At 46.0% G+C, this 72089-nt stretch overlaps 1 non-coding gene across 1 annotated transcript; it reads right to left on the reverse strand.

Annotated features, from left to right (window-relative positions):
* Positions 1 to 23322: 23322 nt before the first annotated feature.
* Positions 23323 to 23394, reverse strand: TRNAT-UGU (transfer RNA threonine (anticodon UGU)). The gene has a single exon. It is a non-coding gene; the product is annotated as a tRNA-Thr (tRNA).
* Between the last annotated feature and the right edge of the window lie 48695 nt (positions 23395 to 72089).

Raw genomic sequence — 72089 nt, forward strand, 5'->3', positions numbered from 1 at the left:
ATTAGCAACGCAAAGTCATGGCTCCCGATGGCAGAGCTTCGAGAGAATACGCACCGTTCAGGGCCATTAGCAGCCGGCGCTAGGTCCTGAAGGTACAGCGATAGGTGAGAGCTTTTTGTTTAGTCTTAGTCGTTTTAAAGCATTCGCTGCCCGAACCTGGAAGAAGCACTTCTCTCCTCAGAAACGTGAATGCGAGTGAAAATTAACCGCATTAAAGAATGCCGCCCCGAACACTGGCTGGCGACGCGTTTTGTGGCTGCCCGATCTCTCAAAACGTGCTAGGGGTCACTCCAGATCGCCGTGCCGCCTGCTAAGAACTCTGCGCATTCGCTGTAACGATCGGGAGAACAGCGACGCGAACTGCGGAGCTCACCTTTTTCTCTGGCGCAGCTGCATATCTCGGTCGAGCGAAAAGAGGAAGAAAAAACTCAGGGGGAACTTTGGCTCTCTAAAGTGCTGCAAGGCGAAAGCGTTTCCTGGCGCACTGTTTGTTTCTATTTGCTTTATTTGTACATATTTGATATTTATATTTTTGCTTCCTTTCTTTTTGTTTTTTTTATTATTTCCATATCTTATTTTATTTTGTTTTTATTTTTGTTTATTTTTTTACTTTTTATTTTTCTTGGCTTTATTCCTTTTATTTTATTTATGAAATCCATGCATTCACTACATGCGCCTTTATTCATGCTCGAACCTTGAGCCTTCGTGGAGGAGTGGTAGCGTCTCCGCTTCAAATGGCAAAGGCCCTGGTTCTATTCGCATCCTCGGCGCAGTTTATTTTTAAGCAGTGACGCCGAAAGGCGGACAAATCTGCCGACGCGTCTGTCGACACGGCTGCCGACGCGTCTGTCGATACGGCTGCCGACGCGTCTGTCGACACGGCTGCCGACGCGTCTGCTAACGGCAGTATGAGGCATTAAAGGCTTTCGCTTTAAAAGTGCAGCCGTAAACAGAGGACTTTTCCCCTTTCCAGTCGAGACGGGACACGTACCGCGCTGCAACGGACTTTACTGTGTTTACGCTGCCGCGAGCTTCTAGTCATCGGAAGACCCGGCACTTCGCTGTATTGCAAGTTAGAAAGGAATCGGAGCTGCTATATACATTTGTAAACAGACGAACAACAGCACTTTCGGGGTTAATTACCTGTTCTGACCATTCCACTGATAGAAATCTGGTTCGGAGCACTGAGGCCGATGACGGGTCTTACGAGCCGGGACTAGGATTGACGCAGAGAAAAAATATTATGAAAGCGATAAACAATGATGCAGGAAAAAGAAGCGTTTGAATAAACTCTACTTGTTGGACGCATCAACCGATGTAGAGAAACAAAGTTTGTCTTTCTGGCGCCCCGTAGGACGCCCTGCAGCAAGGTAAAACACCTTTTTTTTTTCATCGTGCGCTTAATAGAGACTTCACAAAAGCTGCACATTTAGTGAGGCAAATCCAAGTAAATCCACAGGCTTGGAGCAGGAGGCCATGCTTTTAAAGTAAAAGCTTCCAGAAACTCCCGAGAGCGTATGTGCTCCACTTCAAGTGAATGTGACGCTATATTCTATCTCATATGCTTGAGAACGAGGAAGCGTTCGGAAACCTATTTCAGTGGAGTTATAGGGATTTGAAGCGGTTTGCATTATTCTGGTGCCGCGTGCGGCTGTGCAGTCTCCAGAATTTTCTTATCATTCCCAAAGAGCAACTCGCTTCGCTTCGAACGGCTTGGCAAAATCTGATGTTTTATTTTCCTCGAAGTGGAACTAGTGGAAATAAATACTTTTTTCATCGCTTGGAATGTTTACATTGTCTAGCTATCGCCACTTTTTGTATGTTTTAACAGCAGTACGTTACAAGAAGCAGGAAATATTCCTATTTTAGTGGAGAATACAGCTTCTACACCGGAATGCCAGGCTAGATTATGAAAAATTTCGAACGAAAATTGATTTCATCGACCAATCGATTCATTTGTTGATTGATCAATGGATGACTGAATAAGTGTATCTATCAATCAATATATCAGTCAATTCAAGGTACAAACAATAAATTTATAATAAGGAATGTATGATTGATTATCAAGCATATTGAGGAATCAAGCTCGATGCAAGACTGCGAGAAAGATAATTAAGACCTTTTTTATCACTCCGTGTTCAAGCCATTGCCAACGGGCTGCGTGATGAATACCATAAATGAAGTTCCATATCACATTAAAAAGCACCATGCGGTTGTTATCACAGCAGGCGTCAGAAGGGGCTGAACGCGAAGCGGCTGATGTTGATGTCAGCCTCGGCACTGCTGGATAAACAACGCGAGAGTGTGAGCGAAGGTAATTAATTATCTTTCATCCGCAGTTATGAGAACAGCTGCCAGTACCAACTGCAAAAGTGAAATCCTCTCTACGTAGCCACAGCTCGTTCTGTGCTCTAATGTTCCGTGCCCCTTCAATTCTTCTGTGGCTGAACGCAAAAATAAAATTGTGCTGGCTGCATTCGTCTAGAGACATTAAGAAGCACCATCAACAAGAAAATTCCCCAAACAAAGAATGAAGCATTGTTTTGAAAATCCAATCTAATCCTGTTTCTAGACATAGGAATAGTTCTTTTCCATGCAAGTTTCAGTCTTGCTCATTATAAAGGTCTCATAAAAAATGCCGGAGCTGTCGGAACTGTTCCTTTATTACAAATAGTACAATTATTCCGCAATACTGCATACCGCATGGAGTTACAAAAGGTGAGCAGAAAAATGTGGAGCGTTCTTCTACCTTGTCAAAGTAACCGTAATTGGTCGCAAAGCTTGTTCTATATTTTAATCTGACAACAGGCGGGTTGGTGGATAGTAACTGTGGCCGAGGCTTTTCGATGAGCGTAAGTCCACGGCCCATAATAACCACCTCTTGAGGCCAAATCTCCACCACGGGGCCTTATAGCTTCATCGCTGCAAAATTGCCAATGCAAGGCATACATTAGCATTATTTTAAGCGGTAGACTCTGACTATGAGGTAAGAATTTCACTAAATCCAGCTATGGGCACCGGGTACCAGCGATGAGTTTTTTTTTAAAAGATGCCTCACAGACACTGCGTCCGCACTAGCCGCCTTGCGTGAAATCTGGTGGCGCTTACAAGTACCGGCGACTAAATTTAGAAGTGTTGCCATCCTAACCTGGCCGAGCGTGTGCGTTGTCCACAGATCAAAAGATGATGTAGTCAAGATCGCATTTCAATGCGTTTCGCGTCACAGCAGTAGTTCATCGAAACGTATACAATTCGATATGGGGGAGCAAAAATAAACGTTGTTTTCAACATTTGCGCCCCCTGATCTCATAGCCAATATGTTTACTTCGACTTTAGACAAATAAACTGAAATTTGTTGGTCACTTATTATTGGCTTTTGTTTAAATATAAATCTTGAAAATAAATTAAGTCAAGCCAGCTCTGACAATATGGGCAGGTGTTAACAGCCGTCATACAGTCTAAGGCTGAGGCACAAAAAAAAGTAGTGCAGTATAGCAAGATTACGCAGTGTTTGCAGCAACAAATCCGGTAAATTTGCCTAGATTGCCCGCAAAATCTGTTACAAAAATAAAATTCACCCTAACGCTGCAGTTTAGTGCGAAACCGCTGGACATGCAGGCTGGAATGTGTTATTCTCGTAATCAGCAGCGACGTCACACACGTTTGTGACCTATTTAAGTTGCATGTATCTGTTATTTGCGCGTAGATGCGGCAGTATAAACATGTTCACAACGCTTGCTCACGGAGAAGCCATTTCCTGTGACTGAATACCCAGAGAATGTGCGATTAATGAAACTTCCGTAATAATGAAGCTATACATATCTGTCCTTACCTTTGATGACAGAACAGCCCTTCAGAAAGACAGCAACACCTTAACACGGTGCGCTGATCTCTACCTCCTCATGCGTAGAAAGGAACAATTTGTGGAAAAAGCTATATTCAGTGGCTGTGCGGATGTGCACTCGATTTGAGGTATTATAAATGAAATAAACAACTCGAAATGCATTGAAAAGAAAATTTCATTGGCGAACTATGAAAAAAACGCGAGAAGGTACTTACCGCTTAATACATGAAATAATCGCCTAGTTCAGACGTCCTCATGATCTTTTCGTCTTACTGCGTATCGTCTGTCCCGCTTTCATTTGTCTTTTTGCAGCACAGGGATGCTATAATAGTCGGATATAACTAAATAACGAAGTGGCAGAGATGGCAGATGGCACTCGAAGGAAGACCGGCGGGTCTACCAATTATAATGGCTTCGAGAATAATTTCCTTTGACCTGCTGGCCTTATATAACAGGGGGTAGCAGATGAAAAGGGATTAAAGAGGGCTCAATTGGATTAACCACGGCGTCATGAAAATCGGTCGACGTCTTTGGTTGAAGCGTCTCCTTTGAAGTGCACGTGCCGCTTTGTTCTTCAGGCTGTATTCGAATATAGTACATGTAGTCGAGCCGCGAGCTAGCCAGACAAAGAACCAACCGCACTTTTTGCTTCGACCCGTGCGATGCGCTCAAACCGGCGAATACATAAAGTCATGAACCGACGGCTATAAACCGGTGACTATAAAGGTCCGTAATTTAAAAGAATTGCTTGAAATGATAGCTCTTTTCTGAGAAGGGTGGTTTCACAGGCATAATGAGATTAAGGCGGGGAAGTGGACAACTAAGATCACCTTGAAAATCAGCAGTAAAATTAATTTTCAATTCTGCATTGAGGAGCCCTCACAGTTTTCAGAACCACGTCCAAGAGAAAGAAGCTTACAGTAGCCTGTCTCAAGTTAGGAAATGCTCAGTGCGAACCACAACGCTTTTAAATGTAGTAGCGGTAACTTTATGTATATTTAGTAATAGCTTTGGCCCCTTATTTTATTCTGTCCGCGAAGAATGTGCGAACAATGCAGACTTGAACGTTTCACTTTTTTTCTTATTTGTTGCACAAAAAGCAGATTAGTTCCCATAAGTGCCTCCATGTCACTTGTTTATGTAAATGGTGGAGATATCGTTTTAAGAGCACTCAGATATAGCACGAAGGTGCGAGGTAACCTTCGAACTGGATGTCCAATTTCCTAATTGGTTTCCTTCGCACACGCAGCAACGACGGCCCAGCGTGCATCATTCGCTTTCTTTTGGCTGGTTCCTTCATGGCCCTCGTTTATCAGTGACACCGCAAATAGATGGAAATTTAGCGCCAGCTGAGAATTGACAAAAACGAGGCAAAAGAAAAGGTCAGCAGTGAATTTGATGGTCCCAAGAGGTGTCGTATGTGTGCAACGACAAAAATTTGCTCCGGAATTCGTGAGCAGTAAGTTTAATTTGCGCTATTTTACTGCAATTCTTGTTCATCTCTGTCAGAGTGATGTGAACGAAAGCATAGAGTGGAAAATATAGATCGGGTTTAGGACACGGCGCAAAACGCAAATTAAAATTGTAAGGAAGGGCGGCCAGAGAGGGGGTTTGCCAGGAAAACTGAAGAAAAGGAGCATAAATGCTTAGTAAAGGGGGGAAAAATGAATAATTTATTCAGATGAGAGTGACAGTTGAGCACTTGAAATTCGTGCCTGGAGTAATTGAACTTCAATTTCTAGGTGGCGGTATCTAACTCCTTTGATATTTGTATGATATAGTTTTTCAAGCACAAAAATAAGCGACGTGAACAATTCAGGCGGTTGAGAGCCCTCAATTTCCATTCGTGCTTAAGCGAATGATAATAAAACGTAGCTGACAAAATTTTCGTCATGGACGTCATACACGCGTGAATGAATGGGTCATTTCACCGCCGCCTCGAATTTACTACGCGTTTTAGGCCGTGCTTTCGAGAAAGGCAGTGAGGCTCAAAGGATTAAATGATCAAAGCGTCTCTCATTGGATGGACGAAGCTTTGAAGATAAAGGCTTCTGTGTAAATAATGGAAGAGGATGAAATACCCCTTTTTATGGCCTAGGTGCTGTGATGGAACTTTTTGAGTCCCTCCTACTTAGCGAGAGTAAAACCTGAAAACGTTCATTTATCACCAAGTGCACGTACCCGACGCTGACGTAAAGTTCTGGGGTTTATGAAATAGCGCCTGTATTCAGGCAGGTGTAATGGGGAAATAACCGTTCCTTTAACTTGATTTAACTGCTAAGAGAACCTAACCGATCAGAAGAAGATAATAAACAACCTTAGGAACTATCGAAAGTCTATAGAAGTGTGTTCAATGAACACTGATATGATGAGTTGAAGTGCTGAGGTGATGAATTGTATAGAGAGCAACGAGGTCACTAGTGAATGAAGAAAAAGAATTCAGCATTTTTGAAGGAACCATGAGTTTAGTGAATGAACAGCGATTGTTTCCCATAGAGAGAAGGTAACCATTGCAGATAGTTGAGACTGATTCTGATTTTGCTGTTTATGCTGAAAACTGTGTCAGCTGTTTAGATGCTGCTTTTTTGACGAAGAACTTTGCTTCAACAAGACTTTTAAAAGTTCCCAGAGAAGCGACTGTCCGTAAGAGCTGTCTGTTGGACGACTAGGTTCTTCTTGAGAATTCTTAATGTACAAGAATGCCGGGTCGCGTCGGTATTCTAATTCTGCACGTTTGTGCATTGCTATGCTATACTGCCAGAAGCTTCTGAGAGTTGTAATCCCTAAGGCGAGCAAATTGTGGAAGCCTAGCCCATTTTTATGAGCAAGCTAGTAAATCATCGTCACATATTTTCTTTTAATTTCACTTCTTACGATGAGCTAAAACCTACACCCTTAAGTATACACATTCGCTGAGCCATGCGACCGTACGATGAGTGACACACCCTCAAGGCATATGAAAAAACCGGCTTACTCCGGCCCAAAATAGATCTTTCATTGGAAAAAGCATAAAATGCAACGGTGGAGCGGACCACCCGGTAATTGACTACGCCGATACCATAAATGAGGGGCAAGCACTTGAACGCTGGAAAGAACAGAAAAAAATGGCTGGGGTGGAACGTGGCTTGAACTTAGGTATAAGAGCGAAGCTTTGTTAAGCATCGACTGTATTGTATCAAACCAAATGTCAAGGTTGAGCGTCAAATTCAAAGATCAAGGTCAGGTACCCAATAATAAGTTATATGATTACGCGGCCATAGTACCATACGTTGGGTCATAACACCACGAAGTTAAGTTTTGTTTCACCTTGTGAGACATTGAAGGTCATTGTCGATGTGGGGCACACTGTCTCAGATCAAATGTCACGGTCAGAAGTTAAGGTGAGGTAGTCAGTTATCATAGTGATATGATCACGTAGTCACACCACCATAGCTTGGGCCATACCACCACGCAGATAAGTTCGGTGTGACCTTGTCAAGCACTGAAGGTCACGGTCTCATCGACATCGATACCGGAAGTTGTACCCCGAGTAGTAGAGATCTCGCTCTAAAATAATACTGCGCCGCAGCGTTAAGCACGCTGCCCTAAAGAGAGTGCGACGCAGTACATGAAACAGGGCAGGAGACGTCCCAGTAGCTCACTCCAAGTACCGTATTCGTTGTCGACTCTTTGTCGGTTGACCACCGCTTCACAGTCGGCAAAGGCACCGCTCCGTCGACAGGCGAACATCTCGGCGGCTGGGACTGGCCCCTGACAAAGCTAACCGCGACCAATGCGCGCCTCCGAGAACCCCCCACCCCAATGACACGCTGTCGGTGTCTTTATTTAGCCTATCATCACAGCCGCGGCCGCACACATGCTAGCGCCACTCTTGACGAACAACAGTTGAGTTGCGCGAAGATGTGCTGCACCCGCTCGATCATGGATGCTTGGAAAAGAGCGCTCGTGTTATTTGCTTGGAATCGTCCATATGTCGGCTTTCGCAATAAAATGTTAGAGGGCCCTATGAGAAATCATTAGGCTGGAGTGTTTTCCTTACTAGTGACGCAATAAAGAAAACGAAGGATGGATGTTCGTCATATACTGAGCCAAAGAATTTTAATCGAAGACCCAGTGAACTCAGTTAGCCGAGTAACTTAGATCCCTCGCAGTTTGCTTCAAATAAACTCCACGCTTTCAGTTCTCAAAGCAGAATTTGGTAATCAATCTCTTGTCTGCTTTTAATTTTTTAGCTTTACTAACGCGCCATCTGTCTTTTTCAGTACGCGTAAACATTATGACAGGACTGTCGTTTCAAGGCGTCCCGAACAGGTGCCATTTATCTTTTTCACGCGCACTTCCGATCGCCGTCACACTTTACTGAAGTTTTTTTTCTTAAAGAACACTGTGTTCAGCACCTGTCAGTGTCTGTCCTGAAATGCTTTTTGCTGCACCCGTATCTTCTAGCGATGAGGCGCAAGTATGATGGAGAGCCGAGCTTTATCAACTTTTGAAGGGGGCCTCAAATTCTCCCAGCAGTGAGTCAGAAGGAGGGCCGGTGTGATGGCTGCCGTAAGTGAAAATATAGTTTTTTTTTCTTAATGTACGAGAAACAAGTGGAAAGCAGTGCACAACATAGCAAACATATGCGTTATTTGTCTTTGATGTATTCCCGCGGCTAGGAAAAAAAAGTTTGACATGAATAAAAACATTTACTCTGTTTTTCATTACATCCTATGCGTTTCCAGTGTCGTCTGTTGCTCGGCAGCAGCTTTTCGTCGTTTCTTTTACATTGTTTGTTCTAAAATGTTTGCATTCATTTCCTTTGAACTTTATCAGAAGTTTCATGGCTAGAAAGTAACAATTCCCCATGGCATGCCATCCACGCATATTCAAGTATTGCGCATGGTACCAAGGGCTGTACGGTAGTACAAAATAAACAGTTTAATCTGACCTATACGTAGATGGTGTTTAGTAACAATTTTGTCCTAAACTATTTTCCCAGCATCGAAAATATTCATTCATGTCATCGAACTTCTCACACTGATAGGTGCCATGGAGCACGCGACCCTAAAATTGATGCCATTATCGTTGTACATAGTTGCATACTTCACCACCCTTTTTAATACTTGGTCGAGCCCGCCGTCTCCATCGACACGAGAAGAATTTTCAACAGATTTTTGTTTTTAAATCACACCTGTACCAATTAATTTTGAGATAGTTTTAAATTTACGGTTTTTGCTGTAATAACCAATTGACGCTTTTTGTTTCCATGCGCTGTTAGTTTTTGTATTTTTGTGCGACATTACGATTGTGTTCTGGCAGACAACCTGCAGTCTATTTCTCAATAACGAATGTTTCACAACCACAACATGGAAATCGATATATAACAGCTTCTCTCTTACTGATCCTTTCTGAGAGCGATGTTTAATTCAGATGCAACTCAAACAAAAAACTGAAATAGTTAATGTTTTAAATATCTTTCCACCGTTTATTGTCGGCTCTCTGATCGAGGCATCCTGGCTTGTTCTTCTTTTATTTAATAAAATAAAAAAGTCTCATTGCTAGCAGAGTGAAAAGACTACTGCTAAACTGAGAAAGACACGAAGTCATCATTGCGTGGATAAGCGAAAAGGAAAATCTGGTTTCTGCAAGAATGTATCCCATTTCTCCTACACCCCCTGACAATCCAGGCCTTCAGGAAGAAAAGAAAATGACGAACGAAAGAAGTACATCTAAACGCATAGTCAGTATCACCGCAGCAACGTTCTGAGCGCTGCTTGCAGGGTCGGCAGAGAAGAGGGATGAAGGGTGCAAAAGCCGGCAAGCCATAGAGAGACGGCGACAGCTGCAAAGAGTCTCGGCCTCAAGCGACGGCCGACGATGACACACAGCGGCCGTTGGCGACTCAGCGTTTCATCACTCTAGTATCAGCCGCCACAGCCCGACCACGAAGCGGTATGCTCTGCAAACCTTTCATTCCCGGCGGCAGAACCAGCGAGTCGGGCGTCCAGAGGTATCATTCCAGCCGAAGAGCCTCGCATCCTGCGCAGATGAATAAAACAATGAAGAAAAAAAGAAACAGCAAGTGACGATAATACGTCGAGAGTATCAATGTACTCTAAGCCTGCGTGAAATAGGGACGAAGATGACTGCGAATAAAAGCTTTAAGCAGCAAAAGCGTCGAGCAACGTGACATTCGCACATGAAAAATTGTTGCCAAATACCGGTGGCTGGCGGGATGGGGTCTGATGCACTCGCTCTCGGTAGAGACCAGTAGGGGCGACGACGGTTGATGGCGGCAGTGTTACTGCGGTACGAAAAGTTTATGGCGCCTTATTGATTATTGAATATGTGGCCGTCGCGTGCATAACTTGAAGTTCACAGGTTACAAGTTTCTTATTACTTAGAAATATTTCTTGCAACCGCTACTTCTGGCCCTCAGAAACGAATGAGCCTTCGGCAATTTTATGGATGCCCAAACCTTCCTGACATAGAATATCCTGCATGGAGAGTGATGGCTGCAGGCTGCTGTCCCGTAATCGTCAAAACCGCAGTACGTGAAGGGTTTTCCGAATAGCATTAGCAAAAAACAAAGAGCAATACTGAGTCTGGTCCGATCACGAAGATAGTATGGGTTTTGAATGAGAAAAAGATGAAATAAGAAAACAGCGCGCCCTGCTTAATGTCTGTCTGCGCGTATATGAGTTTCCATGAGAAGGTCCATGGTCCGCGCACTCCACTTCCTCATTTCGGTTGTCACTGTCGTTTCCGTGGTATGAAAACGAACAGCGCCTCGCCAGAGGACAAGTTATTCCATGTGGTGAACCGCTGCTCGCCTTTCTTGATCTGTCCTCTCGCATTTACGACCTGTCTGGTTCATAATGCGTGTTGATATAGCCCACCGACTCTTCCTCCCAGCTTTGGCACATGAAAGCTCTTCGGAAAGAAGCGGTTTAGCCAGCGGCAGTAACTTCATTTGTTCTTCTGTGTCATTCGGGACGATGCCACGATATCGCATAAAGAAGATATCATCCAAGAGCGGCGAAGGTTCTGGCACTTCTCTGCCTCGGTGGCGATGAGCTCGCTGGAGTGTAGTGACAGATTAAGTGTCCTCGCGCAAGGACCTTTCATCGGGGTACTCGCTCACAGCATTGCAACCGGTGTCATGCTCTAAGCTAGGTTTGCTGACGACTCTGGCAAGTCTCAATAGTCGGTTAATGGACAAAGCTGTGTGCGATTTGAAAGTACATGAAACTGACCGGCAGACATTACCGCCTACGCGCACAACTCAAGTATAGTTTCACATAAAAGTACAATGCGGGCGTTAGTAAAGTAGAATGACGAAGAACGCCTAACCTTCACAGTGAGAAACTTTTTAAGAGAAGTCATCGGGGACCGCGAGAACTGTGAGCAGAAGATTCGTTTTCGCTCAAAGCGCTGCTAAAACGGGACGAAAAACGAAGGTATGAGACGAACAAGCGCTGACTATCAACTGGGTTTATTGAAAAACGAAAAAAAAAATGCATATGCTGTGAAAAAAATTGTCCCAACCAGAAAGTTATATAAAAGACACGAGGGAGGACAGTTGTCACTATTCTCTCTCAGACAATGGAATGATAGGGCTGCTGATATATATCTTGTCGTTGTGTTGAAGTAGAAGGCGTCCATTATCTCGCGTGTGAACTTATCACTGTGGCGGAACAGGATACGCATGTTCTTGTAATTGGGGAGCACTTAGACTAGCATCGAAACGTTGACTGAGCAAGAGGGTCACCTTTTGCTCTCCTTTCTTCATATGCCTTTTCATTCATACATTATCAAGTCCTGCAGTGGACCGCTGGGTGTGATAGGGTATCTGTAATCTTGTGTTTTCGTCTTCCATAAATTTCTTATTAACACACCTCCCAGCTTATTCAATGTACGCACCTAACAAGCATCCTTCTTTCCCTCTTGCTTCTTTATAAGCTGTTTACACATAGCGTTGTTTCCTAGGGGCACAAAACAAAACATCAATGTGATACCTACCGGCGACCTTCTTAAGCCAATGAGACGTGCAGTGGGTTTGGCAAAATGAACACTTGCGAATTCACCTAAATTTCTGCTTAACTCACTAAAAAAAGGAAGAAGAAAACATGCGAGACAGTACGGGCGCTCACTACCAACGAGAAGCGTCGACAAAGGCAAGATGTTAACATTTCTGGTGAACTCAACCATGATCGTCGCTCTTCAGCTGCAAAGCCGATAGAGGGAAGCATCCGGGCCAGGAGACACATTGCTTATACAACGGAAAAACGTGACAGCAGCTAATGTAGATGCCAAAATTAGATGTGTATGACAGCTTCTCCCTTCACCCTGAAACTTTTGTTCTTCTTTTTACTAGGAAACGGTCGCAGTTGAGACCTTTTTTGAATTCGATAGAGTTTCCAGTTTACCCGTACGCGCAGTTGCGCTGGCCTGCTAAGAACAGTTGGACAAATGCACTAGCAGAATTGCACTAGTGCGCGTGAAAATAATATCAATATCAATTTTATTGTGCTGAGTTTATGCTCTTCACTGGGGATTCACAGATATCACAACCTTTTTCTTAAAATGACAAAAACATAGCAGACTCTCCTGGAAAGCCCTTGCGTACGGGATTTTGAGCCTTTTCTCTCTAGCAACCACAGAAAACACTATCGAGCCAGGCGGGTTTGAGTCAGACGCCAGTCATCTGAAATACTGAATTTTTCCCTGTGTACTCCAGAGGTTTTGACGCCAGTCCTTATCGCGTTGCCTCTCAATTTTCAATAGTACGAATGCTGTGCAATTTGATATACGTGGCTTCTAGCATGCTGTTCACAAGCAATATCTTTTACTACATATGCTTGGTCTATCTGCGAGGTCAGTTTTGTTCTAGTACACAGACCGCTCGGTGGTGTCCATCGGCAGAGATCGCAAGATCGCTAGGCTTTTGTTTCACATTGCCGACGTAAGTGCTTGCGCTTTTTGGCACCCCATGGTCCCGATAGCAAAGTGTGCACTCCAAACTGATTTGAAGCATGTGTGACGCACTATAATGCGCAAACTGCGGCCGCACGTCCGGCATTATCGAACTGCGATCCAGGAAAATTTCGTCAAATGTACGCGCTCCTAAAGCTATGGAATCCACTTGCTAGCGCTGTCGCACAACTACCTGCTTATGCTGAAGAGACCCCTCAGTCGGCAAAGACTTTCTAGCTGGACTGGTTTCGAAACCTTCAGGTTCTTTTGGCACTGTACTGGCTTCTGCATTCTCAGGCGCAGTGAGCCTCGTTTCTTGGTATTCTGGTTCAGTCATTTTCTTTCAGCCTGCACATAATGCAGATACAATGAAAGTCACTCCTGGCGTCTGCGACTATGGTATTAAGGATTCTAGCAAGCCGTCCTGCACGCTGTACCTACCTACCACTCCGTAACTCACCTCCTGCGGCGCGTGGTCACTCGGCGCTCAGGTCTCCACGAGGCGCATGCGTGCCGAGTTGCCCACGTGCTGGTCCTCAACAAGGTCTTGCACTTTGCACCCTACGTTTCCTTCAATCAGACTCAACGCTCTTGAGAGGCACCGTTGATCCCCTGGCCCAAGCCCTCGGAGGACGGTGGGAGACTCACCCTTCGCCGCACAATAAAAGAACCAAGCACCTTTTTTTTTTTGCTGCTATTACGCCGCTACCACCTACATGTTCCCTACTCGTCTCTCTTCACTTCTGGCTGCCGCGGTAGCTCAGTGGTTGAGGCGCCCGGCTGGTGACCCGAAAGACGCGGGTTCGATCCCGGCCGCGGTGGTCGAATTACGATGCAGGCGAAATTCTAGATGCCCGTGTACTGTGCGATATCAGTGCACGTAAAAAAAAAACAACTCAGGTGGTCAAAATATCCAGAGCCCTTCACTACGGCGTCCCTCATAGCCCGAGTCGCTTTGGGAAGTTAAACCGCAATAAACCATCTGTTTACTTCATTCTCCTTCTTTGAAAGCTTATTTTGACTTAAACTTGCTTTGTCAGTTTTGTTTTAAGGTTTCCATAGAGTGGTCATACACACATTTCCCTTTCCACTGCTTCTTTTTCCATAGTTTCATCCCAGTTGCACTTGTTTGTCCCACTTGCTCTTCCCATTTCTTTCAGCCATCCCGCGCAGCTTCCGTTAAAAGAACAGCTTCCTTTTGTTCCGCCTTCTCTCGAGGTTACTCGCGCTCTCTTTCCGGATCCCTACAAGCATTTATTCTTCCCTGCACCATCGATCGCACTCGTTCGTGCGAGGGCGCCTTGATGAGATCCCTTGATCCAGCAGGCCGGCCAGCCAGGCGTCCTTTTCCAAAATAGCCGTCTCTGCCCCTTCTTGGCATGTCGGTCGCTGTTACGCTTCTTAATTTCGCTCTGAACAGCCTTCACGTTCTCGCTTTAGCGGACACACTAGTTTCATTCGCTTTCCTAGCGTGCGGCGATTTTTCTTTCTGCCCCTTTCCGCTAAACTAGGCTTCGTTCTAACGTTAGCAGAGAGATGCGTGAATTAATCGACCGACCACCGCTGCAGTTTCGGGTTCTCGTTCGGTTTCTGAAAGCGCCTAGGTATGCTCGCCGTCCGATCATACTTTTTGACGCCCATGAAACCGAGTCTTGTGTGAGAGCGAGGAAGATAACGGACGAATGCAGGAAATGAGTGGACTCTGAGCAGATGGGAAAAGAAAATCAAAGGACGGTTACAAGCTTTAATGCGGATGATCCAGTGTCAGCTGACTTGTGACTGCGAAGCAATTGAAATATGTTAAATATCATGTTGTTGAGTTGAAGCTAGTTAAAAAGCTTTGTGCGTACTGAAATATTTGTTATGCACTGCATATCTTTAATTGCATCTCTGGTTTCAAAAACGAGGCTAAGCCTTGTTTTTCTGGATCTGCCGACTACTTTGTGTCGGTTGCAATTTGTATAAATTTGTGGTATTGAAGGTAATTGAAGAAACCGATACTGGCTCCCTGAATAGTAATTTTAAAGAATGTTCAAGTAGTGGTTCGCGCATCCGCCTCAAATGAGTAATTTTGTTGGTTCTTAGGTAGGAGGTACAATTTTTGAGCCGGTGTCCGGCGATTGGGTTGTGGACGCGAACGGCGTAAAGCTGAGGAAAGAGCTAATAACAAGTAACACAGCAAAACGAAGTCGTGGAATTAGAAGTGGTACCTGAGAAGCTTCTGCTAGAGACTATGATCCGAGGCGGAATGAACGCACACACGATGGTCATTACAGCCGGCGCTATTCTTATGATCAAAGAATCAATGTAGGGTGTTGGAAAATAGCGTAAGGTTTATTTACGGGTGCGTGGTAAATCAGTCTTAATAGTTAAATAAAGCACTGTAAGCAATCATCAGTCCCTAATGTCAGCGTTGGGCGGCAAAACTAAGAAAAAAGCATCAGCCTTTTTTTTTAGGCCTCAGCCTTCGAGCATATTTTAGACATTTATTTATTATACAGAAATTTGATCTTATTTTCTCGTTGTGCTCCCCTATAACGTTGCTGTCACTGATTATGCTTTTTTTTTTCTATTTGCTAGGATATGATTAAGGCTACCCATACTTGTCCCTGTTGTAAAATTCGTGAAAGAGATGAGAGTGCAAAACGCCAACCCGGACGAGTAAGGAAACAGGACGAGCGCTGCACTTTCAACAGGATTTATTCAGGGAAGAACATTTATATAGCTTTTGCTCTTATCCATGCTATTAATCGCAGACATTCACCTCCCACAGATGTGCATCAAGAAACAGCATTTCACTGTGGCGAAGAACAACTGACGCGTCACTAATGCAACTATCACCTCGCTTCTTGATATAGCAGGTTTCCACAAGCTCACGTTCTGTCCTATCTCGGCTTTTCAACAGCACTTTGAAATCAGATAGTCGAGGCTTGCAGGCTATACGCTTCTCTATTGAGCAGGCTTGGCTGTGGTCTGGAAGATGGCCTCTCTTGTTTAATGAATTCTTGTGTTAAAGCAGGCACTCATTAAGACACCGTCCGGTTTGTCCAACGTTACCCTTGCCGCATGTAAGCGGCAAATCGTAGACTACTGCTTTCTTGCAGCCAACATGTGGTATTCGGTGTCGGATGGTGCACTCTTGCCCTTTTTATCTTCCAATGCGTGAACACATTCCGGCGAGCTTTCGCGGCGCTGAAAATACCACATCGACGCCAAACTTATTGGCCACCTTCTTGAGGTTATGAGAAGTGTGGTGTACGTAAGGTACAACTTCCGGCCTTGCCTGCTTTTTATCTTGAGGTCGGTTGTTTTCCTTGCTGCCCTTCAGCAAGGAAAACTCTCTGCCATAACCACCGGTTATGGCCGAGACAAAGAGGAAAACCAGCTGACATATCAGAAACGTTCTTTCAAGCATATCCGTGGGTATTATCTTGTCTAGGTGCCCGCACGAACCGAGAACATGTTTCCCCATGCATTCTTTTACGCGTGACGCATAGAAGGCACATGTGTGAACTCAAGGCGGGCACCGTAAGAAACGCCACTCTTCAGTTAGTGGCACAGCAGCATGACACCCTACCAACAGCGCATGCTGGCGTACAGCAAATGCAAACTTTTTAGACAAGACTAATAGAGGTAGGAAATAGGGCGTTTTCTGGCACCACCGCTCCATCGTAGAAACGCAAATGTCTACCGTTAAAAAATTCGCCCCCAAAAGCGATATGTTTTATTGCCAAACAGCCGCAAATAATATATATAATATTGGGCGAGCAACAACGTTACGGTGTTCCAGACCTCATGCAGTCGCTTTTCCCAACTCTGTGACGCCTCTGGGCGTCACGCACAAACCACAGGCGCATTGCAAGCAGCCGCCTACTACAACCCCGTCCGTGCATGTGTTTGTGTTCGCTGAAGGATGCGCATACGTTAACCTGCGTCCCGCGCAGGAGTGCTTCGCGTGTACGCCTCCTTGCAAATAGCGCCAAACTTCCAGCACAGCGCCTTGCTATCCCCTCCGTACCAACGCCCTCAAGTGTTGCCTTATAACTGCCGACCCAGATGCTGCCCATATCTGCACGTGCTCCCGCTCTCTTTCAACGGAAACATCTGGCGGTGACACATCGGCGGCCCTAGAGTCGAGCTAAGTGCTTGTCCGGGCCACGGAGACTGGATCCGTGATGCTCCGGGGTGACGGGAAAGAAAGAAGCTTCGCGCCGCCTTGAGGTGCTTGAAGCAGCACAGGGCAAGATCTGGGTTTGTAGGCATGCAATGTAGCAACACGGCTTCCTTTCAGCGAGGCTCTTGCTACTTTTTCATCATCGTCACTACGCTGCCTCACGATACCACAATGTCGGTTCAGGTGGCATATCACTGCACCTTGACTTGCCTAGTTGACCGTCTACCCTTTGTGAGCTTTCACAACTGAGTTATATTTGCTGCACTTACGCGTGAGTACTTTGCTAGCTCGTTCTCTTTTTTGCCAAGTATGCGTCATTTTCTGTTTCACCTATTCAGTCATGCAGGACCACATACGGAACACAAATGTAACACGAACGATGGAAAATAGATTGGCAAAAAATTCAATTCCGTACGATGCAATCTCGCTGCTCCTTCGGAAACAGACGCCGAGTTTATGTACAGTCTTTGTCAAAACTATACAGAACAAAAGGTTTACTGCCAAGCCCTGTTGCGGAGCACTTAAGCACATTTGAGAGTCCTAAGCTTGGGATGGTTGAGGATCCAAGTTCCTGCGGCTTTCATGATATTGGGGTCCATGTATATGCAAGAGGAGCCGCGCTCAGCGGCTCAGAAGCACACCCATTGCGCTGTATACTTATGACAAAGACTGCACCTTGGTGTGTATTTGAGAAAGTACATGACATGGGAAACCCATGTTGAGTATACATTAGGCAAAGCATTAAGAGTATTCAATTTTATTCCAGGAAACTTTTATAAAGCCCCAGTAAAATAACAAAAAGGCTATATCTCACGTATAAGGAAAGGGGAATGAGGGGCTCGTTATAAACATGGGAGAAGCCAACAGCCACAGAAACCAGGGGTCACAGGGGATTTTTAATTCATTTTTTTTTTATTTTGTGGTGTTGATCAATTTTATAATATTGTCGCGAGTGGAAGAAAAAGACGAGGAGTGTTTTGGCAGCGCGCCGACGACGACGTTGCTGCTGGTGGACCTCCCTGTTTTTCTGTGCTCCCTGTCTTCACCCGTTCTCGCCGCCGGCCTGTACGTCAAGCCGTGACATTTGGTGCAGGTGCTGGGTAACGCATCTCATGCAGCGCACCCCGCCTCGTAGTTCGAGCCCCGTCCTAAGTCCTGGCCGTCGAGTTTTCTTGGAGGAGCCCTCGGAGGAAACTGAGACTCGCGCTAGCCGACGCCAGCAAGGCCAAGCGCCGGAATTCGGACTCTTGCCCGAGGGATCGCGGACATCTAGGACAGCCAACGTCACCATGGCGTCCCAGTCACAACAAACCGACCCCGCGATTGCATCGAGGATCGTCTACGTGCCTCTCACTCCAAGATCTGTCGTGCCGTTCCGTGGCGATGGCCTTGACGATGTTGAAGACTGGGTCCAAAACTATGAAAGAGTAGCGCGACATAACGGGTGGACTCCAGACCAATGCCTGCAAAACCTGTACTTCTCCCTGGAAGCCACAGCAAAGTATTGGTTTGAGAACCATGAGGCTTCATTAACATCATGGGAGACGTGCAAGAGCGAACTGGTACGCACGTTCGCGAACCAGCACCGACGACAGCAAGCTGAAGATCTGCTCCACGCTCGCATCCAGGGACCTACCGAAAGCGTCAGGAGCTTCGTCGAAGACGTGCTGCGTCTGAGTGCCCGCGCCGACCCGCGGGCTACTGAGGAGAAAAAGGTACGGGCGTTGATGAGGGGTGTCCGGAATGACATCTTTGGAGGCCTCATCCGCAATCCTCCGACCACAGTGGCCGGAGCCCTTCCTGTCGTCTCAAGTCTTGCCTCGTCTGACCTGGGCGGAGTTGGTCTCGCCGATGTTCGAGAAATAATTCGCGACGCCATCCGCGAGGAGCTGAAAAAGCTCTTCCCTACTCCTGAGCAGCCCGCCTCTGTCTCCATCGCGTCGGCCGTTCGCGAAGAACTGCGACACGCGCTGCCGCCAGAAGACGTCCCAATTGTAGCTGCAGCCGACCCACCAGCTCTGAGCTACGCCGCCGCAGTTCGTCGTCCTCCTCCCGCCCATCGCCAGGACCAGAGCGCTCCCGATTCCGGCCTTCGACGCCGTGAGTTCCTGCACTCGTCTGATGCACGCCTGGGACCGCCGAGACGCAGGAAGACCGACATCTGGAGGACTGCGGACCGGCGCCCACTGTGTTTTCACTGCGGTGAGCCTGACCACATGTATCGCTCCTGTCCATACCGCGAACTCGGCCTAAGGGGTTTTCACCGGGCCGATCCGTGCCCCCGCTACGGTGAGCATCCCCGCGACATACAAGACTACCTTCGACGTTCTCCCTCACCGGTTACAGCTGCTCCTCGCACCTCTCAGTCGCCGCCACCGCGCCGCCCACCATCCCCTTCTCGCGGGTCTCGCCGTGAGAGCCTTTCGCCACTTCGGGAAAACTGAGTACGGCGACGCCTGGAGGTGGCGTTGCCGGAGTCGCACGAAGCAAAGAACCTCCGTCTACGTTAGTGTGTCCCAGCTCGACCGATGGTATCCTTGGAAACGCAAACCGTTTTGTAACCTCTAGCAATGTGAACATTCTGATCGACGGGCGCGACGTAACGGCCCTTGTGGACACCGGCGCTGATTACTCGGTCTTCAGCGGCAGTTTCTCTCGGCGTCTTCGCAAGGTTACCACCCAGTGGGACGGACCGCCCATACGTACCGCGGGCGGCCACATCGTAAACCCTGTTGGCAAGTGCACTGCCCGCGTCGAGATCCACGGTGAGACGTGCCCCGCCACTTTCGTGATATTGGAGAATTGCTCTAAAGATGTTATTCTGGGCATGGACTTTCTCCGTGAATATGGCGCCGTAATCGACATAGGGCAGAACAGGTTGACCCTCCGCGCACGTTCTTCATCGCCAGTACCGCCCCGGGCCACAGGCTTTGCGATGAAAGTTGATGCCGACCATGTCCACTTGCCGCCGTTGTCGACAGTTTTCCTGCCGGTCCGAGCCGATACAACAGCATGTGGAGAAGGCGTTCTGGAAGGCAATGTCCAGATGTTACTTACGCGCGGCATTGGTGTTGCGCGAGGGGTCGCAAATGTTCAACGAGGGCGAGCCAACATCTTCGTGACCAACTTCAGGAACGAGCCGCAGCACTTGACGAAAGGGTCAGTAATAGCCCAAATGGAAGAGCTTAGCGACGTTCGTGAAGCAGTTGCGCTGCCTAAGGAGGCGGCCCCGCCCGGGTCACGAGACCCTACAACGTTGCCCCTGGATATCGATCCCAAACTTGAGCCTTCCCAAACACGCTAACTGCTCTCCCTTTTGCATCGGTACAACGACTATTTTGCGACGACATCCCGAGTTCGACAGACGCCAGTCGCCAAGCATCGAATTATTGTCGACACCGCAACGCACCCGATTCGCCAACCGCCGTACCGCGTTTCCTTGAAGGAAAGGGAAACCATCCAGGAGCAAGTGCGCGAAATGACACGTGACGACGTCATCCAGCCATCCAACAGTCCGTGGTCCGCACCTGTAGTGCTGGTCAACAAAAAAGACGGGACCCTTCGATTTTGCGTTCACTACCAGCGACTCAATCAGGTGACCAAGAAGGACGTGTATCCACTCCCACGCATCGACGACACCCTCGACCGTCTTCGTCATGCCCGCTATTTTTCGTCCATCGACTTGAAGAGTGGATACTGGCAAATTGAAGTGGATGAGCGCGACCGCGAGAAGACCGCATTTATAACCCCGGATGGCCTCTACGAGTTTAAGGTGATGCCGTTTGGCCTGTGTACAGCGCCCGCGACATTTCAACGAGTCATGGATACTGTGCTAGCCGGTCTGAAGTGGCAGACGTGTCTCGTGTATCTGGATGACGTTGTCATCTTCTCAAGCACTTTCAGAGACCATCTGGTGCGTCTTGAAGCAGTTCTTCAAGCTCTTCTGAACGCCGGACTTACGCTCAAGCCTTCGAAGTGCCGCTTCGCATACAGTGAACTGAAGTTCCTTGGTCATATCGTCAGCCAAGTGGGTGTGAAGCCAGATCCCGAGAAAACGGCTGCCGTTGCATCCTTCCCCCCACCGTCGGACAAGAAGACCGTCAGAAGCTTTCTCGGTCTTTCTCGGTCGAAACGCATACTTCAGGCGTTTCGTTCGAAACTTTGCCCAGATTGCGGCGCCACTTTACCCCCTTACGAAGGATAGCGTTGCCTTTGAGTGGAACGAGGAGCAACAATCAGCATTCCGCCAATTAAAACACGCCCTTGCAACATCCCCCATACTAGGCCATTTTGATCAAGACGCCGACACTGAGCTCCACACGGACGCCAGCAACAAAGGACTAGGAGCAGTGCTTGTGCAATTCCAGGATGGCGCTGAGAGGGTTATTGCGTATGCCAGCCGAGCTCTTTCGCAGGCGGAGGGAAATTACTCGACAACTGAAAAAGAGTGCCTCGCTGTCATCTGGGCCATCACCAAATTCCGGCCCTATCTGTACGGTCGCCCTTTTCGTGTCGTCACCGACCACCATTCGCTGTGCTGGCTCGCCAATATTAAGGATCCCGCAGGCCGCCTTGCTCGGTGGAGCCTTCGGCTACAGGAGTACGACGTCACCATCTCCTACAAGTCCGGCCGCAAACATCATGATGCTGACTGCTTGTCTCGAGCCCCTGTGGAGCTGGCACCGGGAGGCGAAAATGACGAAGAGGACGGCTTTCTTGGGGCATTGGACACGGCAGATATGGCTGCTCGGCAACGCAGTGATCCTCAGATTGGTCAGCTGATGGCGCACTTGGAAGGCCACGAAGCTGCGGTGCCTCGCGTTTTCCAGCGCATGCTGCCGACGTTCAAGATAATGCACGGCGTATTGTACAAGCAGAACTTCGACAGCAGCCCGAGGTCGTGGCTCCTTGTTGTGCCGGAGGACCTGCGCTCCGAGGTCGCCCAAGCTTGCCACGACGATCCTACAGCTGGTCACCTTGGCTACAGCCGGACGCTTTTACGTATTCGAGAACGGTACTACTGGCCGACACTTCCTAAGTACGTGCGTCACTACGTCAGAACTTGTCGAGAGTGTCAAAGGCGCAAAACACCACCCATCCGACCAGCTGGTCTTCTCCAACCACTCGAACCACCGCTTGTTCCGTTCCACACCGTCGGAATGGATTTTCTTGGTCCATTTCCGACGTCGCAGTCGGGCAACAGGTACATTATTATAGCGACGGACTACCTAACGCGATATGCGGAGTCCCGAGCACTTCCGTCTGCGGCAGCTGTTGAGGCAGCCAAATTTTTTATCGAGTGCATTGTGCTCCGTCACGGTGCCCCTGCCGTTTTGATCACTGACCGGGGTGCCGCGTTTCTGGCCAAGCTCACACAGGAGATCCTCCGTCTCAGCTGCACCAGCCACCGCCGAACTACTGCGTACCATCCGCAAACGAATGGGCTGACGGAGCGGCTGAACAAGACCATGGCCGACATGATCGCCATGTACGTGGATGTCGCCCATCGCAGTTGGGACTCGGTACTACCCCACATTACATTCGCTTATAATACCGCTGTCCAGGAGACGACCAGTATGACCCCTTTCCAGCTGGTCCACGGCAGACAGGTCACCACGATGCTTGACGCTATGCTACCGCACGAGCCGCCTGTCGACGTAGACGATGGTGCCCGAATAGTATTCGAGCGCGCGGAAGAAGCTCGGCAACTCGCTAGACTCCGCATCCAACACCAACAGCATGCCGACGCTCGTCGGTACGATCTCCGTCGACGCGACGTACATTTTTACCCTGGAGACAAGGTCTGGGTGTGGACGCCAGTACGCCGTCGAGGTCTCTCCGACAAACTCATAAAGCAGTACTTTGGCCCGTATACAGTTCTTCGCCGCATCGGTGAACTTAACTATGAGGTGCTGCCGGAAGGAACACGACCGTCATCACGTCGTTCACCCCGCCCTGACATTGTGCACGTAGTGCGGCTTAAGCCGTATTACGCGCGATGATCATCTGCCCCGAACTGATTTTCCTTCCTTCTTCTACACTGGCCAGCAGGAGTTTTTGTGCGCGTGTGCGGCTTTCCGCCCTGTGCCTTTGTTTTCGTGTTAGCATCGGGACGATGCTTCTTTATAGGGGGAGGTAGTGTCGCGAGTGGAAGAAAAAGACGAGGAGTGTTTTGGCCGCGCGCCGACGACGACGTTGCTGCTGGTGGACCTCCCTGTTTTTCTGTGCTCCCTGTCTTCACCCGTTCTCGCCGCCGGCCTGTACGTCAAGCCGTGACAATATTACTGAATATGTTCTCGCGTAAAGCTAATTGATTAGAAAAGCAGAAGGAAAAACAACCACATGCCGCCGGTGGGATCCGAACCCACGACCTCCGAATTACACGTCCGGTGCTCTACCGCTGAGCTACGGCGACGGCTGTCAAACCTTCTGCTTTCGGGGGTATTTATGTTTACAAATAACCTAACCTTCGGAGTGTTCACCAGCGCCACCCACGCTCTTAAGCGGCGGACGTGGCACCGGACGTGTAATTCGGAGGTCGTGGGTTCGGATCCCACCGGCGGCATGTGGTTGTTTTTCCTTCTGCTTTTCTAATCAATTAGCTTTACGCGAGAACATATTCAGTAATATTATAAAATTGATCAACACCACAAAATAAAAAAAATGAATTAAAAATCCCCTGTGCCCCCTGGTTTCTGTGGCTGTTGGCTTCTCTCATATCTCACGTATGTCATATACATTCTTGAATATGCCAGTTCTATGTGGGATCCGCGCTTGATTGCATTAAGAATGCTTTTAACGCGTACAGAAGAGCGCAGCCCGCGTTGTCGCCAAAGGCTACAATTTTCGATGCAGCCTTTCAGCAATAAAGGAAACTTTTCGTCGAGAACTACTTAGGAGTGGGCGCCTGAGTAGCAAAGTAGAAATGCTCTACCTCATCTATTTTAGTAAAACCGGGATTGATAGAGCTCTCTACATTTGGCTGCCACATCTCATATCCCAACGTCATAATCATGTATTAAGGTGCATGAAATAAAATTTAGAGCTACCACTTATCAGAATTCTTTCTTTCCTAGCATCTTACCTCAGTGGAACGCAATACCAAAAATGTGGACGACTGCACAACTTTGAAAAAATTTCTTTCATTTGTGCTTAAATTATTTTTTATTATTGTCTCGCCCAACATAGGCGAGTGTGTGCGTGTTTCCTTTTTTTTTTTCTCTTGTGTATCAGACTGTTTCATGTGTTCATCGAACAGCTCACCATTGACTTTGGCACTAGTCATGTTTGTGCCTTTCTAGCCCCCCCCCCCCCCCCCCCCCCCCCCCATCCTTGCAAAAAAGCTGTCGAGGCGCTGCAGGCGCGGCAGGAACCGGATGTCATATGGGTTCAAGCGTTCCGTGAAGCACGTCCCATAAAAATATATCGTCCTGTTCAACACTTGTTCAGCAGTTTCGACTTTTCTGCAGCGTGTGTGTGCCCCAGAGTTAAAAAAGTCCTTTATGAACCAGCCATATCTTCACCCCTAAGGTCCCAGTGTGCAGCTTAAAAAAAGAATGTTTTCACACTTGACAGAACCACCAACCTGTTCACTCTATTAAATACATTCCTGCCTTGTGTGGACGAGTACACCGATCTGTACAATGGTTCTGGGAGAGCACCATCTCGCAAAAATCTTTATACAATTTTTAATCCTGAGACTTCAGCTGAAGACAAGCTCAGGCTTTTATTGCAAACCGGATATTACGTTCTGGTAACTGTGCTGATGTGATGTCTTCTGTTCTTTGTATGTGGTTGTTCAGCCAATAAATAAAAAAAGAGGCACTACGATAGTGCTCTCGTGCAGTGGCAGCGAAGCTTATATGTTCGCGCCGCCGCGGTTGAGAAACCAATGCGCGGCAATATTTATTTTATTTCTGCACCCTCAAAGTCAGGGGCGCCACAAGTTTCTTGGTTTAGTTTGACTCCGTGAAGTAGTGCTTTCACACTAAAAACTGAAGTTGCTGCTGACTAGCGCCGGTACATGAATAGGAAATACAGCACGAATCAGCTTCGTAGAATTCATTTGTACTGCAGTGGCGTTGTTTGCCCTCCGATCTACAACGCAGAGAAGCAAAGTTTGGGCAAGCTACGTCAAAAACAACACCTTGCTGCGATATGTGTTCGTGCACTCCAACCCAGTAATAAACAAAGGACTGGATCCAAAACCCTGCTGAAAAAAAGTTCTATAATTGCAATAACCTCATAGAGGCTTCATCATAGAATATCATACAATCTGTATGATATGTCATACAATTTGTATAAAATTTTATGACATCTTTATGATGACTCTATGATTTTACAGAAATGTATGACATTTCGATGATAATTTTCTACGATTTTTATGATAAGTATATGATATTCGTTTGATAAACTGTATGAGTTTATTACATCATACAGCTTTTTTCAGCAGAGAAGTAACAAAACGAACAGGCGGTCGAACAAAACAAAAGCGAATAAGCAGGTATTTCACGCTTCAACTCTTGAGGTAACAGTCCATGTATCAGGTACTTAGGCGTGTGTGTGCGTGTGTGTATGATAAGATTTGATGGCACTCATAAAAGATGGTGTCCTCGGCGCATCCGAACGCAATCGAATGCAACCAGTGCATGCCAATACAACGGCCGAATACGAACGAGCATAGAGGCAGTGTGGAGAGCCAGTAGTCACAGCCGCTGGTTGTGTGTTATCTAGCGCTATGGACAGTGAACCCTCTCATCTACTGCCAAGGTTTCAAGGGGCAGGCCTCTCGTTGTTGTCGACTCCGATGCGGCACAGCGACGATGGAGAGAAGCTCAAGACCGCCATAATGCTGTCAGACGTTACAAAAGAGAAGCGCTCGGTGAAAACAAAGCCATCTCCTTGTCTCCAGTGGAGTGTCGCACACGGCGCACCCAGCAGCATGTCCAGTCGATGCGGTGAAAGCGAGCCGAAGACGAAGAATACGAGGAGCGGCGGCCCATGCAGATGTAGTGTGGTGGGCTTTGGCCTCTTCACACGGAAGCAGTCTTAATTGTCTCTGCCGAACTTTTTGGTCTCCATCTAATATGAATCATTTCTTCTCAAGCTTTTTTATATTAATATGATTTGTCCTTGAGCTCTGATAGCCTGTTGTATCCCGACACACGACCACACATAACTCAAGACACTGCTTTTATGTCCGTAGACAGATAAAAAGCCATCCCCTCTGCGGAATTACTGCTACCAATTGCGGCAAACAGGGCTATATTACCTCTGAGCACGGCCTACGTAAATGGCAATGCATTTGTTACTTCGAATTTCAACTTATAATTGTTAAAAAATCTACATACCTCTCCTGATGTTAATGAGAGAGTGGTGTACTTTCATGCCTATTACGAAAGTACGGTGATAATTTAGTGATTGCTAACCAAACAGCAGAAACGTATTGTAAGCTTAATTTCTTCGCTCGTTGGCCGTCCTGTTTTGATCTGCAAGTACAGGATGATAAGTTTTAATGAACACTGGTTTCGATGGCCACAACATTGAGTAAGATACTGGATTTCTAATTTTAGACTAGTGCAGAAATTTTATTAAGAAAACGATTCCCACGTTTCGAACGGCAATGCAAGTATCTCAAGTCCGTTGCCTCATTTCCGAAATGCATCCCCACATTAGCGCTCAAAATGAAAAAGAAACGAAAAGAAAGGAAGATGAAACTCAAGGTGAGACTACCGGAAAAGCAGAGTGCCGAGCTTGCAATGGCTCGTAACCCACAGACAATTTACAGAAACATAGATGTTTAAAATAATGCTGGTGAATAACATCGTGCACCTTTCTCTAAGTCTTTGGCTCTAATTTGAGTTCGTGCGCTGTAAGAAGGCTGGTCTTTATACATTTTTTATTTTCGGCCTGTAGCAATCCAAGAGTAGAACCTCCCATAAAGTGACTGGCCATTTGCCCCAAACCACAGGGCCGCCAGTAGCCGCCTCATAAAATCGGATTCGTATCATACCTTTGCTTGTCTTAATGCATTGCGAAAGGCTGAGCAGACACACAACACTTACTGGCAAGACACGCGAGTTGAACAGAGGGCATTGCCTTTACGCGTTAACGGGCCCAGACAAATTCGCTGGGGGACATTGTCCCCAAGAGAAACATAGACACGCGGACGACCAGCATTTGCTGGGGAAAATCCATGCGAAGGGACGTACGGGGCGTATATAAACCCTGCCTATTTTTCTCTTCCGATTTCTTCTACACAGCGGAAATTTCAGAGATCAGTTCTCGTTATTTATTTCTGTAATCAACTGCTGTCCATGAGCGCACATAATCTTTCTGAATGTCTTGCCCTCCTCAGAGCAACAACGTCCAATGAAGGGAATAATGAAAAAAACAACAACAACACGAAACCCAACTCTGAAAGTGATTGAAGGGTTGTGCTCACACAAATAGGAGCATATGAACTTCTCAGCTAGGCACTAACAAGTTGCAAAAGAGAAAAAAAGGGGAAATCGAACAAAGTTGATTGCTACCCTTTTGGTCCACATTCGTGTCTCTTTCGCAGACAAGAGAAGCGACCGCAGTGTGTGCGCTTTGCAGCCACGGGCTTGCTCACCATTAGGGCCTTATAACCACAGCCGCTGTCGCTGGCGCTTCAGCTCCTGTGGCTGTTGTTGCGGATGTCTCCTTGTTTCTTCTTTCTATCCGCACTTGACACGAAGAGCGGGCAGCCGCAGCAGCGCAATGGGCTCGGAAGCGAGAAGCGTCTTGGCGGCAGTGCCTAGGCTGAGAGTCCTGAGGTAGCTTAATTAATCTCTCCTTTTCTCAAGAATGCCTGTGCGTTGTACGCGCACACGCACACACGCACGGACGCACACACACATACGCGCGCACGCTAAACACCACTACATTGCACACCGTTCGCAACGTAAGAAGTTTATTTGTAGAAAAATTTAAAAACGCATCACAGTAAATGTCACGCTACATAATTCAGGAAAATCGAAAGAACTGCAGCCCTACAAAGCGAAAGATAGTGAGCGGTGGTCGTCGGTTACTTGACGCGCCTTTATTTCGCCCCCTGCTTTCCCCCCAGTCATCCAATTATCTGCTATCGTACCGTGGCAAGAAGGGCACGAGAAGTATCTGAATAAGAAAGGATCAGCCATGAGTAAGCGCGAAGACCCGGGGCCGACATTTACGAGGCGAAGTGCTTTGCTTGCAGGCGGGATGCAGAAGCGCTACAGGACGGACGCAGATAAGGTGCGTTGTCTTGGAGCCACAGGCGGAGTGAGACGGCTTGTGTTTTTCTCTTGCATGTGGCGTCCGCTCTGTATTTATTCCTTTTTGCGCCATTTATCACCGCTAACTTTTGCTAGCTGTCATCTTCTCTAGTTTTTTTATGCGTTGTTCACAGCCTTGTTCGGCGCTGATGTATGGCCCACTATACACGGCCCATTTCACTAATAGTTTCTCCGCAATTAAGCGCATTCTGCCCCTCCTTGGTTTAGTCTTGAGCTGAGGTAGAGCCTGCTACATGTGCGAAGAACAGGAAACTGGCCGTGCAGCTTCTATGAAAAGCAACGGCACCTCCAAAAATGTTCGATAATCAGTACAAATTGAACACCTGCTCCTTCAGTTATATCGAAGGTTTCAATTTTGATGTGTTGCTGAAAACCAACACTTCTTATCCGTGCTATTTAGACATTCTTATCCGTGCTTTTTAGACAGCACGTTCCATAGCGGCTGCTTGCAATGGAAACTGAGCGAGTCCGTCCACGATAGTAACATTTCCAGAACCTTCTTGTCACCTCCTTTCACCTCATCTCACCGGTCGCGTGCTTACACCATTCCGATGGCAGTGAAGAAATCCTTTCCTGCAACCAACCACTGCAGAATTTGCCCTCTGAAATCTAGTGCGGGTGTAGCACACTGAACCGGAAGCCTCTTGTATTCCTCATTGTAAGTACGGCGTTTCCGGAGCAGCTCCGGTTTCATGCGGGGTGGGTCAAAGAAACTAAGGAACTAGCCTGAGCGACGGCACTTGGCTTATAACAATGGTAGGCGCAAAGCAACAAGTCTGGATGATATACTACCAGTTTTTTGGAAGCATGACTTCTTTGAAAAGACGCCCTGGCACCTTGACAGCCTGTAATTAACTTAATTTTTTTCTCCTTGACAAATGTCTCCGCGACGTGTATTCGCACTACTGCGCATGTAGCAAGGAAATATCGCAGCGCTCCCCGAGCCGGGGGCGGGCAATTAATTCGCACTGGGACAATGCTATGTTCGCGACCGCACCCTGGTTCCTCAAATTTTGGTGTGCGAGATTTATGCTTTGACTGAAGTGGGTCTCACTCAGTAGCCGTATAGCAAATGGCTACGATGCATTAATTTTTGCATAAGAAATATACAAAGGAACTTTACAATAGTGTTAACATACATTGACGTCCACTGAAACCTAGATGTTGTGTTCTTAATTGTATGCAAGATATTTGCTTGGTTGCAATTTTTTTGTGGACATAGTTGACTAATAATCCTGCATGTACAGATCAAAAATATTTGTTTTTTGGCTTGTTTTATTTTCACACAGTGCAGTACAGATCACATCGAACGCTTCTCACCCGGGAACAACCATAGGGCCCAGTCTATTTCCACGACAGATTTCTGTATGCTAGTAAACTAGGCCATCTGCGGCGGTGAATTTTAAGAAATTCATATGAACTCATTCCTCACAGCGGCTAACAAGAGGAGAGAAAAAAAGGGTTTTGAAGTTCAATTTAAAATTATTTTCCCTGGAAGTCAAACGCTAATCACTCTCCTCCCAGGGGAGAGTTCGGAGTATCGAAGCTCGCTGTCTGTGCTCAGACCTAAGCCGTCACAATGAACTGCGCTGGCTGCGTCTTGTTAGCGCATAAGGGTTCCCCTGTATATTTTATATCCCAGTTTTCGGCCCAGGAGGAGAAACTGGCCGCATAATTCGACGGCTTCCGTACCCGCGAACGATTTAGCCACGGGTGCTAAGCACCGCCCTGAATTAGTTCCCATTCTAAATACAATACTAATATTTCTAACAGCTCCCGTCTGGCGATAGTTTGTTAAGGCCGGAGTCATTACGAGTGCATTGCAGGCGTAGTTAATCCGCCACCACTGTTTTATAAACCTACTCGGGTACGAACTAGCACGACTAACTCTCGACGATTGACTAAAACTACAAAACTGAACGTAAGAAGTAAGACCTAGAAGTATTAAAACATTACGATGGATATTACTCACTTGCGCAGTTGTCGTCGCAACTGACCTCTTGATTCTTGAGGAAGCAAATCCTCACTCATAACCATAATGCAAGGATAAATGAACTAACGCACCTCCTTGCAGAACTATGATCAGGCAAATCTTGGCCTTAGTGGCAAGCTTGGGACGTAGCCAAACATAAACATAATGTAAGTGCTGATACTCACTAGACACCATGAACTACGCAGAAAAGTAAGAGCAACATTCCCGTATAAAAGAAAGATTGTGCGGTACCAATGCGAAACCGGCATTTTAGGGAAATACTGAATGCATGCGTGATTGGAAAAGCTCATTTAAGCAATCAGCAAGTACTTTTTCAACTAAAGTTAGTGGCACTTTTAAGCTGCGCCTTTAAGAGTAGGACGAGACAGCGTTACTGGCTCCCTACAGTGGTTCGCATTCATACAGAGCCGCATTTCTTTTAAAAGACACTCTGCAACGTCCGCTGCGCTGTGCTTTAAAAGTATGTCGCGCTAACTATAGCTAAACTGTACGTTTTATTGCAGTCACACTTTTTTCTTTACATTCACAGCTTTATCACAATCATCACGGCACAGTTTTCACAATCTTGTTTTTTAACTAGTACACACTGCACTTTGCGCACATGAAGTTGTTCTGACTAGTTTGTCCCTAATTAACCTTTCTCTACCGGATTTGTTATCACACTACATAGCTTCAAAATAAGCCAACATTGCAAAATATGTAAACTCTCTAGGATAGCTTTAATCTTCACACAATGGTCCTTTTGCTTTTATTCTTAAAAATAATAAATCCAGCTTCACGTTAAATTTGTATTGTGATCGTAATTAGGACAGGAACATCTTAGGTATCTTTATTACCCCCGATACCACTTACTGGCGTTCAAGAGGCGCTGCCGGAGCGGTAGAATGAAGTGCTTTTTGATGGTTAGAAGGGCTCCTTGCATTTAATTTTGTGCAATCAGGTGCAGTGTAAAAAGTTCAAACGAAATATCATGGCACTATGATCAAAGTTGTATGACGCTACGAAAGCTTTAATTGTCGTTGTTAAGACGTTCTCCTCTGTCATTGCTTGTTGAATTCCTTTATCAGTCATGAACTGAAATGCCTTTCCTTTGAACACCTCAGTGAGTATCTTCAATGCGATTGTATTCTGTAATGTATATTTCGTTATCACTGATGTGAAAATATTTAGGCCAAGAAGAGCGCTGTACGAACGCGGGTTTGTCTGGAAGGAAGAATACGTGAATGGTGAGCCTTGGTGCGGGTCTCTGAAGAACCAATCCCAGAACCAGAGAACCTTAATAGACTTCGTTTTGTTGCTACATCTGTAATAAAATACTCATGCGCAGTATAGCGTGAAAAAAAAGCATGCACAGTCAGAAGTAAGCTCTTGTGTTCTTCTAGAAAAATTAACAAGAATTAAAACTTAAGGTCGTAGAAGTGATTCTCTTTTGCTGTCCTCGCCATAAAGTGATAGAAGGGTTGAACATGCCACAGGGTAGGTTTTCTCTCAGAGAAATTCTCCCTACATGATCATCCTGAAGAATGAGCAAAGATTGTCTCTACTCATGTTGTACTTCATTTTATTGAGTATTTCTCTTGCCAATCTACTACTAATATCTACCGCCAGCTAGGACATGCAGCGTGGAAGCAACGGGTGTGCAAAGCTTGGGTGACCAGATTAAAGAGAAAACAAATGAACGATTGGGGAAAAAGATTAGTTACAAAATGCCAGCCTTGCTTGTGAAATTGTCTGGCTGCCTGTATGATTTCGTCAATAATGAATTCCAGCTCCGCGGATTCCGTAAAGTTAATTAAAGCGGCTCCGGTTGGCTCTATTTATTGTTCGTAAAAACCTCGAATCAGTGAACTGTACTAATGCTTTTAGAAGACAGCTTCCCCTTAATGCCCCTTCATTGTTTCAGCCCCGTCGCCGCCATCAGTGTAACCGAGAAAAATTATAAAAAAATAAAAATAAACATTGCTCTGACTGGGATCTGAACAAGCTGCGCCGCGAACACATCAGCTTCGTTGGCAACTGCATGGAATCACTAGCTTTTTAGGCCCTTTACACCGCCGTTCATTTAGACTTTTGTATAACATATAAAACATTTCTTTATACCCTGAGCTTGGAGCATGATAGCCTTAGTCGCTCATGCGCCATTAAACTCAACTCAACGCATGAGAGCACTAGGCTATTGTTACAGTTTTTTTTATTCCATAGAAATTGAACCTGCTCTCCTAACAAATGCTTTATTAGCATTCATACTATTCCGTGGTGCAGACACACATTCTCATGTATTCGTACACAGCACTCCACCAGCACATGACAATTGCGGGAGATATAAACATGCGTCAAGAATAGGCAACCAATCAGGCGGCCTGTCCTACGCAGCATAAACCGCTCGCACCAAGGCGCACTGTTCACTGAACAGAGACTTAGATGAACGAGGTGGTTCTGCGTGTCAATCCATCGTGCAGCTCTTCCACAGGGTAAAAAGTCATATCAGCTTTAACAGATCACACGGAATCCCGGCGTCTTTCAGGACAGGCAGCAGCCGATCACGCCTCCTGTTAAACTGCAACATACTCTTGCGCTTTGCATTGCAGATCGTCTTCGTTATCAATTAATATTACTATCGAACTAATATCGTCACCAGACGTTCCGATTACCCAACAAAGCAAAGCTATGATCGTACAAAGCCCGAGACACCGAGAGAGCTGCGCTCAAATTTCGCATTAGGGTGAATCGGAATCGTGCTTAGAATTTTCTAATAAAGACATTTATACTTAGATATTTTGTCCCCGTGAAAACCCCGATTTACTCCTACGGGTTCTATACAGTAAAATGCGGAAACGAAGTACCCAGCACTAGCGCCTTCGACAATCAAAGCGCAGCACATACGTACGCGCTTCATATCCCAGCGCTTAATACCAGAAGCAACCGTGCACCCTTTAATTTATTACCAGCGCACGTTGCACTGCGCTGGCGACAAAATCGCCCTCGGCTGGTCGGCTCTCCCGAACGTAAGGGTCCCTAAGGCACCCGTGCGTTGAGTGTTCGCTCCGCTCGCTTCTGGCGTCGAAAATTTATCGACTCACGATCGCTATTCTCCGCTTCTATGGCCTGTTTCTCATGCCGCCATACTCCTGTCCTGCGTCCAGTTCTCTTAGCGCCGAATGGCCTTAGTGTAAGGCGCAATAAATACGGAAGACGTTTCCACTCTGATGGCTGTCATTTCTTCCACTTTCGTGCTAGACCTTCCCGTTTGCGGCTTGAGCAGAGGGAAATCAGGAGAAATGGACCCAGCAATGTTTATCTTTCGCCCCTTTTCCGCAGGTAACTTTTGAAAGAGAAGCTAGTTACAGTGAATATTCACTCCACCCCATGCTCCCCATTTGCGCGGCTAACAATCCGGTATTGAGCTCCCGTCTACTCCGTCTAAACGCAGTCCTGGCCGGATCAGTAAATACAAAAAATTTTAATCACGCTATGAAAGAATCAGTGTGGCTCGCGTGACATTGCGCTCAGCAGTGTGCAGCATGTGAAAACCAGCCGAAAACGTGGCGTAGATCATTGGGCTCGGACTATTAACAAAACATAAGTGAAAGAATAAAAATTTTACATTTAACTGGCAACCTGTAACTGATATGTTACAGGCACCTTTTTTTCTTTCTTTTTTCGTACATGGTCGAAAGACGTTGATGAAAGTTGGTTTTGATAGTGCATTGTGACAAAATCAGCATCTTTGGAAGCATCTTTCTCAGCTCTTCTTCTTCGCGGCTTAACATGATGAACGCACCTTCCTCCGTTGTCCTAAATCCAAATCAGACCGAGTAAATACGTGGTTTGAGATTCATCTCGGTGTTCCATGATAATTGCCTACTGTCTGAGCAGTTAACTGTTCGAGCAGTTAACTGTTCGAGCTCGTTGAACGTGACTAAGGCGACTTTTGTACCTGCGAACATATGCGACATTTTTTAGAGCCATGTTTCATGTTTCCAGGCACAAGTCACGGGCACGAATCATAGTTTACCGCTTAAAGAAGCTCTTCTCTGAGTCATATTTTTTGGCTGCGTGTTCGCCAAATGCAGCCGGTACAGCCAGCGATGACAGCGCCGCCCACCGGCAGGTAGCAGACACATGAAGGCTGGTTATAAATATTCATTCAGAACGACGGCTTGACATCGCCGCTATGGCGCAGTGGATTAGAGGCACGTGTTGCGTATGGAAGGTCGGCCGTTCGACTCCGCTCTCGGTACTGTAATTTTGTTGTTTTTTAATTACATTTTTTTCCCATTTTTTCCCTTTTAGGTCGCAAATCGTGATGCTTAGTGGCATATAACGCCGTTTAAGAGGATTTATTATCCCTTTTAGGTAAGCCGTTGTGACAATCTTCAGTCACCGTGATCAATTCACCGTGGTTTCAAGCCTTGTGGCTGTACAGGCTGCAGTTGGCGAATACGCTTTTTGGCTCGATTTTCTCCTGGAGTATCCAGCTCTGCTGCGACGCTCTCCGTAGCGACAGGTTAATTTTTCTTTTGAGCCGTCACTGCTATACTCACTTATTTATCATTATCTAGCTCCTCAACTTTCCATGCCCATCGTCCTTGCTAATGCATCAGGTCGTGAGTCAAGAACACAGAAAGCAAAGCAGCAGGCCGTTGCGTGCTACTATGTTTATAATTAGTTCAGTAGGTTCATTATTTATAATATTTTCACAACCGCTCAGACGCTGAGGCACAGCCTTGGGTCACCTTGTCTTTTCCTTTTATCTTGGCACGTGCAGCACGCACAAGTACTTTCCCATCTTCATGTTTTAGCTGGACTCGGCTGGCGGAGTGAATTCCTTGACGGCAAGACTAAAGTCATCTTCATTTTTAACCAAGTTACTCGGACTTTTCATCTGAGGGAATGTGTTACACCTCGCAGCTCATCTTTTAATCAAAAAAGAGCACTTCCTTATCGCAGTAAATATTTACGGAGTATTTCAAGTCATCCTCCACTTCCGCGCTGTAAACACGTATTAACGAAGAGGGAGTTTTAGAAAGCTAGCTTTTAGGTTTGTTTCAAGCACTCTTCAGCAGAGCCGTATACTAAGAAAATGATGTCATGTTAAAACCTGTTGCGTATATGCGTATGAATTTACTTTTTTTTTGTTATACATGCAGAAAATATTGATTGCAATTTGACTTCTTACTGCAATTTTATAAGACAAATTTTAAAACGCTGAAAAAGGACAACTAAATTAAAGAGCTCTGCTCGTGCTGGTTGACATACAGTTTACTCATATTTATTATTCCTCGGGTCTGAGTGAACCAGTCCACTTCTTAGCAGAATCGTACCCCTTTGATTGCTGTACTTTATCCTAACGATTCAACTAGCTGCTTAGATTCACTGTGGTGAATAAGGTAAGGTGATAAATTAGTCAGTTTGACCGCGGCAACGACGCCGAGATGTCTAGGAGGCTAGCATTTAATTATTTAATTTCTAGGTTTTTTTTTTGCTGCTGGTGGTCGTTAATTTTGCAGAACGGCGTTCGTTATCCGACGGTGCTACTGTGCTTTTGTCTCAGCCTTACAAATATGTAAGTGCTTCCAGGAGCTGGTTTTATGCATTGTTAAGTCGATGTTAAGGCTATTTTCTTTGGCAATGGGATGAGAGCTTTATGATTTTTTAGCTGAACTGATATGGTCGTTCTCGCCATGAATAATCCGATGGTAACAAGAGCCAAAATTCTTAGCACAGGCGAGTTCATCACTAAAGCTCGTCTAATATATGCGAGCTGTACCGGTTGCATCGATGTCTGGAGCAGCGCATTGGCCGCATGTTACTCTTGCATCAGCTTTTCTTCTTGCCCTGTCGTGCAAACTTTTGTTTTGTGCCTTGTTAATCACCACAATAACGTTAGCACGGGGCGGTAGAGTTGAAGCAGCTTTAAAGCAGACTCCGCGCATCATTTAAGCGTTTATGAGAAACGATTTTGAACAGACTGCGAACACCGCAGATTGAATAGTAACGTCGACACTGCTAAGCGTTAAAGGGACACTGAGGAGAAATTGAAGTTGGCTTGTATCGACAGAATACCAGCTCCTGATTACAAAAACGCCACTCATACTGACAACAAAGCTCTTGTAACGTAGAAAAGAGCAAGAACCAAAATACAGGTATCGCCGCCACAGGCCAAACTCGCAAGTACAAGCTTCATGACGTCATATAACAAAACAGTGTTGCTAGAACCAATGGTTCTAGCAACGCTAGGACACGAGAAGCACAAATCACTGAGGCGCAGCCAATGCATGCGCAAATCTCCTTGACGTCGCCAGATGGCGCCACGTGCCGGGCAGCTACGCGCTCGCCTGAAGCATCGGGACCAATCAGCGCCTGCTCGCCGGCGTTAGGCGGGCTCCCGGTATTCCGCTAGCGGTATCAAGGTACACGGTATGCTAAAGGTGTCTATTTGCGAGAACTTCGTTGCCGACTTCGAGAACGAGATCCATCGTAACGCTCGCAAAACGCCGGTGCAAACGTAAGCGAAGCGACTGTAGCGACGGCCGCAATAGCCGATAGATGCCTTCAACGTGCGGCCGGCGGTAGCTTTCTTTTCGGCTGCTGCTAGGCCGCACTGCTGGCAGCCAGAAATCACGGAGTCTGCATCACGTCATGTCACGTCATGTTTCACGTCACTTAGTCCTCTGTCGTCATAGCCGAATCCCAAGTTTGAATCACAGCGGCGGGAAAAACCTTTTCAACTTCGAATCCAAATTTCTTAGAAATAAATGCATTTTTTGCTGCCGGCCAAGTGGCAACAAAGCCATGACATGCCGAACTATCGGATTTTGCTATAAAAAATATATTAATAGTGCTCTCCTCAGTGTCCCTTTAAGTTATGCGGTTTACACCGTATATCTTTTCAAGGATGTTTATCAAACGAAGAAAACAGCGACAGCATTTGGGCATGATAGGACATTGCCGCTCACCCAGGTGCAACTACTGTGTTTTAGGCAAGCGGCTCAGAATGTAAGACGCTACTTTGTCTTGGTTTTGATATAAGTGGATTGGAAAGAGCAACAACATCCTTGAGTGGAGCCCATGCAATTGGACTGGTGCAGTGGGGCGTTTTATTCATTGATGCGAAAATACTTCTGTATGTGATGGGCTATAGTATTGTATGGTATGGTATGGTAATCATGATATGGTGCGGTACGCTATGGTATTATAGGTTTGGTTTTGGTTTTGGTTTTATGGGGTTTAACGTCCCAAAGCGACTAAGGCTATGAGAGACGCCGTAGTGGAGGGCTCCGGAAATTTCGACCACCTGGGGTTCTTTAACGTGCACTGACATCGCACAGTACACGGGCCTCGAATTTCTCCTCCAAAGAAATTCAACCGCCGCGGCCGGGATCGAACCCGCGTCTTTCGGGCCAGCAGCCGAGCACCATAGCCACTAAGCCACCGCGGAGGCGCTATGGTATTATAGGTATAATGGCATAATGGCACAGCATGAAATGGTGTGGTAAGGTACGTGGGGACCAACAACGAGCTGGAGGCACGGGAGCTATGAGGGATGTCAGAGTGGCGGGCTCCTCGATAATTTTGACCTGCTGACATTCTTTAACGAGAACTGACATCGGGCGTTTCACATTTCCTACAGGGTTGCGTTCCTATTTCGCCTCCGCAGAACCGTAGTAGCAGAAGACTAGACTGAATTCCTCGACCTATAGTCCTCACACGAACTCCTTAGCTCTTACGTCAGGGGTGAGGGTGAGTATAAAGAAAAGATAAATGTCACTGGGAAGACATGTCATTATTTCCAATTCGTTGTTCTCAGGCACGTACAGGTCGTTTTTGCATATGCACGAATATTCTCCTTCCTAAGTCAAGGGAGAAAATGTCTTAATACACGTGCGCAATTACAAAAGAAAGTGTTCTATTTTCATGATTCATTGTGCCGTTTCCGCAAAAAACGAGTCAACGAGGCATCGCGATATCCACTCGAATCCATGCGAATATTGCGTTAACAGGGTTAGCTGCTGCTAGTTGTTTCTTATGTTTTGCGCCGTTGAGTCGGAGTCCGCAATCCCACCGCCATGCACCCGCCGATCAATATGATTGTCCGGATACCACTTGTAAGTATGCCCCTCCCATACACGCGCCCAGCAGCTCTCAGCGGGTAGCACCTCTCACCGGGTTTCCTATTTGATGCGAAAGCTACACTACGCTAGGTAAAGCCTGTTTCACCGTGGCCCCGCAAGTTCGACCTTCAAATGACCTTCATAATCGAAGCCCATGCCACGTTGCCAACAGATAAAGCAAAGGAAAGGTAAGGCGCATAACTGGCCCCCTGGGACAGTGGACACCTCAATCATACCTTAAGCTGCGTGGCGGTGGTAACAGATGTGCCCTGCATGCGTTGGCACTGACAATGTTCTGGCAGAAACGCGGCACTGCAGCAATAGGCCGCAGCTTTCATTAGGTGAGCCAACTCTCGTGATCGACCATTAACTGCCACCTGCCAAGGTGTCAGGGTGGGTGCGCTGCCCATCCACTGTACGGAACGCGCTCAACGTTAAAGACACCAAACCCGATATAGTTACCCGATACACCATAGCTTTCGCTCCATAACCAGGTTCAAGAGTGGTTGAACCAAAGCTAATTTTTTCCCACAAGTCTTTTAATTATCATGTCAACTACAGTTTTTTAGTGCTCTTTGCCAATGGTTTCTCTTCATTGTTCTCTTTTTTACTGTTCCTGCTCTTTCATATCGTCATAGGTTTTCAGCTCATGCCGTTTCTCACCCCAGTAAAGGTATCTGCTGTTGTGACCTACCTCAATCAAGTTGCTCTGCAAGGCACGCCAAGATAGCATTCTTACGTTGCCGCCCCCCCCCCCCCCCCCCTGCAGCCCAGCGGCTATGAAAGAGTGCCTGGATTCCTATTCTCTCATTAAAGATGGAAGTTGTGCCTCTGTCCTGCTGTGTGTTTTTTTCTCATGTATTCCCCTTTTAGCGCATGACATTTTTGTAGACTAATAAGTCTGCTTTGGAGAACATCAGAACGTTACACGAGCTACTCAACTAAAAGAAGACGGCTCGAGGATAAGGACGAAGAAAGGATTGCGCATTTCAGAATTCAGTTAGTGGAGCGCTGACCGGCATGGTGTTAACTGGCTCCAATATTGGTGAACTTAGCTCGCTGCGGTAACTTGCGATACACTTATGGGAAACATCTCACACTGAAACACTGACATTGAAATATAGGATCCAAGTAATTCAGTAAATAATTGCATGAATGCGAGCGCGCACAGAGCAGTGGGTGGCTTCTGTGCATCGCTTTGAGAGACTTTAAAACAAGTCTTTTCAGAATATTGGTTGAATTCCTTCCGTTGCTGTTTCTGTTACGATTGTAACTGGAAAAAATTCATAACAGTTCCACAAACATCCACAGCGTAATTGAGGCCACACTTTTTTTCCCACGCGTTCTTTGGCATTGCGCTATTTCCTATCCAGAAACAGTAGCGGTTAGGTGACGTTACGAATTGTTTCAAAACACACCATCTGAATGCCGAGCGCTCAACATGCATACTTCGGGGCTTAGATATCGTACAGCTCCCTGGCCGAGGAGGTGCTTCTTTATGATGTGCCTGTGGCGCCCCCTTTTTTTCGCAAATAAAGCGGCCACCTGTTCCTCTTTTAGCATTGTTCTAGCGAGGACAGAAACAGAGACAACAAAAAAGCAGAGGTACGCTACGGGCGATTTAAGTTATAAAAAGACATCAGACATCACTGAAAAACTATGAAACGCGAGCAAAAAGCACAAATGAATAAACTGATTACCATAAGCCAACACAAAAACACCCCAATTTTGAAGAGGCCCTTCATTTTACCGAAGCAGACTAACGAAGAAAGCCCTTTGGCTGACAGCCCTTTCCCGTTCATTTGCATGTGGGACCAATTTGAAAAACAAAAAAGAGCTGCATACAAAACATATGACAGATGCGAAGAAAAATACGTTAGCATCACCCATGTAACGATAACTGCTGATGAGGCAGAGATGGTAAGAAACAGGCAGTAGCATACACGTGTGCAGCAGGTAGATGATTTCTGCATTTGTGCATTATGTGTGCATTGTACTGGGTATGCCATGAATTAGATAAAAACGCTTCGTGTACTACTAAGTATCAGTATTAAGAGCGCGCTGTGTCCTGTAGGCCTGTGTTCCGTTCCTTTTGAACATCATTAGTTGTCACAGTTGCGCGCGCTAGTTGAAAAACATTTGTCTGGGTATTAAGCATCTCGCTCGTCGCACCAAGAGCTAACGAAACTGGATCCGCCAGCAAGGCTTAAATGGACTCTCAAGGCCAGGGTGCAATCATAGTACCTCTCCACCGTTAAAGCTCCCGTTTAGGGGAAAACCCGGCGTCGTATAGGGGGCTTTCTTACGGAAAATCCACGAACAACTATGGCGTCACACGTGTATGCCTGGAATGAGAATAATTGAAAAGAGGGCTTGTAATGTGAATTCAAGATCGGCGCATATCTAAAACGACTTAACTTTATTCAATAGGTGATCTGACGTAAAGTCTCCAGTAATGTCAGTCGGGATTCGACCCCCTAGTCGAAATTATTCCGGAGCCCTCCACCACGCCACCTCTTTCTTTCTTCTTTCATTCCCACATTCCTCTCTTCCCTTATGGCACGGTTCGGGTGTCCACCAAGATGTGTGACAATTACTGGATGATGTCATTTTTGAGAGGGCATCAGCCCCTCAGCCGCTGTCCTTGACCGCATTCACAGAACGGGTCTCGTGCTGAAGTTCAAGAAGTGCCGCTTCGCGGAACGCGAAATAGCTGTGCCTGGCCATTTGGTTGACAAGGATGGTGTCAGCCCCGACCCGCAGAAGATTTAAACTGTCAACTGCGTCAAAGACTCCAAAGTGCTTCTTGGGACTTTTCCATTGCTTTCGGCGCCTCATCCGCAAGTGCTTTGTCTTTGCCCTTTAAGACACTCAACGCCGTACACCGCCAGGCGAAGGGCCTCGTTTAACGTAAACCGGACACTAACGAACATGGCTGCGATGTCATAAGAAGTGGGACGACGTGCTTTCCCTTCATTACGTATGCCTATAGTACCTTGAAGCATGTAACAGCTGCTTACAGCCCGTTTTTCTTTTGTGCCCGTCCGCCTCGAAGTTCTCTCGATGCCATCTTACCGTTCTCTGTCGACGCCGAGCCTTAGATTTCAAGCATCCTCTTCCGGTTGAAGAGGCTCATATGGTCGCCCGACAACATACCCTGGCCTCGCAGGACCGCTTTAGTAGTTCTACGAACGCCGGCGCATGTCTCCTACCTGCTTGGCGACTTCATAAGGCCGTGGACGCCGGTTCGCAAGCCTGGCTTGTCCCAGAAGCTGCTGTCGCAGTGTACAAGCCCGTTCATTGTGCTCGCTCAGATCAATGACCTAACTACTTGGTTTATCGGCAATCTTCACAAGGTTGCCGCTCTCGGAAAACAGAAGATGTGCATGTCGCACCATTGCCCCTCTTAGGACCTGAATGGTCCAGGGTGCTTCCTCTGCGAAAGGGGAAGTGTCACGCGGCGCTGAAGAAGAAAACAAAGTGGGCGACGCTGAGGAAGACCCTTGACATCGCGCTAACGTAGCATGCTGGAGTCGACTCATTCTTGTGAATAGAACCTGTAACAAAGTTAAGTACTACGTTAACTAAATATGTAACAAGTCTGATTTCTTTGTGGCGCTCTTCTAATTTGCTCTTAATTATATGAACTATGGTGGCAGTGAAACGTTGTGTCGTCGACCCGAACAGTTTCTTGAATATGTTAGAGTGGGCGCGGGGGTCAGACCCCGCCAGGTTGCCATGAGCCCTTGGCGCTCAGTCACTTCTATGACTCGTCTCACAACCCAGAGATATATAAGGGAATGGAGCTGAGCAACGCGAGCTCCCACTGTTTGGGGTTCGATAATTATGTGGTTCACAAAACAGCCTGCCAAATTTGGTACCGTGAACTTGCTTTGGTGTGTGGCGCTGTTTGGTCAAAGGCTGAACGTGCGTATACTGGCAAGACACTGCGACCATCGACTAGTCTTTTTGCTTTTATCTTTCTTTTATGAACCGGATATGACACAAATATCTGTATGTGAAATTGTTCTCTGCATCTGAGACGTGCTGTATGCAGCACGAGTTATCGGCTGGAGGAAAAAAAGTGGAATAGAAAATCAATTTTAAACCTTTCTTCATAGACATCTAGAATCCGTAGTCCGCAAATGACGAGCGCGACAAATCTTTCATCTTTCATCTTTCTTTATTCGACATCTTTAAAGAGGTCTGGAGCACAGACAAAAAGCTGAAGAAGACAGCTTGACGGGGTCTGTGCCCCTTAACAATTCATGTGCGTACGGACATATAGAAATGATATTTGGCATCGTCAGTTGCAAATTTGTAATTCAGAACATAAAAAAGTCATGACTGAAAACTAAATGAACAATTCTGTTATTAATAAGACGAACAGTTCACAATGTACTAGTAAAAACATTCTCGGTAATGATACAAGGCAGATACATGAATAATACCTAAGCAAAACAAACAGAGGACGAAAGCACGAAAGCACTGGTGAATACAGGGTAACAAAGCGAGCAATAAGAACGTTAGGAAAAACAAGAGAAAGTGACACGTTGATCAAAGTTTAAAATATTGTGACGGACTAGAAGACGACGAAGCGGGCAGTGGCGCGGGCAGGAGCGCTCGTGCTAGGCCCGCAGCCATTAAAATCATATCATCGCCATCAGTCATGCAGTCCTTTCTTCATCGCTTGCCGTCACGTAACATTTGGTGCAAGGTGCTGGGTACCTTCTTCATCCCGGTCCCGGAGCTTAGGAGCCTGCTGTACACCGAGGTCTTCAGTGGAGAGCTCACGGCTTCGCACCTCCCGGCGCTTCCCCAGCCTGCCAGGTATGCCCCGACGCCGCCGCTCTTCACCGCCCCGCCCCAAGCCCCGACAAGAAGACACGACGACACAACGACCGCCGCAACTGCCCTGTGACCCCACTCGCCGCCCACATGAGAACCCACATGAGACCCAACGACCTACGACCCCACTGAACCGAGACCGCCGCCACTGACCAGAGAACCCATTGACCACTGACACTCACACGAGAAACAAGTACCCCAGCCCCTGCCGTTGGGTGTGTCCACGGGCCTCGACGTTGACTTCCAGAAACCGGTGGCTCCTGAGTCTTCGTGGACCTGGCTTCACCCGCTCATCATCTCTTTCATCGTGACGGCAAGCCCTTCATCTTCGCTTCTCTGTTCATATGTTCTGCCACGCCCATCGTCACGTCCTGCTGGTCATCGTCTGTAGCATTCTTCTAGTTCGCGCGATCGGGACGATCGCTTCGTGGCCCCGAGTCATGTGACGGACTAGAAGACGACGAAGCGGGCAGTGGCGCGGGCAGGAGCGCTCGTGCTAGGCCCGCAGCCATTAAAATCATATCATCGCCATCAGTCATGCAGTCCTTTCTTCATCGCTTGCCGTCACGTAACAATATGTAGGAAAAGACGTAGACTTTCTTCTAGGTTTGCTTTTAGCTAACTGATTTTTTTTTATTGATTGCGAATATTCAATAGGGACGGCAATCTCACGCGCAACGACTGAGTTCCATAGTTGGTACGCACTGATGGAATGTGCCAGATTTCATGGTGACGTGTTTCATAAACATTATCATTTCTCATGAGGTTCGATCAATCTACTTTGCTAAGCTTGTACTGACCGAAGAAACCAATATACATTGCGAGGTCTTAGGAAAATGAACTTTGATCCGCTTCCCTGACCCATTTGTTTTTCTGTTGGTAGTGCATTGTGTTTGAGTCCTAGCAGTGGCGATCGCGTTTTGATTGTGCTAAGCGTTCATTGTCTTCCGACAGAAATATTATTAGGCTCCAATATAGGGTGCCGTAAACTCCTGAACTTACAAATACATGATTATATTCGCTAAACAGGAAGCTCATCGCACGGAAAAAAATATATCTAGAATTCCGATACCTGGCTTGTGTATGAAAAGCTGATTTCGTTTACTGTTGTGACTGGCCTGTGGAGTTATACAGGGCGCTGCGGACCGTCGAAAGCGTAACCCACTGTTTTTTTAAGTTTTATTTTCTCATAGTACCAGGTCAGAATGGGTGGTGCGAGGCACCCTGTCGTCTAATAGAGCAACTCAGTGATGCCACCGGCCCTGCCACAAGTTTGCCACCTACGACTGCTATTGAAGACCTGGTGTGCGAACGCCTACTAGGGGCCAAACTGACGACCGCTGAAGAAAGAGCAAGAACTGATCGATGGGAAGGGAGGCGAGTTGGAAATGATGGGGAGGGGTGTATAAGAAGAGGTCACGGTTAAACGCTAGCACGCTCGACCGGACAGCGACCAGACGATTAAGGAAGACCATTCCACACGCTACCGAAAGAAGACATGCTCGCTAATGTCTGAAGGAAGGCGAAAGAAGATTAGTCCACGTTCGACGAGACGCCACGATGTTGGCTCCGCGGGCTATCTCTTTCCACGTCTGCCTTTTTCGCCTGCTATCTTGAGTCATATCTTTATTTTTATATTTAATTTTCTAGCCTTCAGAGTGCCGTAACGGATCACAGTTTCATTGCGCCTGCGGCCTATATGCTCTCTGTACGGCAGTCGTCCATGGGCACAAAGAAAAGAACACCTTAAATGGCGGCTTACTTCCTCAAGTAACATGCTTTTTTTTAGAAGCTTGGTCTGTGCCAACTATAGATAAAGCAAAGTAAAGAGCAGGAAACAGCATTTTAACTTTCCTGCTGAAAAACTACATAGATTGTTTGCTACATTCGAATCAATGAGCAAGCACAGATTTTTGCTACTTAGAAGGCGGCAATGAGCGGACAGTGCTATGGGACAGAGCGCTCGAACTAAGCGAACAGGCAACGCGACAAAGGACGATTTTGTTTGCGGTTGGTACCCATTTGATTAGTGCTAACGCTCTAAAACGTGTGTGCAATGGAAAAAAGAAAATATCTGTTATCTCCGCATTAGCATGATTTCTGTTTCGTAGACGGGAAGAAAACTCACTGAGAATATAGCGAATATCATAAGAAATGTTAGAACCGAGTTCAGACGGTCGCTTCCAGCGGTTAAAAAAGATATAAGAAGGCTACTGGAGAAAGAGCGCGTATGGGAATCCCAGTAAAGGTGTCACCGAAGGCAGGGGGGGGGGGGGGGGGGTGTAATCGATAGTGCACTTATGATTTTATTGTGCGTTCATAACGGGAGCGCTTGTCTGCTTTTACTATGCTTATTAGGTACAACTGAACGAGCAGAGATGAGCTTTTAGCTCTTGGACCCTGCAGTTATTTCACATTATTCTTTAAATGCTAGCATACGGAAGTGAATATATCCGCAGATAATGCTGAGCCACAGGTGCCTTATAAACGGCAAGTGGCAAATTTCGCCTCACATTATTTTTAAAATCATGCTTGAGACATACTCGTGTAATAGTCTGAATTCCGAACCTTTAGACTCATCAGTCCAGAAGCAGCGAAGAAATTTATCAAAATATGCTGTGCCCGAATTTCCTTTCTTCGCGTTGTGCTTTCGGCGCTGCAACCTATTATTACTAGCAATGTGGGTTACTGCTCCTTTAATTCGGACATCTATGTCCGACAATGTAGAAAACCCACTGTCAGGACATTGGCACCAGTGGTTATAGTAGTGTTGTGACTGACTTACTGTCAGCATGACGCTCTTCGTGTGATATTCAAGAGAGGGTACGCGCATATGCTCTATCTTAAACCGAACGCTCTCCCCTTAGGAAGAAATAGAAGTCGCAGATGCGATATGTGAAGCTGTAAATAATTAAAGTCGTACGTTGAGCGTAGGAAGTAAGGCACGCTTCTTTCTATGTCTTCATGGTAAAAAACGTTTCCCCACTTTACATAATAATGAAACAGCAGTGGTGGGAGAACGTTCTGCCAAAATATGCAGATTTGGTACTCCCGTGTAGTAATACGCATGCTTCAAAAGAATGTATGACTACCTCCAGCTGGCTGCCATGCTTCCATCCGTGGAGGCCAACCAAATTTATTGGTATAGCGCAGATGATGTAAACTAAGAAAGTGCAAATTAACCAAGTACATGGACAGCTTAAGGGCGAGGCCAATTTGAGATTGTGTTTTCGATAATAGAACACCCGTGCATATGGAAGAAAGAAAGCAGGAAGATCGAGAATTTGACCAAATGTTTAGGGGAATCCCCCAAGGTCGAGTATATTTGTAATAAGGGAGTAATTACTCATTGACGTCCACCCGAGCGCAACCATACGGCTACAAAGGAAAGCTATACAGCTTTCTCAGAAACTTCGTAGTTAAAGAAAAATTCGTCCTGGTCCGGGGTTCGAACCCAGGACCACCGCTACACCGGAGCAGTCGCTCTACCAATTGATCTAACCAGGACGGCGAGCTTATGGTAGGGCGAGAGCGAATTGATCAATAACTCGAAGTGGGAACAGTGTTGACCAAATGTTTTCCTTTGTAGCCGTATGGCTGCGCTCGGGTGGACGTCAATGAGTAATTACTCCCTTATTATCGAGAATTTAAGAAATCCTCGCAAAGAGAACATCGGAGAACCTTCACGCATTTTTCTCTCCTGCCGGCGAAGCGCTCAAGAAAACAAACATGGACTTTACAGAAAACCACAGAAACAATGCGCTCACAAGATCGCATTGCCAGTCTGAAGATTAAAAGAACCAAAGGCGTTCAGTATGCGAACAAAAAACAACAATGGGGAAAAATACGGAATGCCGCTTGGAAGAAATCGAAACCCTTTTGAGCTTTAGATCAGACTTTTGTTACTGAAATGCTCGAAAGGAAAACAGAGGGACGTGGATAGACAACAGAACGAATGCCCGCCGGCCTCAAGTCTACTGTATGATCTCATAAAGCGGAATCGTGAAGTCAGCTCCTTCAAACGGAGGGTGCAGATATCGGCGAGAAGAAACCGCAGTGTTTGCTTGCCGTCGTGTACGTGTGATGTGTGAGCTCGCATATTTCATAGAAGAACTTGTTGTTGGGCTAGTTGGTAGTTATTCATCATTAAATTCAAAGGCGCCAAACCATACACACACAAACACACAGGAGAAGAAAGACGAGACAGAGCGCCACTCACAATCGCATATTTCCCTCATCCGGGAAACCATCTGCACAATCTGAAGCCGCACCATTCCTTTCACACACACACACACACACACACACACACACACACACACACACACACACACACACACACACACACACACACACACACACACACACACACACACACACGCGCGCGCGCGCGCGCGCACGCACACGCACGCACACACACACAAATACACACGCACATAAACACACAAACGCACACTCACGAATACATACGCGCACGCACACGCACGCACACACACACAACACACTCACGCACACACACGCGCGCACGCACGCCCACACACAAACACACACACAAACAAACACGCACGCACACAAACACACACGCAACACACTCAAACACACACACAGCACACACACGAACACACGCACATACACGCACACAATACAAACGCACGAACACGCACGTACACGCACGCACAGACACGCGCGCACGTACACGCACAAACTCGCTCTGTCTCTATCTCTCACACACACACACGCACACACAAACACACACCCAAAACACACTCAACACACACACAAACACACACACACAGTGCAAATACACGAACACACACGCACACAACACAAGCACACACATACACACACGCACACACACGCGCACACAAATACACACGCACATAGACACACAAACACACAAACAAACGCACTCACGAATACATACGCAAACGAACACACACACAAACACACTCAACACACTCACGCACAAGTGCGCACACTCACGCACGCACACGCGCGCACGTACGCCCACACACAAACACACACACACAAGCACACGCACACAAACACACTCGCACGCACACAAACACACACACAACACACTCAAACACACACACAGCACACACACGAACACACGCACGTACACGCACACAATACACACGCACGAACACGCACGTACACGCACGCACAGTCACGCGCGCACGTGCACGCACAAACTCGCTCTCTCTCTCTCTCACGCACACACAGAAACACACACCAAAAACACACTCAACACACACACAAACACACACACACAGCACACACACACAGTGCAAATACACGAACACACACGCACACAACACAAGCACACAACGGACCCGAGCGCACTCTCACGCACACACACGCACACAGACACAAGCACAGAAATGCATGCACAACACACACACAGCATACTCAAACACACACACAGCACACTCACGCGCACACACGCACGCACGCACGAACACACACACACATGTACACGCACGCACGCAGACACACGCGCGCAGACCCATACACTCACACGCACGCACACGCGAGCGCGCGCGTGCGCGCCACCTCTTTTAAGACGAAACCTTTAATGCCTCATCGCTGTCGATAGACTGTCAGTAGCAGCTTGTCAGCCGAGGTGCCAAGCTTTTGGACGGGTGTCCACCGAGATATGTGAGACAGTTACTGCCTAATTTCCTTTCCTGAAATACAATTTACATTTTCTTTATTACGGCCCCTCTTTCTTCTTTCACTCCCACTTCCTTCCTTCCTGTACGGTGCGGTCCAGGAGACCACCGATATCACAGAGAATTACTGCGGCATTTCCTTTCCTCAAAAAGCGTTGCGTTCAAAGGGCGAGGCATCGCGCCGCACGGTTGGTGGCGTTCCGTGGAGTCCCTGGCAGCGCTACAACACGCTGTCGCGTTACACTCCTAAAGGCGAAGCTTAAGCGTCATTAAATAGCAGCTAATCTTATTAGTAATTAATCAGTAATTAGCCATTAATTAGGAATTTGTAATTACTTAGTAATTAGAGCTTAACTATGTGCGACATCATCCAGTGGTGACGTCACCAGTGCCACAGAGGCAGTCAAAGTGGTGCGGAAAACGCTTTCACCTCTACGCACTGTAGACACTCAAAGTGCCCCTTGAATTCTTTCGCAGAATAAAGAATATATTGTTCATGCAGTAAGAGTGCAAACCAAACGCTTTCGTCTTTCTACGTTCCACATCCATGTCATGATGCCGCCGCTTGCGAAAGCTTTATGAACGAAACTGGAGCGGTTGCTGCTGACCATTAAGATGCGGGTTCGATGCCGGCTTCGGCGGTCGCATATTCGACGGAGACAATATTTTATGCGAAGCATACTACTTTAGCTACCACTTCAGCCCTTCACCGCGGTTGTGCGCCTCCAAATCACGTGATACATGGCGTCACACCACGTGACACGATGACGTCACGACAGTGCAGAAACGGGGGCCCTCCTCGCGCCGTCGCTGTGGTTGTGCGCCTCCAAATCACGTGATACATGACGTCACACCACGTGACACGATGACGTCACGACAGTGGAGAAACGGGGGCCCACCTCGCGCCGTCGCTGTGGTTGTGCGCCTCCAAATTACGCGAGACGGTGATGCTTCGCATTCTCCAGGCTTAACCAAGTTAAGCCTCAGCCATTTTTTTAATTTCCGTGTACTTAGCGTTGTTATTGCACGTTGAAGAAAATTGGTAAATTGTTTATTTGGTTTTTGAGGAAAGGAAATGGCGCAGTATCTGTCGCACATATCTCGGCGGACACCTGAACCGCGCCGTAAGGGAAGGGAGGAAGGTGGGAGTGAAAGAAGAAAGAGAGAAAGAGGTGCCGCAGTGGAGGTCTCCGGAATAATTTCGACCGCCTGGAGATCTTGAACGTGCACTGACATCGCACAGCACACAGGCGCCTCTTGCGTTTCGCCTCCATCGAAACGCGGCCGCCGCGGCCCGACCGCAGCGGGCGCGTTTCGCTTGCTGAGAGTGGTTCCGCCGCACGAGAGTTTTCGCATCAGGCGGTGGTTCTAGGAATCTCATCTCGCGTCCGCCCACGGAGCTTTGGTCGACAGATCTCAGCAGCCATATCCGCCGCCACGGTGTGCTAAGAGCGCTGCGCGCTTGCGTGGCGGCTTTCACGCTGGACGGCGCACCTCCTTCGGGGCGTCACTCCATGGTGTACAAAATTCCACAGATTCCTCCTCGCGGCAACCGGGACGCCCCTGTAGGTCGAGAGAGCTAGTGACGCTGCCCACACGATCACTGCGCCAGCCACGACATTTATCTGCAAGGAGGACTGCGCCTTTACGACTCCGCAGAACGGGGAGCGGCGCTCCGCTATCTCCCGCTCGTCACGGTGCGCGAGAAGCAGTCGAAGGCTCTTGGTGTATATGCTCGGAAGGCCCCACTAATTTTCTTCGGCGTCCCCATGAACAGACAGTGCGCCACAACAATGGAGGAGGAAACTCGTTGTGCCTCCAACTACTGGCCACGAACGCGCTGCCCTCTCTACATCGATCGCATCCACCGCGCGCCGGACGGTGCCCCGCTCTTGCAGCGCATGCGGCTACAGCAGCGCTCGCACGAGGGAGCGGCGCTGCGAGAGGACGACGAGCTGACACCCTCCAAGCCCTCTATTCTCCTCCTGGCCAGCATCGATGGAGGTTCGTCGGGAGTTCGCCGGTATCGTGGAAAGACGGTCCACATGGCTCTGTCTTGCGCGGGAGCTCACCGGAGCCCACATCGGCGAGGAACGAAACCACCTCCTCGTCTTCATTGACAGCTGACGGAGCTGCCAGCTGTTTGGCGACAAAACGCTAATCGCTCGGAGCGGTGGCCAACATTCCAGCACTGCAACAACGAAGCCGACAGCGCATCACGTCCCTGGGCACCGCGATCGAGGTTGAACTGATGGAAAATATTCCGAGCCATGATCAGCTGCTCAGCCTCGTTGCGCTACTGCCGATATACGGCCTCTTTTGTGGCTACTGCTCCGCCCTGAGCCGGCTGCAGAAACGTGTCTGTGGTCTCAAGCTTTTCCGCGAGATTGTGTGTTTCGCGCAACGTTGATGCACAGTTCACGCAACTTCATTGTTTGTTCACTGCGGCAAAGTGGAAACGGACGGATGGACACACTTGCAACCTCTGCACGCCAGCTGTTTCACAGCGACCTCCCGCTGTTGTTACAGGATCATCTGCAGTACTTTTTTCTCCGCAACCCACCGGCAATGCACGGTGATTCTGCGAGTGGATGTAGGTTTTCTGTCACGTGGGGAGAGCCAGGTGCGCCACAGATTAGCGACCAGCGACGTGTGCCATGATTGCGGTGTGGTTGAGCCTTTGGGACAGCGGTTCCTGTATTGCGTCGCGTTTTTGATGTTGCGTAACTAGGTTTTGCGCCTTGGAGGGCTCTTAGGGTTGCACGGGAATCTGACGGCGCTTCTTTGGCAATTGCGCTGTTTGCGTGCCTGCAGGACAGAAGTGTTGAGACTCTGTGGAGTAAGTAAGGCTGGCGTTACGACACCCCCCTCCCCCACACCCCGCCTAGATAGTTAGCCGTGCAGTGCAAGAGCGTACCGGGTTGCTACCTACAGACAAACGCAGTCGGACACACCACCCCTACTGTTAGTGAACAGTGAACCGCGCGAGTGATTGAAACGTGTTAGGAAGCGACCGGAACTACCTTTTGTTTGAGGTGTCTAAATAGGTGTATATAGATATCCTCACTGTGACCGCTGTTGGGCGGTGTGGAACCGTGTCTTAAAAGTTTTGCCCGAGTGTTTTATCTCTCTAATTCTAAGATTGCTTGCGGGAGTTTTATTTCGCACTTTGCTGCGCACGTTTATCCTTATCCTTTGTATCCCTTTTTTATCATTTTATCCATATCCTTATCCCTTTGTATCCTTATCCTCATCCCTTATCCTTTTTTTCTGGGCGTCTTTCCTATATTTCTTTCCTCCTGATTCCATGTTTCTCCTGCCACCCCAACTGTCGCCGCCAGCAGAAAAGGTACTTAAGATAATTCAGCTTCTGCGACGGGCACCCCTCTTTTCCTTCGCTTTGGTATTTTATTTTTCTTAAGTTAATGCGACTACCATCACCTTCACTGCAGCCAGATTCACTGCAGCCAGCACGTTGAATATAAATGTGTCGTGGCAGAAAATACATTTCAAAAAGATTTATTGAAATTGAGAAGTATCCATGTAAACCTGTGCATCCTCTGGCGTAACCCACGTTGATTTATGACTTCTACCTCGACATATCATCTTCGGCGAATGCTTGTAAATTTGTCTGCGAAATATAAATCTTAATAGTAGCCGAATGATACACTCACACAAGCATCTGAAAACAGTCGCTTATCAACCTTATCAACTCCGTCTTAGGAATGAACATTTATGAATGAGATCAGAACTCATAGAATTAAACTTTAACAACTCTTACGGTGTCTTATATTATTTTATATGAAAATTCCCAGTGTGTGTTCACTAAAGGTTTCTGACTGTATTTGAACTCGTGAAATTTAAGGAAGCACTGAGAGTATTTTTGCTAGTATCATACACAACAAAACAAATACGCTAGTACTCTAACGTGGCGTTGAGAAAGATTGGGCTGATGGCGAGAGGGAGAATATTAGAAGAAAACTGCCTACCGGTTGAACTTTTGGCTACCAAAACGATCATTGTCGATGAAGTACTGAAAAATTAAATCAGACTGTCGTGACCCATTATACAGAAGCAATAATGAGTAACTATCGTTTTATAGCGCCAGCGTAAATTTACATACGTAGCTCGGCATAGCCAAAACACTCGGTTTGATTGATGATCAAACAACGACTCCTATGCGTGAATTCTTTCTCAGAAGGGCTGCATGCATTGGCTCCTTTGCATCCCGGATCTCGGAAGATATTCGATCAAACTCCATCACACACGCCAAGCGAATTCCTATCGCGGGCGCGTGTTGCTATGAAACAAACACCGTGACAGAGAGGTCTTCAGGAAGACAAGAAACTGAGCAAGAATAAAGTGCACCAAAAAATATTCAGTGCGCTCATACTGCTAGACGGTCTTATTTCCACGAAGTCTGATATCTGATAGAGGGATACTCATGTCCGAGAAGAATATAACCTCATCCAACGAAAAACCTTGCCGCCTCCTTCTCCACTCCGGCCCATATTTGTCCTCCCCTTCACAGCCCCGTCAGTGACATCGCCCAGAAACAGCGTGATGTTTTCAGCCGCAGGGAGGCACCTGTTTGCGTTAATGAATGAGCCCGTTAATGAATGAACAACACTGTCAGCAGTTATTCAACGGCGCCGCCGCATTGCGGTGACCTCTCCTCGGCGCTATTCATTAAGGTCCCTTCTCTTGAAATTTTCGCCCAGAGGCGTGGTGCTCGCAAATAAGCGCTTATGAACTCGTAACCATATCTTGAGCGTATAAAACTCGCCCCTACTTAGCTGGTTTTTGTTTGATGGCCAGCGGCAGTACGGTTCATTTTATATTGCGTTCATGTATCTGTTAAAGGTAACATAAAGCTGTGGCCCGACGATACATGCAAGCTCCAGGGAAGAGCTGGGAGGGGACTCTTGCAGACCGCAGAACATAGGCTGAGGCGGGAAGTTCGCCCTCGAAGGCGGTCGCTTACTCTACAGGGGATACCCTAGCTTCTCGTTGCTGTGATGCACAGCACCTCTCTTATAGATACTTGCGCGCATAAATGGTGAAGGTCCTGGGTGCTGACGTGTATAAAAACGCATACCACATACGCACGGCTCTTTGGAAGTACTAGCGGCGGCTGAGATATGGGCGTCTGAGTGACAGCCTCAGATTGCGCGAATACACGAAATGAATCATGCCCTTTTTATGGCACTTATAGAATCATCATAAGTGACGTAATCTGAGGTCGTTATATGTTTTTTTTTAGTTACATGGTATGCTGGAAGGCTTACCGGGCGAAGCACAGACCCGAAGAAACTGTGGCGAAGGAGATGCGCAAGGTTGAAAGCAGAGCACATACAGACACTTAACTTTGTAGAGTAAATCAGGACGATCAAGAAAGCAATCTGCTCCCTTCGCTACGTCGAAAACATCACTGGCACTGCATCTTCTTTGGGTGCTAGCTTCCAGGTTCCAGCTTTGGTCCGGTGTGCTGCCTCTCAAATCGGCAATCGAAACCTGTTTTTTTTTTCCGGTTCGTCCGTGCTTAATCTGTCTTGTTTTTACTACTTCTTGCTTATTACCTTGCTGAACCCGCAGCGAAGATATGTAAAGAATTTCTCAAGTTTCAAAAGAAGGCGACGTAGTAGAAAGATGTTCACTCAGACTTCTCTTGTCTCGTTCCGCATTTATCTATTTACATTTTCTGTATCCTCCTTGGGGCGTCAGTCACCAGTTTTTGCTTGCAAATATTGTCTTCTGACGCTGAACAGTTACGCATAACTGTTTAACGTAATTCTTTTGGTGGTCAGAGACATTATTTGCAAGCAAGAACTGGTAGTGACTGAGGTTAGCCCTTTAGGAGTTGTGGCCCGCCAAAGATTTCTTTGTTGCTCTATCATTGTTCGATTACCATAGACTTGAGTACTTGAAACATGAGGAAAAAAAATCGAAAACCTAAATGGTGGTATAAAATATTTACTTGTCGCTTACACCTCTGGTAATGCGAGTTTAGGCACTAGGCGGAGTGGTGCGAGATGCCGATGAGAGTTGGAGTGTTTACTAACTCTGGATAACGCCGCCGTGGTGGCTCAGTGGTTATGGCGCTCGGCTGCTGATACGAAAGACGCGGGATCGATACCGGCCGCGGCGATGGAATTTCGACGGAGGCGAAACTCTAGAAGCCCGTGTACCGCGCGATGTCAGCGCACGTTAAACAACCCCAGGTGGTAGAAATTTTCGGAGCCCTTCAATACGGCTTCTCTTATAATAGCCTGAGTCGATTTGCGACGTTAAGAGCCAACAAACCAAACGAACCGGTTACGCATAAGGCAATTAGTTTAAGCGAAGTTTAAAAAGCTTAGAAACAGCACAGTAATTTGCAACGCAATGCACACTATATATATCGTACGCAGGATGTATGTAATAATAGTATAAGCAGATATAAGGAGTCCACAGTGTTCACAAGTTCAAGGACAGTAAACTCCAAATAGAAGAGTGGCTGTAAACGTGTTGAATGATTAAAGCACGGAAAGCAGAACAAAAACATTCACAGCAGAGAAGTGATACAGCACAAGCGTTGGCACAAGCTGCGTCAGCTCTTGTGCTGGTGCTCTTTTTCTGTTGTCGAAGTTCTTCGTGCTGCTTTGTCTATTGCAAGGAAAACGTTCACCGTCGTAGCTGTTTTGTACGCAAATGAACAAACCGCATTAATCATGAGTCGTGTTCACACCTCTTACCTTCCCACTCCTCTCGATAACGCCCGATTGGCAGTGGGGGTATTTGTATTAAATAAACAAATTCGCGAGCCACATACTCTAAACCGGATTGAAATCGCTCCACATTTTTAAGTTGTGTGAGAAAAACCTTACTCTCCTAAAGCTTTTTATAGCAATTAAGAGTTTGACTGAAGTGAACACTCTGTGTCTTTCTAACCCACTTCTTGTTAAAGGCTCCATAATTCCTACCACTTATTACGGCCATCTCCTCAATGTGTGCAAGCAATGAATGAGGGTTTAAGGATGAGTTCTAGCTTTAAAACCATTCACAAACAATAATCCAGGCGTGATTACTTGTTCGTTAGTTTTGGCTGGAATAATATTGTTATTCGGCTATATTAGGCGACGGAAGTACTGCTGGAATCCTTTCAACAAAGGTAAATATTACACAGCAATCTCAGCTGTACCAGGGCAGTTTTTTTTTTTTTGCACTCTTCATCCGGAGCAGCAGTTGGCCCCCTCGGAAAGCCAAAACCGCTGGAAATTCCACACAAAAAGAAAGAAAAGATTCTTGGGAAGCTTTTGTATCTATTTGAAGCTTATTGTAGATATAAAGCGAAATTCAGTTAAAACTACTCTTTAAGCAGTCCCCTTTCCGCAAGCCAGGCACATTACTTTGTTCTTCTACGAATTAAACAAACCTCTGTCACTACTATGCCGCTCATGGGTGGGTGTCTGTGTGTTTCTTATCTTACTGCGGAGGAGGGGAGGGGAGGATGGAAGCTTGTTTTTTATATTTACAAATCTCTAACGAATTTTCATACTTCAGATAGTTTTGCTGGAATATTTTTTAATGTACAATATACCTCCCACTCACACAATTGCATTCGAAAAGCAGATATAACGTAAGATCTAAGTCTATGTATTTATAAGCTAATAAGTTTTTTCCAGAGCGAAGTAAGAAGCAAACGTGTCTCTTGGCGAATTGACATCATTGCAAAAAAAACATTAACTTTTAAGCTCCGCAAAGAAGAGTGAAATGCAGTAAGCCCTAGAACCAATTACGCAACGAAGAAATTGTCGTTAACCTGTGCACATTGCTCAACCATTATTATAAATCTGATACAGACTTGCATGAACTGTCAAAAATGAAATACGACAGATTTACTCCCAAATCTCCACGATAATGTATTTGGCCTCCAGTCATATGATGTGCTTATTGCTTTTCAGCGCTGTATACCTCTTTTTACGCTTTCTTCTGTGTGAATATTGTTGTAGTTGGTTTCATTTTCATCTCCTTGCGTAAATATTACTACGTGTCTGTGCTTCAAATAGCGTAGCGAAGGAATGTATGCATTTGTATGTTTTACATTCGTTCTGTTGCCTCCTTGTACAGCCGGCTGTCGGCCTTCCTTTGTGAGCCTTCCTTTTCTCGAGCAGCTTTTACCTCTCTAAACATAAGCAAGTCATTTAAATATCTAGGCGTCTTTTTTACATCGGACTTACGATGGAATAAGCACATTAATTATATTGCGAATAAGGTAGCATCACGTTTGGGTTTCTTACGGCGGAATTTTAGCCATTTACCAAGTAACTTAAAAACACAGCTGTTTTTCAGTCATGTACGTTCCATACTTGAATATGTATGTGTTTGCTGGGACCCACACACATCTGAGTGTGTAGGCAAATCAGAGAAAATTCAGAATAGGGCTGTTAGATTTGTTCTTGGTAATTATAATCGGCAAGTTAGTACGACGGAAAGCAAACGAAAACTTAACTGGCAAGAGTTGAAGGACCGTAGAAGGTACATCAGACTGAAATTTTTTCATGAGATTTATTATTCGAAAACTGGCATAAACCGCGAACAATATATCCAGGCACCTCATTATATCTCAAAGCGACTGGACCACTGCTTGAAGGTCAGGGAATTTTCTTGCAAGGGTGACGTCTTACGTTCTTCTTTTTTTGTTAGAACTGTTCGGGACTGGAACAGTTTGCCATCGAGCATTGTATGTATTACATCTAATGGTGCATTTTTCCATGCACTGCAATAATTGTTTGATACGTATAATGAAGTCTGCACCCCCCCCCCCCCCCCCCCCTCTGCTGTAATGCCCTGCGGGGCGATGCAGGTAACTAATAAATAAATAAATAAAAATAACAGCCTCCTCCCGAGTGTGATGAAAAAATATTATTACTGTTGTTACTTTTTTATTAGTTCCGCCGCATCGATGAGGCGCAGAGTTTAATTGCTACACGCCATCACAGTCGATCACGTAATAGCGAAAAACCATTCCGCCGTAAGGCAGAATGGTACACATTACCTAGCGTGTTCCGCATTCCACATTCTTCTGGGCTGAAGCGCTCCGCCAAAGCCTCCTTACGCTTCGGCGCCCTCCCTTCTTTTGCTTCAGCAGGCGCACTTCGTCGCGTTCCGTTCGGAGTGGCCGCACCACTCACCTATTCACTGAGTAGAGTGCGCTGGCTAGCAAGATGGCAGGTGCAGCTGATGGGTGTCGTAAGCGCACGACACTAGAATATGCCTAGTCGTTACGTGCCATTTCCGCTCATATAAATCAGGGCAAGAGCAAGGTAGCAAGGTGGCCAGTGCATACTCAGAACTCTAAGAGTAGGAGTATGCCACGTGCTGGTCGCATGCGGTAACCTGGGAACACAGCCGCCGAGCGACAACACGAGTACGCCGGGCGTGAGACGAGGCAATGTTTTGCAACTCCTTATGGGCCTTTAGCCCATTTCTTGCTTGATTTACACTCGTGATCTGTACTAATAAAACTCCAGCGGTGGAACCTGAAAAAGGGAAATCAGAGAAAAAACCACAGCAAAAGGCGTGAACAATGAGAGCAGTGTGTTACTTGAGCATGCATTAAATAGTCGATCACATATCATTGTCACGAACGCCATGTTTTTTTTTTCTTTCTCTCTTGTAGAAACCGACGTCGGAAGCCAACATATGGTTAAAATTCCACTGTATTTTTACCGCTGTTATATTTCAAACCGGAACAGTGAGCTCTTCTCTTCCATCTTTTGGTTTCTTCATTTTGTCGAAGAAAAAAAATAACACCAGAAAACTTTAACACCGAATTTCGCTTTTAAGTAGTATTACAAGCGCCTGAAAAGATGAAGAAAGCAAGTCCTGTCCAAGGCAACAACACCAAATGGTGCTATACTGTCGATCTCTGTTCTGTGAAAAAGACTCCTAAAAAGATACCGAATGCGGCGAGATATCATAAACTGCTAGTTATGAAAATGGCTGCTTCTGATGCAGCTCTTGCTGCGAATGTCACGGCGATATGAACTAACAGAATGTTTACTCTTCAGACTGCAGAAATTTTAACGCTTTTAGCTGTTATTGGCCAAGATAAACCGGATGCTGGTTTTCGTTTTGGTAAGTGAAGATAAGGCTTGCTCGTGTAAGCTTTCTGTAACGGCACTCCGGAAGAAAAAAAAGTTTGTTTCTACTGTCTACCAGAGATTGCTTCATGCATTTGTAAAGGCGGCACATCTTTAAAAAGTGCTCCTGTATGCGGTCCATACTCTACCGTTTGCTTGGTGAGCGTTGTGCGGCCGCCTTTACTTTTATACTGCCTTCTAGGCGATGCAGTGTTGTGCTCACTGGGACCGCAGCGTTTCCATAATTCATGGAAACAGCTTGCACTTACTGGTCGGCTGAGCTTTAGTTTCCTACGAGCGATGTTGAAATGAGAAACAAGGCAGGCAAAGCAAAATTGCATTCATGAGAGTCTCGGTTTCTCGCTGGGGAGTGGAGTGTTATCGATGGGCTGCCCGCGTAAAGCTCTTTTTTATTTTTTCTTATATAGATGCACGGCCATTCCAGATAAGTTGCGAAATCAGGCTTGGTGGATTCAACTTTCTGTGGCAGCAAATGGGTTCTTGGAGACGCTTCTTAAGAAGCCGCAATATTAACATACACCGCCAGCAGGTACATAATTGCATTGCATGTTACTCTAGGCAGGTGCTTGGCATTTCGCTTTCATAGAAATGCAACCCTTGCAGTAGGCGTTCTAATAACCTAGGCTCTTGGAACAAACGCAACCGGTGGTGGTTTTTGATCTCTGTACACAGAAAGAAAAGTAAAGTTAGAGTTAAGAAAAAAGGAAACTAAAGCAGCTGCTAAAGATATGTACTTCACAAACCAGTAAAATCCTTCACCACTTCACCACTTCCTTCATCAGATCCTTGGTAGAGTGGCTGCTCCGGTGAAGCGGTGGTCCCGGGTTGGAAGCCCGGACCAGGACAATTTTTTCTTTAACTGCGAAGTTTCTGAGAAAGCTGTATAGCTTTCCTTTGTAGCCGTATGACTGCGCTTGGGTGGACGTCAATGAGTAATTACTCCCTTATTACTGTTTAACGCAGTGTCGTCATGCCCTACTCGTTATGGGAAAGTACCAAAGAAAATGTTGCTAGGATACGTTAGACGTTCCTTTCCGCCATGGTAATTTGTTGCATTGCGGTGATCCTGTGTATTTTACAAGTGAGTACTGAATGGGGACCATGGATATTATTCCGACCGAAATAACAATGTACCTTTGATGTCGAATTCTACACAATCTGGGCATCAGAAACGAGCGGTATTCCCGCATTCTGAATGGAGGTTGCCAGCTACCTGTGATCCTGAAAGCAGAGAGATAGAGGCAGAATAAGAGGGAGGCTGGGAGAGAGAGAGAGAAAAATTCATATTTCGATCTTGGTCCGGGTCGCCGTCTCAAATCTGGCTGTTTTAGCTCATATCACCCAACTTTTAGGTGATATGGGCAACAGGCAGTGGCCATAGTATTGGATGACAGGAAGGTCAATCAGGAAAAGCTCAGATTTGGCACCCTCCACGAGGAAAGGGGCGAAAATGCAGCCAACGCGAAAGTGAATTGAGAAGTAAAAATGGGTGCCGCTGGTTGACGGATTGGTGAGGAAAAATCTACCCCGATTTGTCTAGTTAAATTTGGCATAGTGGCTCCAGCACAAAATGTATATACCCGTCGCTTATGTTACTTATAGCCATTTTACATACAAAGTAAGCGGTACCCGGTGCGACACTGCTTGCCTTTCTACATGCTAGCAGCGGCCGCGAGTGGTTTGCCTTTTTTCCACTTGACTGCATCAGGTGCAATACCTTCCCTTACACTTGGTTGCAGCTGGTGCGCGCGGACTTAATCCATTCCATGTGCCCGCAGATGGCGTGAAATCAGTTTTCCTCCTTCACCAGAACACCTTCAGGCTTCACCAGGACACAATGAATTTTTAGCTAGTGAAACACTTGGTTAAAGGGCACGAAAAGGAAAGAGGACTTCCTTCTCTCGACTCGACCACCCGAAACCTGTCGCCTGTCACCCTTCCTAGGTCTTCCTTCTCCAACTTGCATTTTTCTCTCCTATAATTGTGGAGAGTGAGGTTTTCTTCTGTAAATTTAGCCACCTGTTAACCTTGGTAGATAGCAGCAGGTGGAGGCTTTACCAGGACACATAAGGTCTTTCACTAGTAACATACGCAGTGGTAGTGAAATCTGTCTGCGAACCCTGACAGTTGCCACCTTGTAAGTGGTGGCTTCATCCGCAAACAGGACGTATTTTCCCTAGAGAGGCATCTCCCTGCGTATGTTAAATGTGCAGCTGGCAGCTTTTGTTAGGTAAGTTAGCAATTCTGAAATTGAATCGGCCCTCTGCTGTGCGCAAAAAGTGGACGTCAAGAATCTATGAACGGTACATTTATTAGTTTAAAAGGCACGCAGATTTCCTGGGGAGTTATTCGAAAGAAGATTTTTTTTGGGCATTCCGTATTCTTTTGAGTGTTCTGGGAATCAATATCTCGAGCTGCTCATTAACAAAGAAATTTGCCTCTTATTTGTGAGCGTTGCACTCTGTTTTCTTTTTTCAATGCAGTGACGAGTTGCGTGCAAGCCAGACGGACTCAAATAAGTTACTTTATAATGAGCTGAACGACCGATATGCAAATTCGAAAGAAAAAGACCTATCTCTTAGCGTTAATAGTGTGCGCACAGAAGTGCGCCGCACAGCCTTGGGAAAATATGAAAACACAGCGCTTCGTATGTACAGGCAATGCGCATGGCAGGCGCAAAATATCGAGAAGACGAGAAACTTCTGAGACTAACAATGTTTGCAAGAAGGCTAACTTCAAACGGGAGAGCCGCAAGGCACACGCCTGGAGGCAAGTTGCAATAAGCATTCTTGGTCTTCTGTTTACTTCGTTCACGTTGTTTTCCGGGATCGTTAATCATCGCATAAAAGTTAAGAGTCAAAATTACAAGCTTCGCGGCTCTTCTATCACTGCCTTCAATGCACTACTGATGGAGCAAAGGAGCCAGCGTGCGAAGGGAAGAATTCTCTCTTGTCTTTTTTTTCCTGAAAAGCTGAAAGAGGCCCTTTGTTTACCCGTCAAGACCTTCGGCTGGGGCAGATGGCTGGATAAGTAGCAACAATAGAAACAAATTTGTGTAAATCTCAAAAGCCCACTGCACCTGTATTTTGTGACCTTGTTGTGAAGACTATATCGTAGTCCACTCGAGAAACGTCTTTGCTGAGAAACTTTTCATGCCGCCATGAAATATTTCCTGGCTTCGTAGAACCGAGAAAAAACAAGATCGGAAAAGTGAAAATGTTTTACGCGCAAAGTTATGCCATGAAATCAGAAAACAGCGCTTTTCCTGCTTTTCACAGATAGGGGTCACCGGTTACCGGGCATAGTGCTTTCATCCTCAATTCTCTTAGAAGGGAAATGATGTCCGTGAAAGCGTACCTGTTTCGATAACAAATATCCAGAAAAAGAAACAGATGTACTCCACGGCGTAGGATCCATAATATTCAGCGTCACTCGGGTACGTTTAGTGCCTGTCATGAAAGTAGGGAAGTTCTTTAAGAAGCAAAAAAATAGTTGCTTTGAGATTATCACGCTTTCCTCGGGCATAGTACCGTGGCACTCAAGTAAGGACACTGGTATCACCCGAACACAATATTTCTATGAGAACTAATCCTTAACTCTTGTAGCTAGTGCAGTTAACAGAGGGGACACCATTAAGCGGGAACTGAGGGCAACAAGATATAATTTTTGTTCTTACCAATGCATTGTTTTACAGCACTTTCTGACTGCGTTTATGCCTTTTCAGTTAAATCAGACGAATGTATTTTAAATATATTAACGATACATACACGAAACGCCATGACCAGAAAGGACCCTGCGATCACCGTTTTGAAGTTAATGGCGCTGTAGCCTCCTTTCAGTAACCAACACGATCAAACATTAAAAAACAAATGATTACGTCAAAACATTTGCTTCAGGGAAAGGCTGCTAGTTGCGACACTTGCATTAAAGTTTTGATCCTCTGCACCTAATCAAATCTCTCTTCTCTGTCGATGTGTTCTTGCTGTCATTAGAAGGCTATAATTTTTCGATGTCTGCTAACTTAATTTTGTTCTCAGCGTGCTTTTAAAGCAACGCAGATAATGTCATTACCCAGTTTTTCGTTCGAGTAAAAAATTGACTGTATGACTCCTTAGACTTTATTAATGCTTGCTATGGGGAACTAACACTATGATTAATCTCCAATTCCGATTCCAATATGAATAATTACTGCCACCCCTAGGCGGTTCAACCTCGTTTTGTCAGAGGTGAAAAAGCACTGCAGTGATAACCGCGAGGAAGTGAAAGGCCGTGCGGTGCCGTCTCAGAGAGCCATAAACTAAAATTAAAAGCAGTTGTAAGGTTGCACTTTGTTTATGAATAGGTCTTCTGGCGGCGATGCTCGCATTTATCATTCTGTTGTTTGCAACTCATATAGTCTAGGTTTTCAGTTAAAGTCTTTCATTTTCCCAACGCGCAAATGAATTGATAGAGGCCAATTTAAATTTATTATCGCTATCCATTAAGAGACACGTTACTACCTAAAGTGATTAAGGCTTCTCCTGCTTACTTAGCTGGTAACGGCTAGACATCATTACAATAACTGGCTACTAGCGATATTTGGTTAGGAGAAAAAATGTGGCATTTTCTCACTCCAGTTTGTCACATTGCACACAAGAGCCATTAATCACAAGATGCTGACGCAGTGTATACATTAGAATGCCGTATTAAGAAATCCAAACCAATTTTGGGTCACTGGTAAACAACTGCAGAGTACTGAGCTTTCAGTCAGCGGGTTTTAATTATTAAATACTAAGAGTTTGTGTCAACTTTCTTGAAGAAGCCCCATTAAAATTGCAAGTTAGAATAAATATTTTGGGGAGTTGCCACCCAGGAGCGGTGACAGGCCAATTTCACTGGCACGGTGGATTAGAGGTCGCACTAGTCCCAATAAATATATCTAGCGTACTGACTGGACGTCTTTTTTATGGCAAGTCTTAAAGTATTCCTTGAGTTCAACTGAAGCCGAGTGGTGATTAGCAGTCCTCTGTAGCTGCAGTAGAGGGGCTAATACACATTCTAGCCATCCAGACGCATTTATTCGAGAGAAAATAACCATTTCATTGCATTTTATTTCAATAATTTCTGCTTAAATATTGCGATTACAAAGTTTGCGATAAGCAAGAATTGACCCCCAGTGTTTCGTCATAGAGTTTCTGATAACCTTTCGCGCTACTATAAGCCCCTCTCTCTGTGCTTTCTCTAGCTGTTTGCATAGCGATTCAATTATATCGTCCGTAGCCGTTTAGTTTTATGTATGTTGGTTCCTTACCATGAAGCCCTCACAAAAAAGAAAGAAATCGCAAACATGCAATTCGCGCAGTACCGGCGTAACGATAAATATATCTGGCAAACATAAGTGGCTTAGTAGGAAGGAAAATCTTGCGATTTAAATTTCTGACGGGTTCTCACGGTAAAAAGAAACAGCCTTTTCGCAATTAAAATCTCATGAGAATCAAAAACAATATAAAACCCTAAAAAATAAACTGACCCCAAAGTGGTTTTGTTTTCTTTTCAGTAGAAACCGCACTTCGTTAGGTTAATTTCTTGTGCATTATTCTTTTTTATTAGGCTCAGTTGACTCAACTTATCTGAAGGCAATTCAGTATGCATCGAATCCGCTTACTCTGTTATAATGCTATAATGTTCTAATGCAATGCTGTAATGTAACATGGTCACAGATTTTCTTTTGTCTTTTGAACATTGAAGAATAAACATTAAAGAAGAAATAAAATTAAAATTTCTCGTCAAAAGTACAAATGAATATGTGTGCTAAGGCACTGTATCCTTCTACGTCTCGTCGGCAGCCCAGGCCGGCTGCTCAAAGCAGCATGAAAAGGAATACTGGTTTTCTTCTTTCGTGAAGCCACAGAAGGGAACAGGCTAGGCAATTTCACGAGGCTAAGAGATGCAATTTCGTGGAGATGCGAACTAAGGAGCCGGAGGAGCCTGTGAAAGGTGTTTAGGCAATCTTCGCGTCAATGGATTTGTGCCTATCCCAACAAACGAATGCCTGAAGACTCCAGGGCATTTACTAGTGTAACCCATGTTCGTGCACAAAAAAAAAATACATAGCCCGATAACTATTCACGTCGGATTCTGACTGAACCAACATGCTGAGAAGTTGGGCCCGTGGTAAACCAGGTTATCAATCTTCGCTTTTGTTGCAGGCGGCTGCATTATCTAAATTGCATGAGGTGTGCAGAGCTATTTCAAATAAAGTGTAGCGAATCGCTATGCAGCAATGCACAGTAGGATATCCTGGGTCGTGATAGGGTAGCTATCTTTTAATGGCTTTTAACCTCTTCATCATTTTCCCTGAATTCCTGCAATCACCTGTGAGAGAATGTGTAACAATATGTATCATTATCATTTGTGCCGGCAGAACTATATGGTTTCGGACGTAATTAAACAAACGACGTTTTCCATTATGTTTGTCAAAGCAACTTCAAACTCTCGGCTGTAAGAGCAGCAGGAGGCCCCTTGACAAGAAATTCATGAAAAGCTAAAGGGTCGGCATGAAACGGCCCAGAATTTCTCTGGTTTTGATTCCACATTTAGAGGTAAATAAAAAATTTTGCATCTTTCCGTTTATTTAGAGTTTTCGTTTTTAAATATCTAGAACGCGTGAAAACTAGGTGAATAAAACTATGTTGCAGTCCGTTTTTCTCAATAAGTTGTACACTTTTTATTATTTATTCGTGCCATAAATAGTCCGCTACTGAAGAAATTTTCGAAGGATATAACTTTTAAGACAACTTTTCAAACTCCTCGGCACTGAAGACGTAAAATGGCATTGATTTATTCGGCCGTGCATAAGTGGCTAACAATGTGGGATGCGGCGAGGCACGCTATGCGTTTGAGCCGTGCAGAATTTTTGCATGCCCCGATATTTCGGGAAACAGTCTTTTTTTTCCATCCTCCTTCCTGCAAAATGCATCGTCCGCGACCGGAACTCAAAGTCCAAAAAGAATACTGAGCAGGCGGACGAAATTGTCGCTGAGCTACTGCAATGATTTATAAGAGGAAAGTAATGGTTTCGATGTCTTCAGATGAAGTCATCTCTTTCGAGGCTTTCAGAAATAGGGTATTTACGCATACAGCTCTAAATATAAATGCCTAACAGTGGACGATATGTGGACATGGAAGTCATCAAGAGGAAAACTTAAGACCTCCAGAATTTTAAAAAGTTGCCGCTTGTATACCAATCAGCCGATCCGATTAAGTTCACTTTCGCATATCAGCAGTAATATTGCCGACACAAAAGTGCCGTTCATTAGCCTTCGACGGCTTTGTGTGGTAAGAAAACATGGGCGCGATGCGGTACTCATGGCGATATGCATTAGTAAAGAAGAACTGCAGGGACAATGACATCAAAAACTTTAAAAAATACTATTCATCGGAAGAAACGCGAGCAGATAAGTGCAGCTGTGTGGCCACTACAGCGGTCGTTTTTAGTTCTCCTGTCTAGAAGGCACATTGAATGCACCTACCTACGCTGAAAACATCCATGGCAGCTTTACGGCAGATTAATATTCAAGAAAAAAATTTAAGAAGCAAGCAGGTGGAGGAATTTTATTTATTTATTGCATGTTTCGAGGACGTACGTTTCGCACGATGGTTATTCACTGTGATGTGCTGATATGGGGACTACCAGTGCAAAGATTCAGCAGGAACATGTCAAGATTAGAGGAGTTTCATAATTTCGAAAAATGAAATCCATTCAAGCTGAACCTTAATGCGCAAAAGATGAAAGGAGTGGTGGAGGCGCATAGATGAGTTTATTCTCAAGGTGGGCGCTATTTAAAAAGCAGATCTTGCAAAGTATGCGAGAACTTTTCCGCTGGCTGCCTCTTTCCAAAGTGAATTCGGGCAATGGGCAACCTGTGCAAAGCGTGCATACACTGTGATCAAATTATGTTCCATTCATGTGAATGTCTTCCGTCATATAGTTTGGACTGCAGAAATATGTATGTGAGCCAGTTGGAAGGGCTTTAAAGCCTACACTGCCCACCTTGGTGCATTCTCATTGGGTAGTCAGAGCATGCTGTGTTCATACTTACTGATTTCTTGTGCTTTATCTCTTCTGCTCTGAAAATAAAAGCATAAAGCAGTATTTTTTCAAGTTTAGGAACTTAACAAACATGTCAGCGGGGTGTGTGCGGAGCGTATGTAGCAAAAAGGTGAAAGACAAATTACCACATTTGATCTGACGTCTCACGGATAAGGCGCTTTCTTCTCTGCTTACATTTTGCTTCATGTCGGCAACATGTTATCCCGCCTCTATATCAAGAAATAAGAGCAGCATTCCAAGGGTATTAAGGCACAGTCTTTCCAAGTAAGTACCGAAAGACACAGACAAGCGCTATGTCCTGGAAATAAATGTTAATAAGGTGTAGGTTTGGGTGCATTTACCAGGAATACTGAGAAGTTGAGTTCATGTTGAGTTGAGTTCAATATATTAGCCAGCGCAATTAAGCTTTTGCGCAAAAAGTATTGCTAGCAGTTTCGAGAGCTAATGTGTGCTGAACGTGGACTCTTTACTACGCTATTAACTTTCGCTATCTATTTAAAGGTCACTGAACAAATTTTAATTGAATAATGTACTAAACCATGCTCAGAGGAGGTAATTAGAAGTCTAATGACTGTTTACTGCACTGAAATAATTGATGCTTTAATAAGGCAATATTCAATTAGTAATCGCTTGCCAAATGCATGGCGCTGGCTTTATTCAACGGTCCTGTTTTTTAATTGTCACAGGAAGCTCAATGATTGCAAACGAATAATATTTTACACTGCTAACTCGTGTGCATCTAGTGGAGTAAATTAGATTGACTTTGAAGAAATACCTCTTTGCCCTCTCTACTTGCAGCTTGAATAGCGCATCACAATTGAAAAGATCAAATAAGATCCATTCACGCTCAAGAAGTTGCGAGAAATCTTTTCTATTTGTTCGCATTCGTTAGAGACATCAAGATCTCCAGGAACCACAAACTTTTATAGATTACGTTTAAAAAGTCCCTAAAGGCAAAGGTGAATGTTGTTGGCTAACAGAGTTCCTTTGCAATTCCAGGAAGGAATAGCACATACGGATTATAATGTAAAACGTCAGGTTTTTGTGTTTGTCTGGCATAGGATGCATAATGAAGAAGTCGAGCGGCGCTGTTATTCGGAACCGTTCAGTAGATTTTTACAGAGTATAAAACTTCGCTTCTCGCCTGGTCTTGCCACGCGTGCCACGCGTATATGTGACCCCATTTTTTTGTGTGAAACTGACAGGCTAGTTTGGCAGGTGTGTGGGTCAAACAAAAATTTGGTTGCTTAAAAAATTTCAATACATATGCTTAGGTGCAAGCACTACTCATTTTGCATTATAGTTATCGCTTTGTTTGGACAGATGAAAGTTGGATATTTACCCAACGCATAGCTGCACAGATGAGCAGAGGGGTACGAGGGGCGTTCAATAAAGATTTCCCCTGACCCACTTCCTTTGGACAGAGAGCAACGAAACTTTGCAGATTTATTAATCCTTCTCTACATAGGTGCCTCCCAGGGACACACAGTTCTCCCGTCTTTTTATGCAACTGTAAACACCTGGCTTGTAGAAGTCGACAGGTTTCTCCAAAAGCCATGTTGTGACTTCAGAAATCAGAGTCTCCTAATCTGGAAAATGCTTGTTCTTCAAATATGACTTCACTGTTGGAAAGAGGGGGAAGTATGATGGTGCGAGGTCGGGTGAATAAGCGGGATACGGCAGAATTTGAAAGCCGCAGCAGCGTACTTTCATCTGGGGAAGATGTGAGTTGTGAACTGGGGCGTTGTCTTGCAGAAGGTTGACACCTTTGGTGAGCATGCCACGCCTCTAGCTTTTGATGGCCTCCCGCTAATTCCACAGGAGTGAAGCACAGTATGCCCCAGTAATCGTGGTACCCTTTGCTAGGAAATCCATCATGACTATTTTGTGCTGGTTCCAAAAGACTGTGAGCATGACCTTGCCCGCCTAGGGCTGGGCGCATGCCTTCTTTGGAGGCGGTGAGTCCAAGTGCTTCTCTTGCATCGACTAGACTTTAGTCTCTGGATAATCGTGATGGGCCTAGATTTCATCCTGTGTAATCAGACTGTGGAAAAAGTCTTCCTGGTTTCCATGGCATAGAGTCAAAAGAGCCTGGGAACATTCGACTCGTTCCTGCTTTTGGAAAGGTGTGAGCAGCTGGTGAACCCAGTGAGCGGATATCTTGCGCAGATGAAGATGGTCCTAAATGATTTTTTCCATGGACCCCACACTAATCTTGACATTTTCGGCTAGGTATCCAACGGTTACTGGGCGATTTTCTAAAATGGCGGACTCCACTTGCTGGATAGTGTGTTCATCGATAGCGGAGTGGGGTCGTCCTGCAATAAGAGCCGTTTCCACCGAACTCCGACCACATTTGAATTGACGATGCCAGTACTTCACTTCATCATATGATGAGAAATCATCCCCATAAACCTCTTTCATCTCATCAAAAGTATCCTTGGAGTGCGGCCTTTCAAGTACAGGAACTTGATGACTGCTCTCTATTCAATGCATCCATTATCACACCTCACACCACTTTAGCACATATAAAAGTAAGACCGTTATTACTTGAGGGTTGCAAATTGGCACGTGACCTATAGTGACTTCAGTTATTACATATGCGCAGTTTCAGCATCCTGCTTTAAGTAGAAGTGAGTCAGGGGAAATCTTTATTGAACACCCCTCGTACTTCAACATCTTAAGACTATTCTGGTTCAACCTTCGCGAGGGACGCTGATAGAGATATTGCCCTACCTAAGCTATCGAACCTATCGACAGCCGTACAAAATACCTTGCGGAAATTGGTTCGGCTAATCGCTTTTGCAGCGGTAAGCGAACCGCCTTTTCGTCAATGGAAGACGTGTAGGGGAAAACATTTCGTGGAAGTGCCTCAATCTGAGTGCTTGAATTCGACGCTTTATCTTCCTAAGATTCATCATTGCAAACTCCTAATGTCCCTTTTCACCGGCTTTTCTGCTGCTGGAGTCGGATAGAACACCTGCGATTCCCATTTCGGGAGGATTTCGCATTCTTCGCGCCACCTCCTGTAATGGAGCTCCATAGTATCAGTAGGCGGTGTACATAGACGGAATGGCTTTCTGTCGGTTCTAACTCCCAGCTATGGCCTAAATTGGATGCGCAGTGATGGAGAGAGGTAGGGAGGATATAGAGTGTGCCGCCTAGCCGGAAATGTCTCGCGCCGTACTGGCTGACAGAACGGACGTGCTATCGAGAAAAAAAAAGAGTGGGTAGCCTGAGGCTGTGGAGTCGACGCCGCTGGCCTTCTTGGGTGACACCCTCTCACATAAGCCGCTTTCGTTGCAGGGAGCAAATGATCGCATGCCGCTGCTTTACCTCTTCCTTTCATGTTCATAGGCCAGCTGTGGTTTATGGGTCTGCCAACCTCACTATGCAGGTGAGAGAAGCGGCAAGAACGCGTTAAAGCATTGCGATAGGCGAAATTTGTTGTGGCAAATAGCTTTTGCCTAGAAGAAATATGCAAATCTGCTTGCGTTCTTCAAACTCTGGAGGAGGGCCCCAAAAAACTGCGTTCCGAAAAAATTATTGGAACTCGCTTTAAGACAGCAGTCAAGAAGAAAGCCTAATCGGTGGGAGAAGAAGGGAAAGAGGATACAACCCTCGCTGCATGTCCGACTAAATCGCAGTCTTGTGCACATCTCATACGCGCGTAAAAATATTTGCTTTATAGATATTTTGACGAACGAGTCGCTTCATGGTGTAAGATACAGCCACGGTGTGCTTCTCACCTCATTACCGCTCCTTTTCGATCGATGCTTCGGGATCCACTCAGCTTGTTTTTTTTTTTTTTTGACAGCGGTTTGACATTGTTGCTCTGTGCCTCTGTTGCTCATTACATCTCATCTGCAACTCAGAAGCTATCCTAAGACAGCGTAATCTTCTCTGTTAAGGCCTTAGGGAGGTGTTTGAGGAGACAAAACCTGAATGGCATTACCAACTACTCTTTTCTTTCTTTTTAACGAACCTCTCAACATTATTCTTTATCTATGGATGTCAGGTTTGCTTGTTATCAGTAGCACGTTGTGGCGACATACGTTTGTACTCTGCATTGGATCACGAGCTCGACAACAGGAGTTTAAATTCAAAAAGATCCATCTGTTTCCGTTATATGGACGGAGGGGCGGAATTCTATGAAGGTAGCTGCACTTCTTTGTAGTTCGGACAACTGAACGGGAGTCCGCCTATTTTAGGCGGCATTTATAATGGTTCACTTGGTATTTTTCTATTTAGCCTTTTCTTTATATGAATTACACGTGGTTGTCAAATTGAATTTGGCATTCTGTACATTCCTCTTTTATCTCTCACACATTTGCATGCCCTTTATTCCCCATTATTTTCTTTCTGAGCATGCAACTTTCAAAGCCCCTCACGACGCAGGAGTTAAGCCACTTCTCATGTTCTTGTTCTACGAGCTACAAAGGTCGTGCATTCAGTGGAATTCAAAATGAGATTAGAGTAAGAACAATAGTTTCCTAAATCTTCATAGCACACAAAAGAAAGACGGAAGAGGAACTGTAATTTAGAGCGACGAATTCGCGCTTTGTGACTGGAGAGCGAATTTCATGTTGGAAGCAAGATGAAGAACGCATTCGCGAGCTTTCCACGGGGAACAGCTCGGTGAAGCAGGGCTTCCGTTTTTTTATCAGCCGCGCGCAGCAGAACGCATAGGCGGAGGGCGGCAGCTTACGCGATACGGCTGTTCCTCGACTAATACGTTAAGCGCGAAGCCGTAAAGGTGGCTGGCTTTGCAAAGAACGTCGGGCGGTAAGTAACAGAGCTTCAGTAAACAGAGACAGAAGGCACGTTGGCTGTCTACGTAATAGGAAAGAGCAGTCTACTCAAAAGTTTGACGAGAGACTCCCAGAAAACAAGCTGGAAGTGTGTACGCTGATGGAATGCAGAAGTTTCTGTTAATACTTTGCGCA

This window comes from Amblyomma mixtum, chromosome 2, assembly GCF_055824585.1.
Source record: "Amblyomma mixtum isolate Tamu chromosome 2, ASM5582458v1, whole genome shotgun sequence".
In the NCBI taxonomy this organism is placed as follows: Eukaryota; Metazoa; Arthropoda; class Arachnida; order Ixodida; family Ixodidae; genus Amblyomma; species Amblyomma mixtum.